Here is a 72,089-nt window from a genome sequence, read left to right as displayed (position 1 = left end):
GGAGGGAGTTACATTTATGTTTGTATTGTGGCCAAGGTGGACATTTTGCCAGGCAATGCCCTGTGAAACCTTCGGGTGTGGGGTATGTTAAGAGAGTAGCATGTGTCCAGGTGGATAGACAATCCGGCCAACAGAAGGAACGGAGGCGACAGTATGAGGTACTGGGAGCGGTGGATCAGGCGCCAAGGCAATTCATTATCAATGCCCATCTCTTGCTTTCTGGGCATAGTCGAGTCCCCGTGTCAGTATTGCTTGATTCCGGTGCTACGGGCAATTTCATTGATATCTCTTTGGCCGAGCAATTACGGATTCCTTGTCACCTTAAGGAACAACCAGAACCGGTGAGAGCCATAGATGGTACCGAATTGACATCCGGTTGTATCACTCGTCAAACGGTTCCTCTACGGTTGTTGTGTGACAATGGGCATTCCGAAGCAGTGGTGTTTGATTTGATTGATGCTCCTTCCTTAGGGTTGGTGTTGGGAGTGCCTTGGCTTCAAGAACACAATCCTAGGATCGATTGGGTGCAGCGTTTGGTGACGTTGGATTCTGTGCTCTGTTTGAAGCATTGTTATGTTGAGGCCAGTGAACGGATTCCCCCTTTGTTCTGTGTGGTGGCTGAGGTGGGCTCTGTCCCTTTTCAGTACTCGGCGTTTAAGGATGTTTTTGATAAGAGACAAGCTCAGGGTCTTCCCCCACACCGGTCATTCGACTGTAAGATTGATTTGGTGCCGGGCGTTCCGTTGCCTTGTAGTCGGATATACGCCTTATCGGAACCTGAGGAGTTACATCTCAAAGAATATATCGATGAGATGTTGAAGTTGGGTTACATCCGTCCCTCTTGTTCGCCCGTATCATCGCCGATCTTCTTCATTCTGAAGAAGGAGGGGTCCTTGAGGGCCTGTGTGGATTATAGGGCCTTGAATAAAGCTACAGTGAAGAACAAGTACCCTCTTCCTCTCATCCCCGTGCTATTGGACCAACTCCGCAAAGCCACGGTGTTTACCAAATTGGATTTGCGGGGTGCTTACCATCTCATACGGGTTCGACCCGGGGATGAGTGGAAGACGGCTTTCAAAACCAAACAGGGACTGTTCGAGTATTGCGTAATGCCGTTTGGCTTATGCAATGCGCCTGCGGCGTTCCAGTTCTTCATTAATGAGGTCCTTCGGGAACAACTGGATAGAACTGTCATCGTCTATCTGGATGACATCCTTATCTATTCGGAGAAGGGTGCTGAACACCAAGAACATGTGACACAAGTGCTACAAAAATTACAGGAACATCATCTGTATGCGAAATTAGAAAAGTGTCAGTTCAGCACCCCAGAGGTGGAGTTCTTGGGGTTTATTATCTCGGCAGACGGTGTACGGATGGACCCTAAAAAGATACAGGCCATCGTATCTTGGCCCATACCGTCTACTGTGAAGCAAATCCAGGTGCTCTTGGGATTCGCCAATTTTTACCGGCGTTTTATATCCCATTTCTCCGATATAGTGGCGTCCTTGACTCGCCTGTTACGTAAGGGGGTTCCCTTTGTCTGGTCTGCTGAGGCTCAGGATGCTTTCCAACTGTTGCTCAAGCAATTTACATCGGCACCTCTGTTGGTGCACCCTGATCCTGCCCTGCCGTTCTTCGTTGAAACAGATGCTTCTATGTGTGCGGTGGGTGGGGTATTGTCCCAACGAGATGAGGGCACCGGCCATGAGCACCCTATCGCTTATTTTTCCAAAACCTTGTTGCCGGTGGCGCGTAATTACACGGTGGCAGAGAGAGAATTGCTGGCCGTGAAGTTGGCCTTTGAGGAATGGCGTCAATATTTATGGGGTGCCCGGCATGTCATTACCATTTATACCGATCATAAGAATCTGGAGTTCTTTAGGTCTGCTAGGGCTCTAACCCCTCGGCAGATGCGGTGGGTTCTATTTTTTAATGAATATGACTTTGTCATTACTTATAGACCCGCTGCACAGCAGATCAAATCTGACGCTCTTTCCCGGATTCATGTTGATCTTGGGGAAGTAAGTCCCTTGGGTGAAGGCAGACCCATGATTGATGGGGAAAAGATCATTGGGACTATAACAGCTGATGACTTCCCGAATCTGGTGAAGGAGCGGTTACGTCAGATGGATTTGGTTCCTTGGTTGTCACTGCCCCAGGTTGTTACACTGGACGGATTGTTGTATCATGGGAGTAGGCTGTTTATCCCCCCCGTCTTGAGGGACATGGTTTTGGAGTGGTGTCATTCCTCTGCATTGGTAGCGCATCCCGGAATTGGGAAAACAAAGGAGTTATGTATGAGATGGTTTTGGTGGGAGTCCATGGGGAAGGATATTCAAACCTCTGTGACTGCTTGCCCTATATGTGCCATTAATAAGCCATCGCATTGTAAACCCTCTGGTCTATTGCAGCCTTTGGAGGTCCCTCCTTCTCCTTGGCATACCATTAGCATGGATTTTGTGACTGATTTACCATCCGTGTCTGGCTTCACCGCCGTATTGGTGGTGGTGGATCTGTTCACAAAAATGGCGCATTTTGTTCCACTCCCCAAGATCCCCACAGCCAAGGAGATGGCTCTGGTGTTTATGTCCTCAATTGTGCGGATACGTGGCTTGCCGTCTGTAATTATTTCTGTCTCATTTTTGGACAGAGCTGTGTTTGGTGCTTAAAACTGAAATACGATTGTCCTCTGCATATCACCCACAGTCGGATGGTCAGACTGAACGCACCAATCAGACCATGGAGCAATACCTAAGGTGTCTTGTTTCGTCTTTGTCATGTGATTGGCTGACTGCTCTTCCTATTGCTGAGTTTGCCTATAATAACAGCGTGCATTCCGCATTGGGTATGACACCTTTTTATTGCTCGTTGGGGTACCATCCTAGAGCCATTGCTATTCAGCCCACTGGGCACGTGCCAGCCAACGATGATGTGTGTAAGAGGTTGAGTGACATATGGGGTTTGGCCCGAGAGAGGTTGCTGGAAACCAAGGTTGAGATGAAGCGTCAGGCAGATAAAAATCGAGCCCCTGCTCCTGCCTATACAGTGGGAGATCGGGTATGGTTGGCTTCCCGTAATTTGAGGATACAGGGTTCCCGTAAGTTGCAACTCCGATATGTGGGTCCTTTTCCAGTGACACAGGTCATTAATCCAGTGGCCATGAAGCTCCAGTTACCGCAGGAATATAAGTTCCATCCTGTGTTTCACACCTCTCTGTTGAAGCCCTATATTCCCTCAGCTCAGGCCCTGCCCCCGCCCCCACCTTTGATTGTTGATGGACAGGTAGAGTTTGAGGTTCAGGCTATCCTTGATTCTAGGCGTAGGAGGGGTCGCCTTTATTATCTGGTTGACTGGAAGGGATACGCCCCGGAGGATAGGACCTGGGAGCTGGCAGGGGGGGTGCATGCACCACGTTTGGTGCGGTTATTCCACAGGCGGCATCCATTGAAACCTCACCCGGTGGGAAGGCTCGTTGGGGGGAGGTACTGTTAGGAATTTGGTTTAGTCCCCTTTCAGTGACCATGTCTTGACATCACATGATCCTCCAGGAATGATATAAAAGTTTGTCCTACCTTTACTTCTCTGCTTGTTATTGCCTTTATGTGGGTTCCTGGTTCCTGGTTGCTGATTGCGGATTTTGTGCTCTCCCTGAGTCTTTCTTGTGGTCCTCACGGGCTCGTAGGATTATTGTGTCCTTTACAAAGACTCCTTGTTATTTTTGTCTGCCCCGGTATCGTTTTATCCTTCCCTTCCGTTTTTTCCCTGTTCCTGGTGTAGCTAGTTAGTTTTCCTGCCCCAATATTCCCTTTTGTCCTGACATTGTTTTTTGTACATGTGAATAGGGGCTCCTGTTTACCTTCTCCTTTTGTAACGTTTTCGTTACGCTGGGTAGCGGAGAGTGGTAGAAGCGGAGCGTTTTGCTTAGAGCTTCTGTGTTGCTCGTAGCGTCCCGCTTTTCTGTCCGCTCCATATCGTTGTACGCGGAAGTGACGATTATTTGGGTCATTCTGCGTCTAGAGCCCCAGTCGAGTGCCGGGATAGCCGGTTCAGCTTTCCGGTCCGTGGATATGATTAAGCTGTTACTATCGAGTGTATGATAGGGTTTTTTTTTATATACATGCCAATGACTGGGCATGATATGTTTTTCCCCTAATCACCGATGGAAAAAAGAGAGACACCTTTTTATTGCTGGAGTTATTTTGAGGAATCCGAGTGAGGAGTCCTTGGATTCGCTCCCTGCTGATGCCCAGTATCTCCGCGAGGCAAATCCTGCAACAGCTATCGGTAAGCACGGGTGATTGTGGTGGCAGGAGATGGTCACGTGTGTTTGGGTATTCTAGGATTGAAACATTTACTGTAAGGTGTGTTCCTTTTGTTTGTATAGGTGCAGAAGCGTGGAGGAGGGAGCAGTGCCCTTTCATTCCAACGAGGGTGGAAGACTTGGTTTCTCCTCATAAACCACCCTCTTTTCAGGTCCATAGGCACACTCATAAGTTATAGTTCTGTGAGTGGCATATGGGCAGGGGGAGGGGATTGGTGCATACGTCGTCCCTGCAGTGAGTGGGTCGAGTGGGTGGAACCCAACAATTTCTATGCATTCTTACAGTTCCCCATAAATGACACTATGGATAAGTGATTTTGGTTTGAAACTTGTTCAATGTAGGATACAATTAGTGGACATTTCCTTATTATAGAGTGTCATATGAATTTGGCCTTCCTCTACGTATAGTTGCACGTCTAGAAAACTAATTCTTCAAGTGAATTGTAATCATAAACTATTCCCATTAAGTTTGAGGAAAAAATCAATGTAGTCCTTGTTGTTTCCATAACAATTTGTTTTTTTCAATCATTGACGTGCCTGAGCCATATAATTATCTTCTCAAATTCTTGATGGTTTCCTGGTCCCCAAGCATGTTCCTCTTTCCATCCAATTACAATGTTTGCATAGTTCAGTGTAAATGATATGTCCATGGCATTTCCACATTGGTGGTGGTAGAGATCATTGTTTAAAAGGAAAATATTAATGGTCAAGCACTTTCAATCATAGTCAACAACATAGTTGAGTGTTGTAGGTCTTCAACATTCCTTTGTCTGACAATGGATGCACAAGCTTGAATGCCTAGTTCATGTTTTATGGAGGTGTATAAGGACACCATATCTATGGTGACCAATAAGTAGCAATCATTGCTATTTGTGTCTGCAATACATTTAAGAAATCGCCTGTGTCTCTCATATAGAACCTCAAAGTGTGAACAATTGGTGCCAGATATTGAGCTACATAAATTGATACATTTTCAAAGAGAGAATCACATGATGAAACGATTGGTATGCCCGGGGATCGCATATGGTCCTGTGTATTTTTGGGTAAAAAACAAAATTGTTGTTATGGTGGGTTGGTCATTAAGCATGAAGAAATATTCATCATTGTTGATTAGAGTCATGTCATGCCATTCTATGAGTTTTTTGTTTAGTTCAAGTGTCACCTGATTTATTGGATTCAAATCAAGTTTTTCATAGATGGTTGGATTACTTTGTTGCCTATAGGCCTCCTTCATGTAGTCTGTTTTATTTAATAGAACAACATATCCCCATTTGTCTGCCAGTTCGATTACTAAGTGATCATTGCTCATTAAATACCGTTGTGTTGTTCGTTCATTTAATGTCTGATTTTCCTGTTTGCTTGGATGTCTTATCTTTATTGTCCAAATCCGCTATCACAGATTCTGATACTAGATTGAATTTATTACCAGGAGACAGGGATGAGCAGTATTTGTATTTGTTTTAAAGTTTGCTATTCAGGTTTTTTTCTGCCTGGATGGATAGTTCATGTAGAATTTCCATTTCTGTCATCTCCTCCTCCTCAAGATTATACATGAGATCAAACATGTTCTTAATGTCTGGACTCTGTACACTTATAAATTCTTGTCTCGGTCCCTGACTTTGCTCTAGGGGAACTGGTTTAGTAGGTTTAGTTGCATATATCTTGGCTAGTTTGGGGTTTTGCACATATTTATAGATGTCAATTCTAGTATCTGTGTTAATGTAATGATGCTCAGGGCAAAAAGGGAGACCTTTGTACAATTGTGTTTGTTCTTTCTCTGCTAGCTTGTAACTGGAAAGATTGGCTATTAGATTCGTTTCTACATTAATTGTTTCTTTTTGTTGAGATTGCAGAGAAGATATTGTTGCCTTTCTTCGAGACCGTCTCTCTTGTAGCTTTTGAATCTTTTCTCCCACATCCTGGCCTCTTCCACTCCCCCTTCTTCTTGTTATTGTTTGATCCAAGTGCATCAATCTCATTTCCTCTAAAAAAAAGTCATCCTTTGTTGGGGGCAGGAAGTGCATGAGGCGTTCCCCTCACTCCATTCCACATCTGATTCACTTGTGACCTCACCCATTGTATTTTTTGGTGTATTCTGAGTATATTTGTGTTTTAAAACTTCAAATCTTTTGCAAAAGTTAAACTCCCGCCTTGTTGTAATCCATTTGATCCGTGAAAATGTTCTCCTCTTACGCTCTTGTATCTCTTCCTCATATTTGTCTAATCGTGTTTACATTTCTTTCCTTAATTTTGTTGTTTCATCTTTGTTTGTGTTGGATGATATTTTGGATAAAAAAATTCAGGAGCATATTACCAAGGGTGGTGATAGGCAATTATCGCCGGGCCGCCAAGCGGCGATAATTCTATCGCTCTATTAGCAAGCTGTCGCTAACTGATGTTAGCGACAGCTTTTAGGCGATAGCGAGCGGTTTGGGGCCCGCTGTGCATGTCAGCAATATTTATCACTAATGACATGCAAAGTGGGCGTACCCAACCTGTTAGCGACTGAAAGCAGACTGCTCAGACCAGTTCTTAGCCATGTTATCCAATGGGAGGTGGATAACATGGCTAAGAGCATTTCATCGCTAATGCGTGAATATTGCTGTATTCTCAGCGATATTCACGTATTTCGCCTGATTTTTATTGCTTTTGAGATGAACCTTGCTAATAGCAAGTTATCTCAGCGATAAAAACCGATGATGCGCGGCGATAAAAATATTGCCGCTAACCCTACTTAGCGATAAATATCGCTATTTGTTGGTAATATGCCCCTCAGTTCTTTTGAGTAATTCATTCAGATCTATTTTGGCATGTTTTATCAGTATTTGCATCATGTTTAGGAAACACTGCATGTTATTTTGTCCCAATACCTCTAGTAGTTATTTTTTAGTTTCTGGGTGGGTCGTAATCGTGAAAATCCTCAGTCCCCTCTGCACTGAATTGACCTCAATATACTTTTCCAATGCAATCACCTCCCAGTTCAGTTTCTTTTTTGTACATTCTCTGTAAATGAAAGTTTCAAAGGCATTTCAATTCTGGCCTGTATGGTGTTGCTACTAGGGGCAATATTTGTTTCTGATTTATCTGCCTGTAACAATGTTACAGCTTTAACTACACTTTTCAAAAATTGAGAACGTTGTTATTATATGTGAATACGATGTAATTACACACCATGATATATGCAGGCCCGACCAAGGCAATACCAGTAAATGCACTGTTGTTGCATGTCGTAAAATGTGCTCGCATGACAATGTCTATTCCAGTAGAAACAATGCCAAGGTATGCCATAGTCTATGCAGCCATAACAATGTCGATACCAGTAGAAACAATGTGAATGTATGTCATAATTTATCCACGCATAACAATGTCAATATCAGTAAAGGCAATATTGATGTACATAATGACAACTATACCACAATACTGATGTCTGTAAAAATTATATTAAGGGCCACCATTTTAATTGTACACATTTTAACAAACTCATAATATTGCTGTTGGATTCACCCAAGGTAATCTCCCCATCAACCCCGAGTCAGAGATATGTGGTCAGAAAGGCCCTGCGACCCAAATCAGAGCCTACCGGTTCACAGGACACAGATGGGGTTACACTTAGCCCAAAGATAAACTCAGAGTCAGGGAAAACCCTGATCGGTCCAACAGATAGGCAATTATACCCACAAACCGGTCTGAGGAAATTAGCCCCAATAAAACACCTTTGAACAAAGGCGTGTGTTCCTAAAATACCACATAAAGTTAGGAACAACTCAACCAGGATACAGCATACACACAACATGTGATGATCACATGCTCCCCACACCGAACATCTGGACACACACACACTGGCCCACACAAGCTTTCCCCGAGGTCGAGAGCCACCAGTGTCCCCTTTATCATATGGTTGTACTTGTTGTTTCTGAGTTGGCCAAGAATGCCATATCAGTTTATTGTTCCTCTTGAACAGTATAAATTGGTCAGACAAAACTTCTGTACAAAGGAGATACTTTCTTGAGACGCTAATCTGGTGACTCTCCTGGCTACTGTGCTTAATTAAACCAACTTGTTCTTGTTTTGCCTAATGCCTCTTGTCTTTTAATTTTTCAAGGTAAATTCATATTCCAGCAACAAGTTCTAGAAGAAAGGTGATAATATCCTCTGTGCAATTGCAACAAAAAATAACAATTAATATAGAAACAAACCTAACAGTTAATCTTACCAGTTACGAACCAACTGAGAAAGAACAAACACTACTGAACAAAGGTCTCTCTTTTTGCAATTAGTTTCATTTCCATTATACAGACTCTAGAATTGCCATCTATAAATATGTGCGCTAAGTACTCAAACTACCCAAGATACATGCAACGAAACTTCCTAAACCAGTCCCACATGAGTAAAGTCAACAACAGAGACATGATTTTGCAATTGCACAGATTCAGACATTAAAAACATATTTTATCTCATGTAAAATCTCATGGAGGAGGACATGACTGAAATGAAAATTCTACAAAAACTATCCATCGAGACAGACAAACACCAGTATAGCAGACTTAAAAACAAATCAAAATACTGCCCATCCCTGTCTCCTCGCATATAAAATCGATCTACTCTCAGAATCTGTGACAACGGACTTTGAAAAGATGACAAATATAAGACATCCAAGAAAACTGGAAAACATGATGTCAAAGGAACGAACAGCACTAAGGAACCTAATGAAAAATGATCACTTAGTAATCAAACCAGCGGACAAATGGGAAAAATTGCTCTATTAAATAAAACAGACTATATGAATGCGGTCTATAGGCAACTAAGTAATCCAACCAACTATGAAAAACTTGATTCAAATCCTATAAATCAGATGACAGCTGATTTTTTTTTTAAATTTAAGATTCTTCAGAACAGAAAAAAAAAGTATTCAATAAATTACATATAGTTGAAAATCAAGGAATATAGCCAAGAAAGTAAGAATGTACTACAACATATGAAGGGCATAAAAGTAATAAAACTATATGCACACACACACCATATATATATATATATATATATATATATATATATATATATACACATATATATATATATATATATATATATATATATATATTACCTACTGGCGGTCGCCAGTAGGTAGTTATAGTTAGGACCTAGCTACCATAGGAAATCCGCAACATTCTATTGGGAATAACCTTGGCGCCGGTTGAGGAATTTGCGTGTAATTTTCCAGAATTTAGGCCAGCTCCGCTACGCTCCTTACCTGAAAGTTTCGGGGGGATTCGTGAAGTGGGGGCCGAGAAAAAAGGGGGGTCCAAAAACGTGTTTTCCCCATGTTAATTTCCATAGGACGAATAGACAAAGCTACAGCCTGAACCGCTGAACGGAACTACACCAAACTTTTCAAAATTGTAGGGACTGGTACGCAGAAGTGCCTTTGCTATATTTGGTGAAAATTGCTCAGTGGTTTTTACGAAAATTAGGTTCAAAAACACATATATATCTATAGGCGCGCTACCAGCGCTTACCGGTACGCGTACTGGGGAGCGCACCCGGCGTGCTACGGGAGTGCGCGAGCGGAAAGCTGATTGGCTCTCAGGTGTCTAACAACATTCTAAACAGTCCGGAGAGTCCGCCATCTTGTCTCTCGGTAAAATCGAGACACAAGAGGTGAAAAAAAAGGGGGAAATGATTAAAAGTGGGCAGGGTAGACACCCCCTGACCCCCTAGGTTTACTGAGGGGGGCCTAGAAGGACCCTGAAGGGCTAAAAAAATGTTTGAAATTTTTGCGGGGTAAGCGCTGGGTGCGCTCCCATGTACGCTTCCCGCTACGTGCACCCTGAGCGCACCACGGGGAAAAACAGTGTAAAAAATTAGAGTAAAAAAATAATTTAGAGTGCTTAGAGGTAGGGTAGCTCTGAAAAGAGCTGTTGTGTTATGTGGGTGTTTTTTATACCTACAAGTAGGTACCAAAGCAGAGTCTCAAATTCAAGAGGAAGACTCTATTCCCCTCATCTGTAAAATGTACACCATCAATCAATCAATCAATCAATCAAGGACATTTATAGAGCGCACTACTTACCCGGAGGGTCTCAAGGTGCTTGGGGGGGGGGGTGCTGCTACTGCTCGAACAGCCAGGTCTTGAGTTTCTTCCTGAAGGAGAGGTGGTCTTGGGTCAGGCGCAGGTCGGGAGGGAGGGAGTTCCAGGTCTTGGCGGCCAGGTGGGAGAAGGACCTTCCTCCTGTTGTCGTTCTTCGGATGCGGGGGACGGCGGCGAGGGCGTGACTGGCTGATCGGAGGTGGCGTTTGGGAGCGTAGAAGTTGATGCGGTTGTTGAGGTAGCTCGGGCCTTGATCGTGTAGGGCTTTGTGTGCGTGGGTGAGGAGACGGAAGGTGATTCTCTTGTTGACGGGGAGCCAGTGCAGGTCTCTCAGATGTCCGGAGATGTGGCTGCGTCAGGGGATGTAGAGGATGAGTCTGGCTGAGGCGTTCTGGATCCGCTGGAGTCTCTTCTGGAGCTTGGCGGTGGTTCCGGCGTAGAGGGCGTTGCCGTAGTCCAGTCGGCTGGTGACGAGGGCCTGGGTGACCGTCTTCCTGGTCTCGGTGGGGATCCACCGGAAGATCTTCCGTAGCATGCGCAGGATGTTGAAGCATGACGAGGAGACGGCGTTGACTTGTCTGGTCATGGAGAGGGAGGAGTCCAGGATGAAGCCCAGGTTGCGTGCGTGGTCTGTCGGTGTGGGTGCGGTGCCCAGGGCGGGGGGCCACCAGGAGTCGTCCCAGGCGGAGGGCGAGGAGCCCAGGATGAGGACTTCCGTCTTGTCTGAGTTCAGTTTCAGGCGGCTGGTCGTCATCCACTCGGCTACATCTTTCATCCCTTCGTGAAGGTTGGCTCTGGAAGCGGCGGGGTCGTTGGTCAGGGAGAGGATCAGCTGGGTGTCATCGGCGTAGGAGATGATGTTCAGGTTGTGTTGGCGTGCGATGGGCGCGAGGGGGCTCATGTAGACGTTGAAGAGGGTGGGGCTCAGCGAGGATCTTTGAGGGACGCCGCAGATGACTTCGGTGGCCTCTGACTTGTACGGTGGTAGACGGACTCTCTGTGTTCTTCCGTCGAGGAAGGAGACGATCCATTCCAGTGCCTTCTCCTGAATTCCGACGTTGCTGAGGCGCTGCACTAGGGTGCGGTGGCAGACAGTGTCGAATGCCGCGGAGAGGTCTAGGAGGATGAGGGCCGCTGTTTTTCCGTTGTCCATCAGGGCTCGGATGTCATCGGTGGCAGCGATGAGGGCGGTCTCGGTGCTGTGGTTGGCTCGGAAGCCAGACTGTGAGGGGTCGAGGGATCCATTCGTCTCGAGGAAGGCGGCCAGCTGTTTGTTGACGGTCTTCTCGATGACTTTGGCTGGAAACGGGAGGAGCGAGATGGGGCGGTAGTTCTTGAGTTCGGTGGGGTCCGCTGTTGGTTTCTTTAGTAGAGCGCTGAGTTCGGCGTGCTTCCAGCTCTCCGGGAAGGTGGCGGTGTCGAAGGAGGTGTTGACGATGTCCCGCAGGTGGGGTGCGATGACAGCGTCGGCCTTGTTGAAGACGTGGTGAGGGCAGGGGTCGGTCGGAGTTTCGGAGTGGATGGAGTTCATCATGCGGACGGTGTCATCGGTGCTGATCGGAGTCCAGGCGTGGAGGGTGGTGGTGGGCGGCGTTGCTGTGGTCGTTGTGTGCGATGGTTGAATGCTGAAGCTGTTGTGTATGTCCGAGATCTTGTTGTGGAAGTAGGAGGCGAGGGAGTTGCAGAGGTCTTGCGATGGGGTGATGTCGTTGTTTCCGGCGTTGGGGTTGGAGAGCTCTTTCACGATGTTGAAGAGTTCCTTGCAGTTGTGTGCATTGTTGTCCAGTCGGTCCTTGAATGCAGTTTTCTTGGTGGCGCGGATCAGTTGGTGGTGCTTCCGGGTGGCAAGCTTGAGGGTGGTCATGTTGTCCGGTGTTGGTTCCCTTCTCCAGACTTTCTCGAGGGCTCGGCAGTTCTTCTTGGAGCTCTTGAGTTCGTCGGTGAACCATGGGGCTTTCTTGCTGCCGGGTCTGCTGGGCGGGGTCCTCAGAGGGGCGAGTTTGTCCGCGCAGTTGCTGATCCACTTCGTGAGGTTGTCGGCGGCCTGGCTGGGGTTCGCTGAGCTGGCGGGAGGGTGCTGACTCAGGGAAGCGGCAAGCTGGTCGGCTGTGATCTTGTTCCAGCTTCTTCGGGCTCTCCTATAGATGCCTTGCATGTTGTAACGCAAGTTGTTGTGGTATATGGAACCCATACCATAGTCTCTGAGGAAAGCAGAAACAGATTTATTTACATGTTTCTTTGCTTTCTCAATCTGTGGACAAAATTGGTTGGACCAGTTCCATTTTTGCCTTTGGCATATATTAGAAAATACCAAGGCAGTTTTTGGAAAAAGTGACATCAATTGCCCAAAGATGTCCTTTAAAAGCATTTCCAGACCTACCCCAGTCAAAGTGTCCAGGTCATTGCCACCACAGTGCACAATTATGAGGTCAGGGTGTGGTAGATGCATAAAGGAGTATCAATTGGTGACTTCTCAATCCTCTCTGTCCAATCCACACAATGTCCACATTTGGTAAATCAAGGTTGGAAATACCTCTGTTACTTGCATATTTTTCACTCCAGTGAACAAAGCTATGACCCACAAACCAGACTTTTGGCATCTTGAAGGTAGATGTGCTTGTATTCAGATGAGTTGTGGAAATGAAATGGCAGTTTGAAAGTAGGAGTTATGAAAAAAAAGTGGATGAGATTCAGTGCACTTGAAAACCAAGAAATGATTGGTGGTTTCTTAAAATTCACCACTGAAAATTAGGGTGCATGCTTTTTTTTTTTAAAGAAGTCATTTTAGTGGTTGAGAAAAAGTCATTGAAAGAAACATTGCACATGATTAGCTACTACATTGAGAGGTCAAACACCCTTGCTGGATTCTTTTGCAACATAGTATGATGAACTTTTCAACTGTGTGCGGAGTTAGGTGGGAGTTACCATGGTAAAAAGGTGAATGAGCACTGGGGGGATGGGTGAATATTATGTGAGTTTCAAAGTGTTGAAATGTAGAACCAATTAAAATGTTAGTTTGGTTTTGAAATAGTGTGGGAAGAATTTTAATTGGTTAAGTCCAGGGATATGTGTGAAGAATTACAGGGAATCAGGGCCATTTGTGGTTGCAGTGTTTCAGGAGCATTTCAGAGATTCTGCTTAAGAAAATCTGGTGTGTGTGACTGACACTGTTCTAAATCTTCCAAAGCACTTTTCAAGGTGAGTAATGATTCTTTTAATAAAGATAGAGTGCTGTATGCACTATGGGGAAGATTAAGAAGCATATTGTGCTTCTTTATTCTTGCATTGTGTGTCACTTATTCTCAATCACCATGTTTACTCCCCTTTTCCTCACTCCCCTCCACACTCACCTTCTTTCAGACCTTCTGCTTTACTTTCCTTCCACTCTCTTCCCTTCCTTCGCTCTTTCACTCTTTCCCCTTCCCTTACTCTCCTTACTCCACCTCACTAACTCCTTCTCTTACTCCCTCTGTCCTCTTACTTCTACACTCCCCTTCCCTCATTCTCTCTCTGTTAACCTCATTCTCTCCGTCCTCTTAGTCTCTCAATCCTCTTCTGTCACGCTCACTCCCTATAACTCAGCCACACTCCCACACTCACTTTCTTTCAGATCTCCTGTTTTACTTCCCTTCCTCTCTCTTCCCTTCCTTCGCTCCTTCACTCTTTTCCCTTCCCTTACTCACCTTACTCCACTTCAGTAACTCCTTCTCTCACTCTCTCTGTCCTCTTACTTCCTCACTCCCCTTCCCTCACTCTCTCTCTCTTACCCCCATTCTCTCCGTCCTCTAAGTCTTTCACTCCTCTTCTGTCACGCTCACTCCCTATAACTCAGCCACACTCCCTCACTTATCTTTCTTTGCTCCCTCACTCACTCCCTTTCTGTCACTCTTTCCTTAAGTACCTCTATCCTCTCACTTCCTCACTCCCTTTGTCTTACCCTTACTCACTTTTATCCACCCTCTTTAATCCCTCTTTACTTATGCTCTCTGCCGTTCTTTCACTCCCGTTCTCTTAGTCTGATTTCCTCACAACCCCTCATTCCCTATCTATCTCTCCTTTTCCCTTTACTTTCATCCCCCTCTCACCTTCTATCAGTACCTATGCTTCAGTCCTCTTCCCCTCTATTCCCTTCCTTCACTCACTCACTCATTCCCCTTACCTTACTCACCTTACTCCACTTCACTCACTCTTTCTCTCACTACCTCTGTCCTGTCATATCCTCATTCTCCTTCCCTCACTCCCGCTCTCTTAGCTTCACTACCTCCGTCCCCTCACTCTCTCACTCCTCTTCCGTCACGCTTACTCCCTATAACTCACCTACACTCCCATCACTTATCTTTCTATGCTCCCTCACTCTTTCCTTCACTCCCTCTGTCTCCTCACTCCCTCACTCCCCTTGTCTCATGCTCACTTGCCTTTATCCACCCTCTATCACCACTCTTTCCTCAACCTCACTGCTCTTCTCTTACCCTTCCTCACCCCGTTCCCTTACTCCGCTTTCCTCACTTATCCTCTTTCCCCATGTTCACTCCCCTTCCCCTCACTCACCTCCCACACTCACCTTCTTTCAGTCCCCCTACTTCACTTTCCTTCCCCTCTCGTCCCTTCCTTTGCTCCCTCACTCATTTTCCTTTCCTCTCTCACTGTACCCCACCTCACTCACTCCTTTAGAATATGTAAAGAATATAGCTCTTTTTGGAGAATTGGAGGTAGTTCTAAAAGGAACTGTTTTATTTCTTCTTTTTTAGTTTTTATTTATTTTTTTACTTTTTCCGAACGTTTTTAATTTTTTGGGGTATTTTTTTCCAGAACAAAAACAAAACTAGGAAATGCCAAACTGCTCAACAGGAGCAAAAAAAAGGGGAAAAATTAGGGCTGAGTGGTGCAGCGGTGTTCTTCCCTTTTTCGAACAATTAGTAGAATGCTATGCTCCCCATAACAAAGCAGTTCGTCACACTGCTTACACCTAATTGTAATGTCAGTAAAAACAGGCTGAATATTTGGTATCAACTCGACTGGTCTTCCTGTCACCGATGATGTTGGTCCTCCGGTGGAATTCGAGGGGCCATCTCTCGGTGCATTCCGTGCCAGGTCTCTGACACTCTCTCGGGCATAGTTCTGGGGGTGCCTTCTTTGCACATGTCTTATCATGGTGGAGTTCCCAAAACTGTATTTTTTTCTGCGGTCACCACGTGACAGAATAGTGTGGCATATCTTGCATTCCACCTTTTGGTGCATTTACTTTCTTCTCACCTTCTGGAATGCTGAAAAACTTCCAGATGAAGTGCTCCTTAATTTTTGGTTGAGGAGGGTCCTCATGGAGAAACTCAGAGTCACTGCTGCTTGGTGCTCTTGCAGCCATTCTTTCCAAAGAGTTGAAGAGGAGACAAAGGGAACAGGTCTTGCTCTCTCCAAAGTGAAAGAGGTAGTGAAGGAAATGGGAGGGGTTTTCATTAGTTGTAAAAAAAACTGCTAACAACCAATGAAAAGTGTTATTTTAAGGTCACATGACTTGACGCGCTTACGCTACGTCGCTCCGGAGCGCTTCCGGGGGCGCTTACGCGGCACGTACGTAGGTGCTTCCGGGGGCGCTTACGCGGCACGTACGTAGGCGCTTCCGGGGGCGCTTACGCGGCGCGCCTGCATCACATTTTGTTAGATTTTAGGAAATGCGTTTAAATTTAATATACAGTTATTTAAAATCAAAAATACTACTTTTATAAGTATGCCACTGAATGTCTTGCATTATTATTTACTTTAAATACATACTTATTTTTTTTTTTGCACGCCGGTATAGCGCTCTCGCTACGTGTACGGGTGCGTTTACGGATGCGCGTACCCTGAGCGCTCCGAGGTAAAATGATAGAAAAATACATTGAAAAATTAATTTTAGAAAAAAATAAAATATTAATAATTTTATAAAAAATATAATAATTAATAGTTATAAAAAATAGCTATTAAAAAAAGTAATAATTCACTTTAAAAATCGTAGGTTACAAACTCGTTATAGTAAGGAATTAGCTTTTAAAAAACCTTTGAAATTCACTGAAAAAACCATAGGTTTCACACTCGTTATAGTTAGGAATTAGCATTTTAAAAAACCTTTGAAATTTACTGAAAAAACCATAGGTTTCACACCAGTTATAGTTAGCTGAACATTTTACTCATAAAAAACCATTGAAATTCCCACGTTATAGTTAGTTGGACTCACAATAACTCGCGCGCCCGCAATCCACTGCTGATGATGTCACCTTTTACATCATTCATGACATGGTCAGTGACATCACTGATGACATCACTGATGACATCTCAAATGACATCACTGATGACATCACTGATGGCATCTCAAATGACATCACTGATGACATCACTGATGACATCATCCATGTGATAATACGATGCACCTCCTCACACTCTAATCTAACCTTTGATACACCAAGTGTTAAATACAGACTACCATTCCTGAAATTATTGACACACCAATACCAGTAACTACATACACACTCACTGATTCCTAGGTCTACACACACATCCACTCATTCACACATACAATCACTCATACATACAGACACTCATCAATACAGCACTATCATATGCACTCATACATCTATACAGACACTCACACACTGCCACTCATCCATGGAGTTACTCATACACCTAATCAGTCATGCAAAGAATCAATCACACTCCCATTTCCTCATCTATACAGTTATACAGACAACATCTCAAATATACAAACATATACTAACACATACTTGCTCTCTTATACAATCACTGATACAAGTACACATTGATCCATACAGCCACTCACACAATCACTGGCTCTCATGTATAGTCATTTATATATACCAACTCTCACATGCACTGTGTTTTACATATGTACTTACTTGAACATGTAGCACTGAGATATCCATTCAGTCACCAAAACACCCATGCACACAGTCAACCGCCCATACAGCGGTTTCCACATGCACTCTTGAACTCATACACCAGGTGAATCAACTGCATACACATCTATGCACAGAGTCACACACCTCCCAGTCACCCACACACACACTCGGTCTCACATACAAATACTTGGGCAACCAATCAATGACCCATATAGCCACTCAAATAGCTACTGATCAACACATTCAACATGTTGCCCAACAACAGACATACTGATGCACACATTCAGACAGTTTAGTCACTAACCCATGCATTCAGTAAGACACATTTAATCACTCACTCATACAGTCAGTCACACCCCTACTAAATCCTTCATCCAGAAACTTATACATCTACTCATTCTTCAATATGTAAAACATATTTAAACTTTACAGAAACACACAGTCACTGGATGATGTCATCAGTGATGTCATCAGTGATGTCAATTGAGATGTCATCAGTGATGCCATCAGTGATGTCATTTGGGATGTCATCAGTGATGTCACTGACCATGTCATGAGTGATGTAATATGTGACATAATCAGCAGTGGATTGCGGGTACCCGAAATATAGTTAGTCCAACTAACTATATAGGAGCAATTTCAATGGTGTTTTAAATGCTAATACCTAACTATATATGACCTGAAACCTATGGTTTTTTCAGTGAATTTCCAAGGTATTTTTAAATGCTAATACCTAACTATATATGACCTGAAACCTATATTTTTTTCAGTGAATTTGCAAGGTTTTTTAATTGCTAATACCTAACTATGTAAGGCTTCAAACCCATAGTTTTTTCAGTGAATATATATATTTTTATTTTCAAGTTTTTTTTATATGATTACAGGGTCCGCGCACCATGAGCGCTCCGAAAGCACACCGTAAACGCTCTGAGCTCTTACCCCGACAAATTTTTTAAAATTTCTAAAACATAATATCTACGTTTTTAACGTTGATTTTAAAGGTAGACAATATTTGCTTTAATGTAGAAAATGTTTTTTTTAAACTTTTAACAACAGTATATTACTTTTTAAAGTAGTAACAAATCTCGCGAGGGTGCGTTGCACGTGCACGCAACGTAAGAGCTCCGTACACGCAAGGTAAAAGCTTCGAGCTCTTACCCCCGAAAGTTTTATAAACTTTAAATCGTTATATCTATGTATTCATTGCACAATGTAAAGGTACACATTCTCTGGGATAATAAAGAACATGTTAATTTAAGCTTTTAAAGACCATATATAACTTTATTAAAGCAATTATAAATCTCGCGAGGGTGCATATTACGTAAGGGCATCGTAAGATGAGGTAACCGCTCCGTAAATAATACGTAAACACACCGTAAGCTTACTTAAGATTAGGTTCAACCATGTGACCTGAAAACAAGACATTTTATTGGTTTATAATACTTCCTACTCCAATTGTAGAAAGACCCCTCCCATGTTCATCATTCTTCTTTGGCTTTCAGAGAAGCAACATCTACTTTCAACAGCTCCTGGCTTGTTTGGAAATGGCTGAACGTGAGGAATCAGAACATTCTTCTTCAGAAGAATTTGTGGAAGAGGACCCCCATCCATCTAAAAAAAAAAAAGAGTCCATAGTCTGGAAGTTTTTTTCATTCCCAGAAGGTTTGAAGAAAGTCAATGCACTGCATGTCACATGCAAAATCTGTGACACAGTATTGTCAAGAGGCAATCCAAATAAAAAATACTCTTTTGGAACCTATAGCATGGAACGCCATGTTAAGAATATGCACCCCAACAATTGGGCTAGAGCTGTGGTGCGTAGATCTGAAGAGCAGGGCTCTGCTCCTAGTACTTCAACAGCACCACCAATGCCAGCTTCCATGATTGCCAATATCCAGCCGGAATTGAAAAATCTAATGATGCAGTGCATACAGTGCAATAAATTAGTTGCCTTTGGACAACAGTCCGTAGAAGTCATTTTGCAGAAAAACAGGAGCCACAAGTGCACCAAATAAATTTTTTCTTTATTTTTCATGGTTTGTTCATGTTGAACAATTGTTTTGGTTATAAAAGTCCATTTTTTTTACACCGTTTTTCTAGCAACCAAAAAAAATACAAAAAAACCCAGTTCTTTTTAGAACTACCTCTACTGGTCAACAAAAGAACTATATTTCTATGTTTGTATGTAAAATGTTGTTATAGTAAATGTAAAAGTGCAAAACTATGAGGATGTGGTACAGCATAAATGTATAGGGTGTTTACCTATAGTATACTGTAGTACTTTCAAACCACTGAAATGTAACATATGTATATAAATATGTTACAACTCAATGGGCCATGTATGTAATCTCCATTTACCTACTCTTAAATACCAAATCATACCTGTTCAACATTTAAGAGTAGGTAAATGGGATGTAGTTAATTTCTCTTTTGAAATTACCAAATCTATATAATTCAGTCATTTTACCGAATCGGTATTTACCGATTCGGTAATTGCCATTGATTCCTATGGGCCTTGAGGCCCATAGGAATCAATGGCAATTACCGAACCAGTAAATACCGATTTGGTAAAATAACTGAATTGTCAAGGGGGACCGGTTATCACTTTGACACCCTGTTGCACCCCTGATTCTAACTTGTGTGCCATGTCACACACATACATGCTCTTACGGTTTGTATGTGTGCCACATGGCACAAATGTACTTGCACAGATGTGCATGTACACAGGAATTCGTTATTAACCACCGAATAGTATTTGGTGGTAACTAACGAATACTTAAGGGCCTGTGGCACTGTTTTCAGTGCCACCTAAATCTAGATTTACCAAGGAAGTGCACTGGGGAAAGTTGAGTGCCAATAAATGAAGGCTTACTAACAGGTAAGAAATGGATAACAGAATGAAGGAAGGAAAATAAGATCAAACACAAAAAAATAAAGAAAGAGGGAAACTGACTGAGGTAAAGAGGAGGAGTGGTAGAAAGAGAAAACATACAAGATTAAGTGTCAGGGATAGATATGTAGAGAGAGAGAGCAAGGGACTGAGAAAGAGTGAGGCAGTTATTCTGTCACAATAACAGAGTGATAACAAACTTATTTTTCTTTCTCATACTTACCTTATAAATAATAAAAACGTAGACACTATTGCGAAAAAAGTTTTTTTATTTGTTATACTTACCTTCTAAGATATAAAAAAGTTAAGGATTTTTTTTTAAAATATAATATCTGTAAAACACACAAAAAAAAATTGTAATGCAGACAATGTATATTTCACAATACAAGAAAGAAGGAAGAAGATTAAAAAGATGGGAAAGTTAGATGGCACACGCAGAGGGACAGATGCCACAGGTAGAGGGTAAAATGGTGCAGGCAGAGAGTGAGATAGAACAAGTAGAAGGTGAGATGGTGCAAGCAGAGGGTAAGATGACACAGGCACAAGTATATATTGTGCAGACAAAGGGTAAGATGGCACACACAGAGAGAAACATGGAACAGCCAAATGAAGACATAGCACAGTCAAAAGAGAGATGGCAAATGAGAGTGAGACAAGGGGACTGAGGAAACAGAGGGAGTGAAGGAAAGAGTGAGAGAAGGGGACTGAGTGAGGGAGCAAAGAAAGACAAGTGATGGAGTGTGGGTGAGTTAAAGAGAGTGAGTGTAAGGGAAGGGCAGTGAGACAGTGAAGGGACAGAGGAAGTAAGGCTAACAGAGAGACAGTGAAGAAAGAGAAGTGAGGATGTCAGAGTTCAAAGGGAGTGACAGAAGGAGTAAGTGAAGTGGAGTAAGGTGAGTGAGGAAAGGTTAATGAGTAAGGGAGCCAAAGAAGGAAAGAGAGGTGAAGGGAGTAAATCAGATGAACTGAGAAAAGGTAAGTGATGGAAACAAGAAAGGAGAAGGGGAATGAAGGATAGGAATAAAGGGTACTGAGGGAAGCAGCCTAACGAATCAAGGGAGAGGTGAGTGAGAGAAGGACAGTGAAGTTGAAGAAAGACAAATGATAGAGGGTGGATAAAGTCAAGTGAGTGTGAGACAATGGGAGTGAGTGATTAACTACACACAGAGAGTGAATGAAAGAGTGATAGAAGGACACTCAGTGAGGGATCAAAAAAAGGAAAATGAGGTAGTGTAGGTGAGGGAAAAGGAGTGACAGAATGAGGTGATGAAGAGAGTCACGCTAAGCGACAGGGAGCGATGGAAGGATAGACAAAAAGAGAAATAAAAAAGTTTTTTGGGTCAGTCGTACTTACCTTATAAATGAAATATCTGTGGAAACGAAAAAACAAATCAGTTATAATACATTATTCACAATACAAGAGACAAAACAGGAGAAAAAGGAAAGAGGAGTTAGGGAAGGAAAATGAGGGAGAGGGAAAGGGGAATTAGTGCAGGTGTGTTAACAACAGTGAGTCTAAGAGAGAGGGAGTGATGGAAGAGTACAGAGAAAGTAAGAGGACACAGGGAGTTTTATGAAGGTGTGTTTGAAGTGCAGTTAGGTGAGTGACAGAAGAGGAATTAGTGTGTGAGCAAAGGAAGGAAAGAGGTGATGGGGAGTGAAACAGAGGAACTGACTTAACATGAGTGGGTGAGAAGACTAAGAAGAAGGGAAGTGAAGTATAGGGAATGAGGATAAGAAAGGGAAGCAAAATAAAGGGACAGGGATTACGTAGGGTAAAAGAATGACAGTAAGTTTGACGAAACAGAGGTGATAGAGGATGAATAAAGGTGAGTGATCATGAGACAAGAAGAGTAAAAGAGTGAGGAAATAGAGGGAGAGAAGGAAAGAGTGAGAGAAGGGGACTGAGTGAAAGAGCAAAAAAAAGTCAGTGACAAAATGTGGATGAATTAAAGGGAGTGAACATAAGAGAAAGGGAGTGAGAAACTGAAGGAATGAAAGCAGTGAGGTTAAGAGAGAGGCAGTAAGGGAAGGATAGAGAGAAACAGAAATAAAGAAGTAATGAAAATGTATTTTTTATTAGTCGTACTTACCTTATAAATGTAATATCTGTAGAAGAGAGTAAAGAAATCAGTTATAATGTATATTTCACAATACAAAATGCAAATTAACTTGTACAACATGTTATATGGTTTATTTTTGCTGTTCTCAGAATGTATTGATTTTCACTAAACACAGTGAGTTCAATACTACTCATCATATCACAGCGGGCAAAAAAAAACACAATCAAAATGATTGTGTTTAAAAAACCCATAAAACTTAGAAAAAACATATCTTAAATGTTTTCTTCCAAACAGCAATTTCTAAGATACAGTATCTCATTATTATACTCTCATAATATTAACCACATTTACCCTAAATACGTAATCTTCATTTACATACCTTTCCACATGGCCAAATGGTATACAGAAAGTCTTTTTTTTGGAAATTACTTATTAGTAGCTTTAAACTTCCATTTACCCGACTTTCGGAATGAAAAGTCCAACATCTATTTCATCATCTAACAAAAATTATATTTACACCTCTGACTTACTCTTGATAAACATTTCCTATAATACTGATATCACTCACTATGTGATACACTTATACTACCTCTGTGACAACTTCCAGTTTACTAATTATCTTGATCACTTTCACTCACAAACTAATTTTGAACAACACACTTACTTTTATTAACTGCTTCAATCTTCATTGTCCAATTACTTTCACTAAAATTTGGGTTCTAAAAACACTAGGTAAGAATTTGTTAAGTCAAAAGGCAAACGTTGTTTGAAAATCAATTGAGAATCATTACAAAATTATGTAAAAACATATATTATCAACATTTACCCGAGAAACTCATTTTTCATTGATGTACTGTCCCACATGGCCAAATAGTACGTAAAAATTCCTTGTTTTGGAAAATACTTAATAATACTCTTGACCTTCCATTTCCTGACATTCTGCATGAAAAGCTCCAACGTCTTTCGTAACACCTAACAATATTTATATCTCCACCCAAGGATGTGTATCATGTCCATAAAACCTTAAACAACCAGTAAACTATCAGAATCTGAACATCATATAGTTTCCTGATGACTAACTTTTATTAATTGCTCCAATCTTTCTAGGCCAATTACTTTTCCTAAAAGTTAGGTTGTAAAAACACTAGGTAAGAATTTTTTAAGTCAAAAGGCAAACGTTTTTTGAAAGTCAAAACAGTATCATTACAATAAGTTCAACCATTTTGACATTTTAAATAAGCTGTATAATGTCCAGATGCTGTTGAATGGCCATCATGGAAAATAATTGCTACTGTTACAAAGGTTCTTCCTGAAATTGATAATTGAGAAGCCACAACATTTTTAATTAAAGTTGTTAATTTAGTTCCATCAGGTCTACATCGTTGGAACATTAAAATTACGTACTGTCCATAACTTTGTATAAATAATGTTGATAGCATTGCACAGTTACATTGGGTACAAACCATGTGTTGATCAGCTGCTCTAACTAGATTATTAAAAGAAACTGATTTGCAGTCTGGTAAAGTCAAATATATAAATCTTTCGGTATCTACTGTTGTACTACTTGAAAAGGAACAATTATCGCAGACATGTTGCCATTTATAAGAAAGGCCAAAAATATTTTCAACATCTATACCTTCCTCTTGCAATACAACAAGCGTGTACATTAGAAATTCCTGACAATCTTGCTGAATATCCTGAGAAAATTGAGTTATACCAGAACATATGTCTAAATCATTTCGAATATCAGAAACACTTTCTATATTTGTTCTATCACTGCTACATTTCTCAGACACAGTATTCAACAAACAACAAAAACTTTGATCCCAATTTTCAACAATCTGTTCTTGCAAACTTTGGAGAAAAAAAACAACATTAACCACTACATTAGCATAGCAGTTGACACCAGAACTGTTCTCAAACTGAAATAAAACAATATCTTCAACAGAATCCTCTTTGTTTCTGCTTACAATTACTGGTTCATCTAGTTTTCTTTTTTTTGCTACAGCCTTGCTACAATTTTTCTCATTTCTTCTTTTTCGGCCTACTACACGCTTTTCAAATAGAGGATATTGAGGTAAATTTGGAGCATACTCTCTTCTTAACCTATTATATTCCTTTACACAATTTAGATCTGCACTAATCTTTGTCTCATCAAAATCAATCAAGTACAATCCAGATAAAGTTCTGACTCGAGATAAAGCAACATATGCCATACCCTCCTTGAAGACAGAACTTCCAATATTCATAAAAGCACTATCTACACTTAAACCTTGAGATTTATGAATAGTTACTGCATATGACAAAGAAACAGGAAACTGTTTTCGGCGGACATATAAATCTTTCACAAGCAAAAATCGAACAGCACAACGACTAAACTGTTGTACTTCTTCAATTCCATCAAATTTAATTTTCAAAAATTCAATTCCATCTCTATTTTGGTAATTCACAAAATCAACAACATAACCCATTGCTCCATTTACTAAACCTCTTTCCACATTTAAATTCCGTCGCTAAATTATACGACAATTTAAACATACATATAGAGTCTTTTCAAAACCAGCAGTTTTAGAAATTGTCTTCTCTAAAGAATCAACTTTGATTTCAACTTTTCTTTCGTGCTCTATTTTATCAATAGCTTCCAGTTTCACAATCTCTTGATGTTCTAACTCTAACATTTTGTTGTTGAAGACTGAACATTCTCGAAGAGTTGGCATCAAGCATATTACAGTTTTATTTTCAGCAACTTTCTGATAAATAATCTCTGGGAGAATATTTTCCTTTTGAAACAAATTTGAAATTAATCGTGACTGTAAAGCTTCTTTGCCATGTTCAGTTACTTTTCCAATTCTTACATCTTGTAGAATATTTTTATAATCTTCATCCTTTGCCTGTCGCATGTTTTGAAGCAGTTCTGCATATTTAAAATATAACCAGATATTCACATTTCCAATGCTTCCTAGGCACTTTCTTGTATCTTCATGCGTAAGCATCTTAAACACTGGTTGTCCTTTCACTGGAGTTAGCTGCAGTAGATCTCCAAAGACAATGATGTGTTTGCCTCCAAATAACACATCATACTCTGTTTTAAGAATTTGTTGCATTCTTAAATGCACAAAAGCAAGCATCACATTTGAAACCATGCTTACCTCATCAATGATAAGAAGTTTCATTTTCTTCAGGACTCTACCAACTTCACAACAAGCTTCTCCATATAGCTTGTGGTATTGTAATGTATTATCAGGCTCTACTGGCAGCATCAATAAACGATGTAAAGTAATCCCTTTAATGTTATGTGCTGCCAACCCAGTTGGAGCAGTAACAACACGAGACAGTGAGGACTCTGTTCTTTTCTGCAGGTAACTTGCAATTGATTTAATCAGTAAACTTTTCCCAATTCCGGCTTCTCCACTCACATACAGTCGGACAGGTTCAAATGACATACATGAGCATTCTTTTTTATCATGATGTAAACCATGCTCAATCTGTTCTGTGACTTCATCATATATTTTTTTCTGCTCCACGTTTAGTTGATTTTCCAAATCTTCTAAATTAACTACATCCTCCTGAGCTTGTTCCATGGCTCTTTCCACCTCTTCCATGGCAGTGGCAGCTTCATTTTGGATAATTGGTCCTCCTAGTGGATCCTGACTCAACGAAGCAGAACTCTGACTGTCTTGAGAACTGTCTCTAGCAATCTCTGCTGCAATGATAGCTTCTTGCTGTATTTTATCGTTCAACATTTGCAGATAATTTGAAAATACAGGACATTCTATGGTATCCTTAGTTGCATTGAAAGAATCTTCAACACAGAGAAAATCTCCAAGTAGTTCCTTTTCTGAACGCCATGGCTTAAAGAGTTGCAAAAGAGCTAAATAGTAAAATTCCATTTTATCAGGAGATTCGCAACTCAATTTACGATGATTAATCAAATGTCCTTTTCTTTGTTTCACCAGACATCCTTCACATCCAATTAAAGCATATACTCCTTTATTGATATCTTCTGTCATATTCCTCTTAAAAGTATAGCTTTGCAGTACCTCATAGAGACAAACGTTCTCAAGATGACTACTTCTATTTGGATAATATGTATCCAACATGTTTGTCTTCAAAATATCTGTACTATTTGGTTGAAACTCTGCCAAATATCCAATTTCTTGTGCAGACTTCAAAACTCGGTTTAGTGTTGCAGCAAGACCTAGACTTACCCAAATGATGGATCTCGATTTGGCATACAGACTTGCTGATGATAACTGATCTGAACATTCATAAGCTCCAATTTCTCGATGCGACAACATCTTCAGACTGTAACTGTATAATTTCTTACTTAGGCTCTTTTCATGCGAAATATCCTCCCACATTTCCTTCAGTTCCGTCTTTTCTGATTTTGTGATGTAAGACGTTACATATCGAGCCACAGCAATAGAGTTGTCAGCAACATATTGAATATCTATGTTAGCATTCCACATGGACAAAATGACTGGGTTGTAGTCATTTATGTATTTGGACTCTTCATTTCTTTTCAAGTTGTACGTATTTTTCGGTGATTTTCTTGTCACAGTATGTCGCAGTGAAGACATAAAATTGTTCACTCTTCCTTTACATATTACTGGTCGTGGAAATCCAAAACGACATTTTGTGTAGAACTTCTCCTTGGATTTGAACTTTCGACTACAGTACTTTCCACAGCGATGGGTTTGAAAGCGTAAGACTTGATGTCGTAAATTGTCTTCTTCTGTACTTTTCGGAACAACACATGTGGAATATTGTTTAATGAAACTTATCACTGTGTCATCCGAATCTGTTCTGAATTTGGGAGCATCTTTGATCCATAGCAGCATATGTAGGTGAGGAGCACCTCTTGCTTGATACTCCTTTCGCCAAAAGAACTCCAACACCTATCAAAGTGGAGGATTTTTTTTGTTTGTGATGAGAGACATCATAGCTTCAAATCGATGATTAAAATACCTACAAACATTAACTGGATCTAAAGAGCACAGTTCTCCAGGTGTCTTGAATTCTATATTTTCTATGTTTCCATTTGCCTCTCGAAGAAATTCAAATAAATCTTCCCAGGCATACTCAGCACAGCTAAGAGTGAGGAACCATGTAGGAGTTCCTAAGTTTCTTAGCATACATTTCAATTCCCCATGACTACGGGACTAATACTCATTCGTACCATGCTGACATGCCATGAGATTGATTAGGTGAGATTCCAAAATACTGTCTTCCACTTGGACTTTATCCATAAAGTCCCTTGCCGAAACATTTTGAAAATGTACTCCAGATTTCAGTATATGGTTCACAGCATAAGATAGTCCAGAGAAGTCACTCTCAAACAGAAGATGAAACAAATATGGAATGCATTAACGAAATCTTGGATCTTCTGCATATAATCTTAAAGCCCAGTATTCCGACGCAGGAATTCGAACAGGTCGTTCATCATATCTTCCACCTTGACCTGTTGGAAACAATTGAGGAAAACAACGAGCTTCCAAGCTTTCTTGGGTGGGTCAATGGGCGGAGTCAGAGGCATGGCTATAAATAGCAAAACATCCTACTTTTTAGTATATTGCATTCTGACCTGTTACAGCCTATAACAGTATTTATTTAAACTAATGGACACACATGTTTATTTAAGGTTTAATATAGGAGTAATAGGCATTGAAATACATTCACAAAATTGGATACTTTTCCAATCACAGAATGTCCCAAATGCGATTATAGTTGGCAAGGCAGGTGCCTCCGGGCCTAGCTCGTACAGGCTAGGGGGGCTCCGGGGGCTACTGGTGTCCAAGGGCCTTGCATAAAAGAGCAGCAGCACCATCTCTTGTCATTGAAGGTGCTGCACTTGTACAGTCCACTCCTCATACATTACACTATCTCTATACCAGCATTAATGTTAAACATTGCGCAAGGGGCTTGTAAATATGCCAATGAAACCATTACACTATCTCTATACCAGCATTAATGTCAAACATTGCGCAAGGACCTTATAAATATGCCAATGAAACCATTACACTATCTCTATACCAGCATTAATGTCAAACATTGCGCAAGAGGCTTGTAAATATGCCAATGAAACCATTACACTATCTCTATACCAGCATTAATGTCAAACATTGCGCAAGGGGCTTGTAAATATGCCAATGAAAACATTACACCATCTCTATACCAGCATTAATGTCAAACATTGCGCAAAGGGGCTTGTAAATATGCCAATGAAACTATTACACTATCTCTATACCAGCATTAATGTCAAACATTGCGCAAGCGGCTTGTAAATATGCCAATGAAACCATTACACCATCTCTATACCAGCATTAATGTCAAACATTGCGCAAAGGGGCTTGTAAATATGCCAATGAAACTATTACACTATCTCTATACCAGCATTAATGTCAAACATTGCGCAAGCGGCTTGTAAATATGCCAATGAAACCATTACACTATCTCTATACCAGCATTAATGTCACACATTGCGCAAGCGGCTTGTAAATATGCCAATGAAACATTGCACTATCTCTATACCAGCATTAATGTCAAACATTGCGCAAGCGGCTTGTAAATATGCCAATGAAACCATTACACTATCTCTATACCAGCATTAATGTCAAACATTGCGCAAGCGGCTTGTAAATATGCCAATGAAACCATTACACTATCTCTATACCAGCATTAATGTCAAACATTACGCAAGGGGCTTGTAAATATGCCAATGAAACCATTACACTATCTCTATACCAGCATTAATGTCAAACATTGCGCAAGGGGCTTGTAAATATGCCAATGAAACCATTACACTATCTCTATACCAGCATTAATGTTAAACATTGCACAAGGGGCTTGTAAATATGCCTCTCTATTTTGTATATTCTATCTCAATTCATGCCATGAGTAAAATCCTTTACGCATCTCTCACAGCATTTCATATTCTTGTCTGTGTGCCAATTTTATTGCTCTGCATGCATTTTCTGCTTGCACCCATGTCAAACATTGCGCAAGGGGCTTGTAAATATGCCTCTCTTTTTTGTAAATTCTATCTCAATTTATGCCATTAGTAAAACCCTTTACGCATCTCTCACGGCATTTCATATTCTTGTCTGTGTGCCAATTTTATTACTCTGCATGCATTTTCTGCTTGCACCCTTGTCAAACATTGCGCAAGGGGCTTGTAAATATGCCTCTCTTTTTTGTATATTCTATCTCAATTTATGCCATTAGTAAAATCCTTTACGGATCTCTCAAAGCATTTCATATTCTTGTCTGTGTCCCAATTTTATTACTCTGCATGCATTTTCTGCTAGCACCCATGTCAAACATTGTTCAAGGGGCTTGTAAATATGCCTCTCTTTTTTGTATATTCCATCTCAATTTATGCCATTAGTAAAATCCTTTACAGATCTCTCAAAGCATTTCATATTCTTGTCTGTGTGCCAATTTTATTACTCGGCATGCATTTTCTGCTAGCACGCATATCAAACATTGCGCAAAGGGCTTTTAAATATGCCAATGAAACCATTACATTATCTCTATACCAGCATTAATGTCAAACATTGCGCAAGGGGCTTGTAAATATATCAATGAAACCATTACACTATCTCTATACCAGCATTAATGTCAAACATTGCGCAAGCGGCTTGTAAATATGCCAATGAAACCATTACACTATCTCTATACCTGCATTAATGTTAAACATTGCGCTAGGGCATTGTAAATATGCCAATGAAACCATTTCGCTATCTCTATACCAGCATTAATGTTAAACATTGCGCAAGGGGCTTGTAAATATGCCAATGAAACCATTACACTATCTCTATACCAGGATTAATGTCAAACATTGCGCAAGGGGCTTGTAAATATGCCAATGATACCATTACACTATTTCTATGCCAGCATTAATGTCAAACATTGCTTCCTGAAGGAGAGGTGGTCTTGGGTCAGGCAGAGGTGGATGGGGAGGGAGTTCCACGTCTTGGCAGCCAGGTAGGAGAAGGATCTTCCTCCCGTTGTGGCTCTTCATATGCGGGGGACGGCGGCGAGGGTGTGGCTGGTCGATCGAAGCTGGCGGGTGGGAGTGTAGAAGGTCAGGCGGTCATTGAGGTATCTTGGGCCTTGGTTGTGGAGAGCCTTGTGTGCGTGGGTGAGGAGTCGGAACGTGATTCTCTTGCTGACGGGGAGCCAGTGCAGGTTTCTTAGGTGTGCGGTGATGTGGCTGTGACGGGAAATGTCCAGGATGAGGTGTGCTGATGCGTTCTGGATGCGCTGGAGTCTTTTCTGGAGTTTGGCTGTGGTCCCGGCGTAGAGGGAGTTGCCGTTGTCCAGTCGGCTGGTGACGAGGGCCTGGGTGACCGTCTTCCTGGTTTCGGTGGGGATCCACCGGAAGATCTTACGAAGCATGCGTAGGATGTTGAAGCATGACGAGGAGACGGCGTTGACTTGTCTGGTCATGGAGAGGGAGGAGTCCAGGATGAAGCCCAGGTTGCGTGCGTGGTCTATTGGTTTGGGTGTGCTGCCAAGGGCAGGGGGCCACCAGGAGTCGTCCCAGGCGGAGGGTGATGATCCCAGGATGAGGAATTCCGTCTTGTCTGAGTTCAGTTTCAGGCAGCTGTTCATCATCCACTCGGCTACGTCTTTCATCCCTTTGTGTAGGTTGGTTCTGGCGGTGGCGGGGTCGTTGGTGAGGGAGAGGATCAGCTGGGTGTCGTCGGCGTAGGAGATGATGTTGAGGTTGTGTTGGCGTGCGATGGCTGCGAGGGGGCTCATGTAGACGTTGAAGAGGGTGGGGCTGAGTGATGATCCTTGTGGTACGCCGCAGATGACTTTGGTGGCCTCGGATCTGAACGGGGGGAGGCGGACTCTCTGTGTTCTTCCGGCGAGGAAGGAGATGATCCATTCCAGTGCCTTCTCCTGGATTCCGATGTTGTTGAGGCCCTGCACTAGGGTGCGGTGGCAGACCGTGTCGAACGCCGCGGAGAGGTCCAGGAGGATGAGGGCCGCTGTTTCCCCGTTGTCGAGCAGGGTTCGGATGTCGTCGGTGGCTGCGATGAGGGCGGTCTCGGTGCTGTGGTTGGCCCGGAAGCCGGCTGAGAGTGGTCGAGGGATCCATTCGTCTCGAGGAAGGCGGCCAGCTGTCCGTTGACGGTCTTCTCGATGACTTTGGCCGGAAAAGGAAGGAGCGAGATGGGGCGGTTGTTTTTGAGGTCGATGGGGTCCGCTGATGGTTTCTTCAGTACGAGTGTTAACGGTCGGTCGGTGAAGGCAGTAATTGCTTCCTGATTCAAGTGTACAGTGAAGACACAGAGCCCCGTTTAAAGTGAAATATACGGCTTAAGCACGTTCTACTATTGTGGACATGAATTTCGAATTCTTTGGACATGGAGGTCTAGTTGATTATATATATACTTCCGGCTGGAAGTATTAGGAATGTGCAACACTTTTTCGTCCTGAGGATGGTCCTGGGAAATGTTTTCACCATAGTGGACCGAAACGTCGACGCTTCTAAACATCGATTTGCTTAAAAGTGAACTTTTGTATCATTTTGAATACATCTTTATAGTGTATTGAAATTGTATGTTGTATGGTATATCATCTGTCCATGCAAAACAAGCAAAATATGTTACATACTGCTCATAATAGAATTTGAAATGTTAGCAGTAGTGTTGTTGCCGTAACTAAATCCTGTTGTGAATAAATAAGAATTGAGATATATCCCATGTATTGTTTAATCTGTGTACACTTCATGTGACTACTTACAAATGGTAAATGAGTGGAGAAATAATTCCTGAGAGGACATTCATGTAGATTGGTCATTATTATACCCAGTCCTCGAGGGATAATTGGGTGGCTCTGTCTTTTGTACTAATTGTAGGCGCAGGCACTAGCCTACAAGGGCCCTTTTCTAACGAAAGTGGTTTTGTTTATGTTTACAGTATCTGTCTATTAAAAAAAAACCAGGACGAGTGTTAACGGTCGGTCGGTGAAGGCAGTAATTGCTTCCTGATTCAAGTGTACAGTGAAGACACAGAGCCCCGTATAAAGTGAAATATACGGCTTAAACACGTTCTACTATTGTGGACACGAATTTCGAATTCTTTGGACATAGAGGTCTAGTTGATTAAATATATACTTCCGGCTGGAAGTATTAGGAATGTGCAACACTTTTTCGTCCTGAGGATGATAGAATTTGAAATGTTAGCAGTAGTGTTGTTGCCGTAACTAAATCCTGTTGTGAATAAATAAGAATTGAGATATAACCCATGTATTGTTTAATCTGTGTACACTTCATGTGACTTACAAATGGTAAATGAGTGGAGAAATATTTCCTGAGGGGACATTCATGTAGATTGGTTTCTTCAGTAGGGCGCTGAGTTCGGCGTGCTTCCAGCACTCTGGGAAGGTGGCGGTGTCGAAGGAGGCATTGATGATTATTATTATTATTATTATGAAATTTATAATGCGCTCAGTTACCCAGGGGCATCCCGGCGCAGTACAGAAACAAGAAAGAAGCACCGAAACAATCAACTACACTGGAAACAGATGGGTCTTCAAAAGTTTCCTAAAGGGTAGGATCTTGGGCTCTGAACGGATCTTAAAGGGAAGGGAGTTCCACAGTGCGGCCACTTGCACTGAGAAGCGCCTACCCCCAGAGCGAGCTCTCTTTACTCTAGTTGACTGCAGGAGATGTCTTTGATCCGAGCGCAGAGGGCGAGTGGGCTTATAGGGGCGTGCCATAGAGCCAAGAATGGGCGGGCCCTTGCCATGCAAGATTTTATGAGCCGTACACAACGCCTTAAATTTCACCCGTTCCCTAATGGGGAGCCAGTGAAGCGTTTTCAGGGCTGGGGCCGCTGAGTGTCTTCTGGTGAACGGCCATCAATACTCTAGCGGCTGCGTTTTGTACCTGTTGGAGGGTTTTCAACGTTGCTTCGGGAGCCCCCAGAAACACCGCGTTCCCATAGTCAAGCCTCGACAAGATAAGGCCACGAATCAAGAGCTTCCTAGCTGGATCAGGGAGCAGTGATGTCCCGTAGATGGGGTGCGATGACGGAGTCGGCCTTGTTGAAGACGTGGTGATGGCAGGGGTCGGTTGGTGATCCGGAGTGGATGGAGTTCATCGTGCGGATGGTGTCTTCGGTGTTGACCGGGGTCCAGGCGCGGAGGGTGGTGGTGGGGGGCATTGGTACGGTCGTAGGGAGTGTCGGCCGTGTGCTGAAACTGTTGTGTGTGTCTGCGATCTTGCTGTCGAAGAACGAGGCGAGCCAGTTGCAGAGGTCTTGCGAGGGAGTGATGTTGTTGTTTCCGGCGTTAGGGTTCAAGAGTTTTTTGACAATGTTGAAGAGTTCCTTGCTGTTGTGGGCGTTGTTGTCCAGTCGTTCCTTGAATGCGGTTTTCTTGGTGGCGTGGATCAGCTGGTGATGTCTTCGAGTGGCGAGCTTGAGGGTGGTCATGTTGTCTGTGGTTGGGTCTCTGCGCCAGGCTTTCTCGAGGGCCCGGCAGTTCTTCTTGGAGCTCTTGAGTTCGTCGGGAAACCAGGATGCTTTCTTGGTGCCGGGTCTGGCGGGGGGGTTTCAGTGGAGCGAGGTCATCTGCGCAGTTGCTGATCCATCTCGTGAGGTTGTTGGTGGCTTGGTTGGGGTTCGCTGAGCTGGCGGGAGGGTTCTGGCTCAGGGATGTGGTGAGCTGGTCGGCTGTGATCTCGTTCCAGCTTCTGTGGGGGACCTGTTGTGGGTGGTGGTGGAGCGTGGTCCTTCTGAAGCTGAAGTGGACGCAGCTGTGGTCTGTCCAGTGGAGTCCGGTGGCGTGGCTGAAGGAGATGTCCTTGCTGGAGGAGAAGACGGGGTCAAGCGTGTGGCCGGCGTAGTGGGTGGGGGTGGTCACCAGTTGCTTGAGTCCGAGGTTGGCGAGGTTGTCCAGCAGGGTGGTGGTGTTGCGGTCGTTGTTGTTCTCCAGGTGGAAGTTGACGTCCCCGAGGATAATGTAGTCAGCGGAGTGGAGGGCGTGCGGGCTGATGAAGTCGGCGATGCCTTCGCTGAATTGTGTGCGTGGTCCTGGGGGTCTGTAGATGAGGGTGCCTCTGATGGTGGTCTTGGGGTCGGTGTGGATCTGGAAGTGCAGGTGTTCGGCGGCTCTGAGGGTGTCTTTGGAGTTGGTCGTGATGCGGATGGTGTTCTTGTGGATGATGGCGATGCCTCCTCCAGTCTGGTTGCCGCGATCCCTCCGGGTGATCTTGTATCCGTCCGGAATGGCGATGGCGATGTCGGGTGCTGAGGAGGCGTTCATCCAGGTTTCCGTGAGGAAGGTGACGTCTGGAGATGTGGTGTCGAGGAGGTTCCAGAGTTCTACGGCGTGCCTGTGGACGGAGCGGGTGTTGAGCAGGATGCACTTCAGGTGGTTGCTGCTGGTGCTTGTCTTGGCGGGTGCGGTGCAGGTCCGGATGCAGGAGAACTTGCAGGAGTGGCAGGTGAAGGGTCCGTGGGTGCGTCCTGGGGTGGCTCGGTGACAGCCGGGGATCCGGCCGGTGGGGAGTGCGTTAAGGGTGGTGTAGTCGTAAGTCCGGCGGGTGGGCTGGCATCCTCGGGGGCCGGGGGTCTGGCGCTGGGCGCGGTACAGGCGCGGACGGGCGCAGACGGGCTTGCCTTTGGCAAGCCTTCGGCGCTCAATCGGTGCGCCCGCTGCACGTGAACGCTGCGCGTACGCAAGGACTCTGCCATAAGTGGAGAGTGGAGGGGGTGGAGCGAGGGAGGAGCAGCTGGGAGGCGGGAGTGGGGTGGCGAGTGGGGAGCGGAGCGGTGATGCTGGAGGGAGCGGGGGTGGGGCCGCGGGGGAGCAGCGGCAGGGAGCGGGGTGGGTCGGCGGTGGAGGCACAGGAGCGAGCAGGGGCACAAATACGGCACAAAAATCAGGGGCTCAGAGGGCAGGCAAAACAATTACGGCCCAATACTAATCACAGAGCACAGGGCACAGGGCACAGGGGACAGGCAAACAATTACGGCACAATACTTATCACGGAGCACAGGGCACAGGGCACAGAGGACAGGCAAACAATTACGGCACAATACTTATCACAGAGCGCAGAGGATGAACTGGCAGCAGCAGTGGCGGCGGATACTGGGACCCTCAGGGTGGGCCACGCGGCGGGAGGAGCGACCGGCTCTGACCAGGTCAGGTCAGGTCACAGCTTCCCGCCTCGCGGACACCACCTTTTGAATCCAGTGGGAGGGAGGAGCAGCTGGGAGGTGGGAGCGGGTTGGCAAGTGGGGAGGGGAGCGATGATGCTAGAGGGAGCGGGGGTGGGGCCACGGGGGAGCAGCGGCAGGGAGTGGGGTGGGTCAGCAGTGGAGGCACAGGAGCGAGCAGGGGCACAGATACGGCACAAAAATCAGGGGCGCAGAGGGCAGGCAAAACAATTACGGCACAATATTAATCACAGAGCACAGGGCACAGGGCACAGAGGACAGGCAAACAATTAAGGCGCAATACTTATCACAGAGCACAGAGGATGAACTGGCAGCGGCAGTGGCGGCGGATGCCGGGACCCTCGGGGTGGGCCACGCGGCGGGAGGAGCAACCGGCTCTGACCAGGTCAGGTCAGGTCACAGCTCCCCGCCTCGCGGACACCACCTTTTAAGGACCTTGTAAATATGCCAATGAAACCATTACACTATCTCTATACCAGCATTAATGTTAAACATTGCGCAAGCGGCTTGTAAATATGCCAATGAAACCATTACACTATCTCTATACCAGCATTAATGTCAAACATTGCGCAAGGGGCTTGTAAATATGCCAATGAAAACATTACACTATCTCTATACCAGCATTAATGTCAAACATTGTGCAAAGGGGCTTGTAAATATGCCAATGAAACTATTACACTATCTCTATACCAGCATTAATGTCAAACATTGCGCAAGTCGCTTGTAGCCAATGAAACCATTACACTATCTCTATACCAGCATTAATGTCAAACATTGCGCAAGGGGCTTGTAAATATGCCAATGAAACCATTACACTATTTCTATACCAGCATTAATGTCAAACATTGCGCAAGGGGCTTGTAAATATGCCAATGAAACCATTACACTATCTCTATACCAGCATTAATGTCAAACATTGCGCAAGGGGCTTGTAAATATGCCAATGAAACCATTACACTATCTCTATACCAGCATTAATGTTAAACATTGCACAAGGGGCTTGTTAATATGCCAATGAAACCATTACACTATCTCTATACCAGCATTAATGTCAAACATTGCGCAAGGGGCTTGTAAATATGCCTCTCTTTTTTTGTATATTCTATCTCAATTTATGCCATTAGAAAAACCCTTTAAGCATCTCTCACGGCATTTCATATTCTTGTCTGTGTGCCAATTTTATTACTCTGCATGTATTTTCTGCTTGCACCCATGTCAAACATTGCGCAAGGGGCTTGTAAATATGCCCCTCTTTATCTTATATTCCATCTGAATTGATGCCATTAGTGACATCCTTTATGCATCTCGCACACCATTCCATATGGTTTTCTATCTGCCATTCCTATCCCTCTACATACATTCACTGCTTCCACTCATGTGAAAGATTGCACAAGGCGCTTCTAAAAAAGGACCATATTTACAAGTCCAATGAAACCATTACACTATCTCTATAACAGCATTGAATCCAAGCATAAAAACAATTTAAAAAGAAGTCTACCTTATAAACTAAAAAATACAAACTGTAAGCACACACAGCTAACATTATGGAAAAAGGTAAAAATATAATTCCTTAATTCACACAGACACTCACTGTGATCCTTTTCAAAAATCTTTAAGCCACACATGTTATCAAAAAACATTTAGCATGGTAAATCATTTTACACACAGAGCACAACCCATTTAAATGAACACTACACTAATAATAAAAAATAATAATAATAATAAAGAAATTTATAAAGCGCCTGGTGACGCCATCACGGCGTGTCCCCGCGCTATGGAGATAAGGTAAATTCAGTGTTATGGCTGGCTCCTCCCCCCATCAGCGTGCTAGAGATTGTATAGATACCATTTCAAGTGTTTTCTAAAATTGGTCTCAGATTCTTCCAGCCTAAGGTCGGCCGGGAGCCGATTCCAGTTGTTAGCTGCTAACACTCTAAAAGAGCGGCCTCCCAGTTTTGCTTTTTTTACACGGGGGATCCTCAGTAGGCCCGTTCCTGCTGAGCGTAGTGCTCTGTTAGGCTCATAGGTGTGAATAAGGTCCTGGAGATAGGATGGAGCTTTATGCCATATAATCCTATGGCATATTAAGAGTGCTTTATACATGACTCTCTTCCTGACCGGCAGCCAATGCAGAGCCGCAAGAGCGGTTTTAGAAGGTGCTCTTCTAGGGAGTTTTAAGATCAAGCGTGCTGCTGTCTTTTGGAGTACTTGTAGGCGCCCCATGTTTTTTTCTGTGGTGCCTAGGAGTAGTACATTACCGTAATCCATACGGGAGGTTACCAATGCTTCGGGCATGGTGCGTCTGGCCTCCTGCGGAAGTAGATCTAAGGTGTGGTTGAGGGTTTTTAACACCCCAAAGCACTTTCCCACTAGTCGGTGAATTTGGCTCTCATAAGATAGTTTGTGATCAACCCACACTCCCAGGTTTTTAGCCTCTTTACAGGGAATGGGCGTAGGGCCCAGACAGGGCGGCCACCAGTCAGCCGTCCAGCTAGAATTGTTCCCTCCAATCACCATTACCTCCGTCTTGGAGCCGTTAAGCTTCAAGCAGTGAGAGTTCATCCATCCAGCTAGGGCCTGCATACAGGACTAAAATGCAGAAACCTGACTCATTTTCAAAATACAACAGGAATGAAGCCCAATATGCTTGTTATGCTTCCCAATACTGCAAACAGCACTCTCTCTATATTACTCACCTTTAAAATCGCTTTTGAAAATATAGAACAGTGTCAAACACACAGCAGATTTTCTTAAGCAGAATCTCTGAAATGCACCTCAGACACTGAAACCAGAAATGGCACACTTTCCCACTCATTCTGCACACATATTTCAGGTCTTAACCAATGAAATCTCTTCCCACACTATTTCAAAACTAAACTAACATTTCAATTGATTCTACATTCCCACAATTTCAAACTCACATAATATTCACCCATCCCCCTAGTGCTCATTCAACCTGTCACCATGGTAACTCCCACCTAAGGAAGAACAGAGTTTAAAAGTTCATTATACTTTGTTGCAAATGAATCCACCAAGGTTGTTAGAGCTTTCAAAATAAAAGCTAATCGTGTGCAATGTTCCTTTCAATGACCTTTTCTGAACCAATAGAATTGCTTCTTTTAAAAAACAAAACTATGCACCCTAATAAGCTCTTTTCCATTTTCAGAAAGCACCAATCATTTTTTAAGCTTCAAGTGCAGCGAATGTCCTCCTCTTTTTTTCTAAACTGCAAGCTTTCCAACTGCCATTTCATTTACAGCCCTCATCTGAGTACAACCAGACCTGCCTTGAAGATGCCTTCAGTATGGTTTGTAGGACACAGTTTTGTATTCTGGTCTAAAAGGTATGCAACAAACAGGGGAATTTTAAACCTTGATTTACCAAATGTGGATATTTTATGGATTGGCCAGAGAGGATTGAGATGTCACCAATTGATACCATTGGTGAAATCCTTCATGCATCTCCCACATCCTGACCTTATAATTGTGCACTGTGGTGGAAATGACTTATGCACTTTGACTGGGGTTGGTCTGGAAATGCTATTGAAGGACATCTTTGGACAATTGATGTCACTTTTTCCTCAAACTGCCTTTGTCTATTCCAATATATGCCGAAGACAAAAATGGAATTGGTCCAATCAATTTTGTCCACAGATTGAGAAAGCAGGGAAACATGTAAATAAATCTGTTTCTGCATACATGAGAGACTATGGAATGGGTTGTATATACCACAACAACTTGCGTTACAACATGCAAGGCATCTATAGGACAGATGGTGTACATTTCACTGATGAAGGGAACAGAGTCTATCTCTGTAACATCAGACTCTGCATTGGTACTTACTAGTAGGTACCAAAAAAAACACAATGAACACAACAGCTCTTTTAAGAGCCAACTAACATGTAAACACTCAGATATAATTTTTTACTTTTTTTGTATTAATTTTTAACGAAGTCCGCGCACCGAGCACTCACCGAGCACTCCCTGTGCGTGGACCTATTGTGTTTTCTGTTATATTTAAAAAAAAACATTATTTTTAACCTTAGGAGTCCTTGAACAACCCCCTGAGAAGGCATAAGGGGTCAGGGACACTCTACCCTACCCCCTTCCCACGTTTTTAAGTTATATTTTTCACTCTCTTCTGAAACCACAAAATAGCGGCGATAGGGTTCGCGCACCGAGCACTCACTGAGCACTCCCCGTGCGCGGACCAATCGTGTTTTCTGTTTGTTTGTTTTTTTTAAAACATTATTTTTAACCTTAGGAGTCCTTGAACGACCCCCTTAGAAGGCATAAGGGGTCAGGGACACTCTGCCCTACCCCCTTCCCACGTTTTTAAGTTATATTTTTCACTCTCTTCTGAAACCACAAAATGGCGGCGATAGGGTTCGCGCACCGTGCATTTACCGAGCACTCACGGTGCGCGGACCTATTGGAATTTAAAAAAAAAAAAAGAAAACTAAATGGAAATGGACATCGTCTCCTCTGTAGATACCTTGTATGTTGTAATGCAAGTTATTGTGGTATATTGAATCCATACTATAGTCTTTCAGGAAAGCAGAAACTGATTTGTTCACATGATTCCTTCCTTTCTCAATGTGTGGTCAGAATTGGCGTAGGGGGTCATGAGTTCCTACTCTGGTGAAACACATTTGCTGTTCTATATACTTACTTATGTTGTAAACTAGTGCGTCAGAGACAGTCAGTGACAGAAAGGATACAGGACATGAAGAACACAAAATTGTATCACTTTGCTACTACCTCATAAATTACATTTAAATAGGTTTCATTTTCAAAACAATTTTTCTTTACAAAATTAAAATTTATTTATTAGAATTTTCAAAATCTAAAATAACTTGTAGCATTTCTTCATCAGAAATGTCATCCATCAAAGTGTCTGAAAATAAATTTTGTCAAACTCAACAACGTCTACACATCCCATTAATTCCATATCTAGTGTTTCATCAAAAAAATCTGCCATGGTATCTCCTTCATGTTCTTCATGATTTGTTTCATCTATAGGATCAATATACACCTCAGAATAAGTTGCCTCAATAAACGTTGCTGTAATTTCAAAGAAGATGTTGGTAGGCTCCTCATTTTCATTCATCATTTTATGTTAGTGTACTATTAAAAGAAAGAGAAACAGCGCTTACTGAATGATTTCCTGCTCTGGTGAGACACACTTGCTGTACTTTAAACTTACTTATGTTGCAATCTTCTGCATCAGAGACAGACAGTGAGAGAAAGGATGCAGGACATGAAGAAGAGATGTCAAATACACATTTAAGAACATTTTGGGGAAGAACGGAAGTATTTATGAGTAAACTTACTATGTAACACAAAAAATTATCAGTTTCCTACTACCTCATAAATTACATTTAGTTAAGTATAAATTCTCATACAATATTTATTTACTAAATTTAAATTTATTGTTGGGAATTTCCAAAATTTAAATGATCGTCTAAGATTGCATCATCAGCAATGTCAATATTGAAAATCTCCCATAAAGAATCCTCAAACTCAATGAACTCCAAAGCTTCCATTAAATCTGAATCCAAGGATTCATCATAGAAATCGTCCATGCCATCTCCTCCATCATAAGGCTCTCCTTCAGGATTACTCTCATCAACAGGAACATCCTCAATAACAGTCACAAAAATGTCTATAACGATGTCAAATGACTCTTCATTTTCAACCATTATTGATGTAAGTGGACTATTAAAAGAAAGAGAAAGACAGTGAGATGTTGCAGGGTAAGAGTGAGATAGGGCAGAGAAAAACTATTAAATTCTATAAGAAGAGTTACTACTGTGTAAATCTCACACCAGAAATTGAACACCAAAATGGCCACACAAAAGAACCTCAGACACTATAGTCACAAAATGGCCGTGTTTCCCTGGACATTGTATAGTATCAAGCAAGAATTAGAAATATAAAGCACTGCATCTGATGTTGCCCTACTCAATCCATAAGTATAACAGAAAAACATTAAATAACTAACAGAAAACATTTTTCCTATTAACTTAAAGTGAACAACAGATTTCTCCTTACAAATTAACAACTCATCATTCTAGAAAACTGTTGTACAGTAAATTCTGTCTCAATCTCACACCTCAGAAGTATACCTCAAACACTAAAATCTCAAAATGGCTGTGTTTCCCCCTCATTTTTCATACATATTCAAATACCCAGCCAATCACATTTCATCACACACAAAGTCAAAACCAAAGTAACATTTTAATTGGTTCAAATTATCAACACATTCAAACTCACATAATCTTCAACCTACCACAATGCTCTCTACCAATTACCATACTAACTCTCCACAAAACACCTACCTAAACCCAAAGGTGAAAGAGTCATCACTCAATGTTGCACTCAACCAACATCTAAACACTGAAACTTGTTATTTTAGTGTATTTCTTTTTTGTCTTTTTGAGCCGTGGTCCGCGCACGGTGCGCGGACCCCGCGATTTAAAAAAAATATATATTATTTTTTTCAACCTTCGGGGTCCTTTACAGACACCATGACAAAACCTAGGGGGCTCAGGAATCTCTACCCTGCCTCCTTGTCAACTATTACACTTCTGTTTACAACCACTATCATCTGCCACAAAAACAAGATGGCGGACAACACTTCCTCCTTTCGACTGAATGGAATGTTGACAGACGTCCAACAGCCAATCAGAATTCCGTGCGCGCACGGTAAGGTCCGCGCACGTGCAAGGACAGTGCAAGGACGGTGCAAGGACGGTGCAAGCCCGTGAGCGCACCGTGTCCCGCCTATAGATATATAATTTGAAAAAAGTCGATTTTCTCAACAATTACTGAAGGGATTTTCACCAAATATACAAAAGGCAATTCTGCATACCAGGCTCTACCATTTTGCCAAGTTTGCAGTAATTCCATTCAGCCGTTCGGACTGTAGCTGTGTCTAAAGGTCCTATGGAAAATTGCATTGGACTCAATTTCACATTCAATTTTCTCGTAAACTACTGGAGGGATTTACACCAAACATACAAAAGGCACTGCTGCATACCAGTCCCTACCATTTTGCCAAATCTGGTGTAATTCCGTTCAGCCGTTCGAGCTGTAGCCTTGTCAGAATGTCCCTATGGAAATTAACATGGGGAAAACATGTTTTGGGACCACCATTTTTCTCGGCCCTCGCTTGACGAATCCCCCCGAAACTTTTAGGGAAGGAGCGGAGCGCAGCGAGGCAAATTTAAGGAAAATTACAGGCAGATCCCTCAATCGGCGCCAAAGTTATTCCCAATAGAATGTTTGCAATTTCCTATGGTAACTAGGTCCTAACTATATATACCTACTGGCGACCGCTGTTGAAAGGAGCTGCAAATATATATATATATATATATATATATATATATATATATATATATAAATCCAAAAAAAAACTCCCAAGTGCAGTCATGCACAAGCAGGGACACACACTCGATATATAGCTGGTGCCATATTCTTTTATTCAGTGTATACGAACTGTGCTGTCTCTGACGCATTTCAGACACAAGACGGTGTCCTTGATCACATGACAAACAGATATCAGAAACGGAATTTAAAGGGAAAGTGGCGGTTACAATAACGCAGTCAGCACTGATAGATATTGAAAAAATACTATGCAGATATATGTATCGCTTTTACAACGCTAAACATCTTCATCTATCAAAAATATCGTCATGACCCAATCGCACCTATTATATGTACATATATGGGCTAAACGTGTCAGGAATCTCTGTGCTCTTCGGGATCTGGATGATGCTCTAAGGGTCCACCTCCCGACCTCCCCAAGCTCCGCTACTAATGCCCAGAGCTTAGAGGTGATCAGGCGAGGGAAAAAGGGTAGGGAAGGTGCTGCGTGGGATTTAGGAAACCTGAAAGACAAAGGACAAACCATTACTACAGGACTACACCTTGTCACTACGCTCCATAGTCTCACTCGTGTTGTTCCACGTACCTTGCTGAGTACACAGTGGGGGAATAAGGAAGCTGACTCTGAACGGCCTCTCCTAACGTGGAACAACCTGGCGTATACCTACAAAACACAAGCACAAATTATACACCCATTCCACCACTCAGTTTCCCACCAGACACCTCGATTCCCTTTCCTCATACATACCCAGGATCTTACACCATGTATCCGTAAAGGAGTGGACAAAAACCCCCACAGGAGTCCTTAGACCCAGTACAAGGTAAAGGTAATCCAATGCGACCTCTTTCTGTTCACTCCACAGAAATAGAGGTCGTAAATCTACAGCAGTTCAGCACATGAACAAAATAATGATGAGGGATCAGAACTCCAAAACAAATAGTACGCTGGATGAGGTTATCCAAATTACTGCACAGAACATATACGGAGTCTACTGTACCTCTGGGCTCCAAGGCTGTGCTTTGATCCGGATGGTGCTTTGTGACTGCGCCCCCCACTACTCCGCAGACATGGAAAATCTGCCCGGGGCCACGATGCACGACCCGACATAAACGGTGATCCGCCAGATGACAAAAGCTCTGTCCCAGAGTGAGATCCAGCAGCCGCTGAATCTCCGATCACCAACAGCAAGCGGGGAACACGGTTCCTCCCCGTAATTGGCAAACTTCTGGTTCTCAGCCGCGAACAACAAATGGGGTCACTCCTCCAGCGCTGATCACGGACGACCGCACCACTACTAGTTCCAAGAGTAAAAACACTGGAGTCCGTGTCTTCAGCAGAGACGTCTGCAAAGCACCACAGAACACCAGGGAAGAAGCGAACAAACGTTCCGCTTGGTACCGATGGCCAAAATCCAATACAACTCGACTTCCGGGTTTGGGAGGACTATATAGGTCCCGCCTACTAGGAGCAGAGTATTCTGGGACTGGTAGTCCTAGATGACTTCGGCAGGCGCGATACCACTTCAGATCCTGACAAAACGCACAACCAGCGTGATATCATTTGACTATCTTAGTCTTCTATTCTCGCCTTCCTTACTTCTTTTAACCATATTCATATGTATTTCTATATTGCATTGTTTCATCACATCGTTACCTTATTTAGTGCATAATGTTATACATGAAAGTGCAAAGAGCAAATTTCAATTCATCAATTATATACACATTATAATATTAACGATAAATAAAAACGATATATATTTTTTATAAAAGTCATATAAATATGTGCAGAGACACTATTGGGTAAAGAAGCATTCTTGAAAATGTGCAAATACGCTGATTGTGCAAAAGAGGCATTGACCATGCGCAAATACGCAGATCAGGCAAACATGAATCATAGTGCAAATACTACAACAGCTCTGTAAACAAAGTGCCAGTGCCGGTCTGAGTTTTGAAGCGCATGAAGTGCATAATCGTGCAATTATATACCTGTACAAAGTGTGTAAAAGTAAAAATCAAGATTGTATGGCAGCAACTGATAGTCTCATATTGTGTTCTCAATCCTCTCATCTTCCTAGTAGACTGATGATCATATGGGTCATTTACAGGTACTAATACCTTATATATAATCTCATCAGCTTGCCGTAGGACAGCTATAAACACTGCACGTCCACAGGGGAGATAGTGACCAAGGAGCCCCCTGACACTATTAACAATTCATGGCAAAGTATTATTAGCTAATTCATTCTTAGATGTAAACATCTTAAAAATGTGTTTGAAATCCTTGTTAGTATAGGGATATTGTGAAATCGCAGCCCTTTTATATCCCCTTCGTTCCCTCCCAGATATTATTCTTACTGCATACTGAGGTGTTGTCATCTCACACAGGAAGTTGTGTAAATCTTCTCTGATATTCAAGCCCGTAGGGGTCTATGTGTCCAGCTCAATGATATACCTGGATTCGAGCTAATGCAAACGTTTCTCCCTATTGCCTCCCCGGTTTGTTTTGTGCCACTGCATCAATAACAAAATATTGTAAACAATTCAAGTTGTTGTTATGAATTGCTTTGAAACGCCTGGCCACCGGGTAGGCCGGGTTGGAGTTCAGTATCGCATGTTGGTGTTTTGAGATTCGAACATACGCTTGTACCGTGATGACTAGGAAATTGGCAATTGTCACATCTATATTGGCAGTGAAGTGAAAATTGAGACAGTTATCATTGATTGTTTGCAAAAAACGCTGGCCTGATCTTTTGTCCCTGCCATACAACAAAAATATCATCAATATACCGCCAATATTTGACAACATGCATAGACCATAATGAGGCATGTTGCGACCTGACGACCTGTTCCACCCACCAGCCCACATAAAGACATGCATAGCTGGGGGAGAAACATATATATTATACATATATATATACATATATATATATATATATACGCTGACGCTCCCTCAGCGCACCGCACAAGCCATCACTCCCAGGGAGAAGAACGGACACAAATCCGGTAATCTGTGCAGTAAAGTTTTTATTTATTTCATTGCAGTGTCAAGGGTGCCGCGATCCGACGCGTTTCGGCGATCCTGTCGCCTTGCTCACCAGATACCAGCGTTTGAAAGTGCATACAATTTTAATTTGTGAACTACCAATCACAGCACTTTTCGTCGTGGCTCACATGACCGTACCTCATAGCCATAAATATAGACAACAGACTTACACATAGTCAGCTATACTATGGTAATCAAAACAAAGTAAATAATATCTGTGTAAATACATTAACATTGCACATCAACTATATTGTGAGTGAAAAAGACATTGCAATATTTTTTGGTATCAATATCCAAAATTAATGTCTAAAACAATAAATAGTATGCTCATTATTAAAAACATAACATTACATTGCAATGACACCTTTTATCTTATGACTGCTTAATGCATTATTATTGGTATCACAACAGATCTGTAACAATTTATAAGGATTTTTTGTTGTCAAGCTGTTTGGTCACATGTATATAAAAAAAGTGCTTTTGTGCTGAAAAAGTGCAATACGTGAATAAAGTGTATTAATATACATTAAACTATTTTTTGGGGGGATCCCAGCCGGGAACCCCTTTTACAAGGGAGAAAATCAGCAATATTGAATACAATATTATTTCATTATGAAGTACATTTACCGGCAGATTTATCAAGAATAAAGTGATCCGTACATAGCAGCTGAGTAATGGTATCTATAACAGTGCAAATTACGTCTGTGCAAATGAGCGTCAATAAATAGTATAAAACCACAAAAGAAAGTTCATGATAATACACACAATCATCGACGATCAAAATGGAGACATAAATAATGCTACTCTATATACAATATAAAATCAACTGTATGTTTTGAACCATTATGCAGAACGATGTCATAGATTTCTATAAATAGACACTCGCTTAATCGATATTCAATCATAAATAATGGTACATGTCCTCACACATATTCAGACCTTGAGGGCTCTTTGTGTCCAGTTCTAATATGTATTTTGTTTCCAGTTGTCGCAGAGCTTTGTCTCTATTTCCTCCTCTTTTGTTGATGGGGACACTGTCAATCACAAAGTAAGATAATACATCTAAATTATTTCCATGTTCAGATTTGACGTGCCTTGCAACGGGATATGTTTGGTCCGAATTAACTGTTGCTCGCAAGTGTTGTAAAATACGTGCCTGCACCGGAAGTTTTGTGCTTCCTACATAGCGGAGACCACATATACAATTCAAGACATATACTGCATAGTCTGTTTTGCAGGTAAAATTACCTTTGATCTCAATCAACTCATCCGAGAATGCAGTTTTATAAGTTTTTGTATTTGAACCAAACTTGCAAGCTCTGCAACTGCTACATTTAAAAAAGCCCTTCTTTGTGGAGAACCATATGTCTTTATTTAATAATTCTGGACTATTTTTGACCAGATCTGATCCCATGGAATATGCTTTACGATAAGTGATACTAGGCTTTACAGGCAAGACTCCCTTAAGAACCCCATCAGTTAGGACAATGGGCCACTGTGCATTAATAATTTTTCTAATGGCTTGAGATTGCTTGCTATACGTAGTAATGAACCTACATTGGGAATTGCCATTGTTGCTGACCAAATCTGTACATACACCTGTGGTTGGTTCTGTTCCACTACTCTGGGCAGGAATCATTGGTTGTAATAAAGTGCATCTTTCTTGTTGATTGACTTTTTGTAAAGCCAATTTTATTTTACCTGCCCCATAACCACGTGCTAACAGTCTAGCTTTGGCAATTTCCTGTGATTCTTTCCATGCCTCATCAGTACTACATGCCCTCCTGATTCTAAGAAATTCTCCATAGGGGAGACTTTCTATGGTGTGACGTGGATGAAAACTGGACGCATGCAATAGTGTATTGCCAGCTGTGGGTTTTTGGTACAGACTAGTTACAATAACATCATTGTGAATTGAAATTTCAATGTCTAAAAAGTTTGTACGTGTGCTACTTATATTGCTGGTAAAGGCTAAATTAAGATCATTGTTGTTTATGCATTGTACGAATTCATTCGCCTGATCAGGATCGCCTTTCCACACGATAAAGACATCGTCTATATACCTCCACATATGTGCAATATGTGTATCAAAAATTGCCTTATGGTGTCTTCTGAGGACATGCTCCTCCCACCAGCCAACATGTAAACATGCATAGCTGGGGGAGAAACATGCCCCCATAGCCACACCTGTCTTTTGTCTGAATATTTTGGCATCAAACAAAAATACATTGTTCATCAAGCATTTGCGGATCATTTCTACAATCATTTTGTTGTGTTGGTACATTCCTATATCTCTTTGATCAAGATAATATTTGACTGCTCTCAATCCGTCTTCATGCCTGATGCATGTGTACAGTGCTGTTATATCCAACGTCAAAAACACCATATCATTGGTCCATTGCACAGTATTCAGTTTGTTCAAAAAATCTCTAGAGTCTTTTAAATATGTGGGTAAAGCTGTAACAAAATCCTGCAGATAATAATCAACATATTTGGAGGTATTTTCAAAACAACTGTTTATAGCAGAGATAATGGGTCTACCTTGAAGTGGGCTCAGTCCTTTATGTATCTTAGGGATAAGGTAAAACAAGGGTAAAATTGGGTATTCTTTGTACACAAATTTGTATTCCTTCTTGGTAATTAAACCTTCCCTTAACCATTTAGATAAATCATTCTTATAATCAATGTTGATTTTACGTACTGAAATTCCATCACTGCGTTCATAACACTCTGCATCTTCTAGTTGTCTGAATGCTTCTGCCCTGTAGAGATCTTTATCCCACAGGACAATATTACCCCCCTTGTCTGCATTATTAATAACAACCTTGTATATATATAACTGAAAAAACCATAGGTTTCAGGCCTTATATAGTTAGGAATTAGCTTTTAAAAAACCTTTGAAATTCACTCAAAAAACTATAGGTTTTAGGGGTGGTATAGTTAGCTGGACATTTCATTCATATAAAACCATTGAAATTGCTCCTATATAGTTAGTTGTACACACTATATTTCGCGCACCCGCAATCCACTGCTGATGATGTCACATATTAGATCATTCATGACATGGTCAGTGACATCACTGATGACATCTCAAATGACATCACTGATGACATCATACAGTGAATGTGGTTTGCTTCGTTATTTAAATATGCATTATATATATAGCAATTTGCATTGAAGAATGAGTGGATATATATAAATAAATATTTGGATGGAGGATTTAGTAGCAGTGTAATTGACTGTTTACTTGACCAATTTATAATGTCTCACTAAATATAGTGGATAGTGACTAAACTGTGTGAATATCTGTGTCACTTTGTCAGTTGTTGTGTAAACTGATTCTACAGTTCGTTACTAGCTATGTGAAAGTCTATATTAGTTATTGATTAGTTACCTGAGTATTTGTATGGGAGTGTGAAAGTGTGTGTGGTTCGGTGGGGGGTGTGTGACTGTCCAAAGATATGTGAATAGTTGATTCAGTAGATATAAGAAGTTAAAACTACTTGTTCTAACAGTTTGGGTGAGTGAATCTCTTTATGGGTGTGGTGATGAGCAAATATATTTCTCAATGGTACATGTCCAACAAACTAGAAAATAAAAGGCAGTGTATGTGTCAGTTGTAGTATATAAATAAGTATACATAAGACTCAATGATTGTGTGAGTGACTGTATGGATAACTGTATACTTGTAATAATGATTTTATAATTCACTAAGTATGACTTACTATCTAAATCAATAGATGAAGTGGTGTTTGTATACGTGTTTTGCTAAGTAAATATGTAGGTATGATCCATTGTTTGCATAAGTGAGTAGGATGACTTCATATGTGAATAGGATGTGTGCTGTTGTTTAATGTCGATATAGGTGTATAAGTATTTTTGAAAGTGTTCTATTCTTCATTGACAGCATGTATGAGTGAATCTACAGGTAAGTGATTAGATGTGTGTATACATCTATGAATCACTGAGTAGGTTTTTAGATACTTGTATTGCTGTGACAATGGATTCAAATATGATACTCTGTGTTTTACAAAGAGTGATGAAAATTTTTAATAGTGTATCAAAAGGTGTATGTGATTGTCACGTGGATGATGTAATCAGTGATGTCATCAGTGATGTCATTTGAGATGTCATCAGTGATGTCACTGACCATGTCATGAATGATCTAATATGTGACATCATCAGCAGTGGATTCGGGTGCGCGAAATATAGTTAGTACAACTAACTATATAGGAGCAATTTCAATGGTTTTGTATGAGTGAAATGTCCAGCTAACTATAACACCCCTAAAACTTATAGGGCCAGATGTAGGTCGCCAAATACCGGTCGGTAACGGCCGATTTCGGCCGTTACCGACCGGTATTTGGGATTTGACATGTAGGTGGCCTTTAATGTACAGAATCGGTATATTTACCGATTCGGTAAATTTACCGATTCTGTAAAATACCGAATCAGTAAATTTACCGAATCGGTAAATACAGATTTAGGTGGCACTTCAAACAGTGCCACGGGCCATTACCGATTCGTTATTTACCATGTAATACTATTGCATGGTAAATAACGAATTCCAGTGTACATGCACATCTGTGCATGTACACCTCTGCCATGTGGCACATATACATGCCCCAAGGGCATGTATGTGTGTCACATGGCACACAAGCCAAAATCAGGGGTGCAACAGGGTGTCAAAGTGACACCCTGTCCCCCTTGCAAATTCGGTATTTTTACCAAATCGGTAATTACCGATTCAGTAATCGACATTGAATCCTATGGGCCTCAAGGCCCATAGGAATCAATGACAATTACCGAATCGGTAATCACCGATTCGGTAATTACCGAATCCTACAGATTCGGTAAAAAATACCGAATTTTTAACTACATCTCATTTACCGAATCTAGAATACGGAATCGGTAAAATTCGGTATTCTAGAGTCGGTAAATGAGAATTACCTACATCTAGCCCAAAGTTTTTTGAGTGAATTTCAAAGGTTTTTTAAAAGCTAATTCCTAACTATATAAGGCCTGAAACCTATGGTTTTTTCAATGAATTTCAAAGGTTTTTTAAATGCTAATTCATAACTATATAAGGCCTGAAACCTATGGTATTTTCAGTGAATTTGCAAGGTTTTTTAAATGCTAATTCCTAACTATATAAGGCCTGAAACCTATGGTTTTTCCAGTGAATTTGCAAGGTTTTTTAAATGCTAATTCCTAACTATATAAGGCCTGAAACCTATGGTTTTTAAGTGAATTTGCAAGGTTTTTTAAATGCTAATTCCTAACTATATAAGGCCTGAAACCTATGGTTTTTTCATTGAATTTCGAAGGTTTTTTAAATGACAATTTTTAAATGTATTAATTGTTATTTTTATTATACTGATTTACTACATTTTTGCAGGCAGGTGTTCAGAGGGCACGCCCCCTTTTTACAACGTTCTGCAGTGCAACCCCTGGCGCGTTTGCAGAGGAGAAACTAATTCCCCTTGCATACTGGGGGCCCCTAGGGGCCAACTAGCCCACCAGGAGACTCCAGTATAAGACAGGGAGCCCCTGGGCGTGTTTGCAGAGGGGGAACTAATTCTCCTTGCATACTGCTGGTCCCTGGGGGCCAACTAGCCCACCTGGAACCTGCAGTATGCGCCACGGGGCTGCATTGCAGAGAGGTGTAATGAGGCCACACCCTTTTTTACACCTCTCTGCAGCGCAACCCCTGGTGTGTTTGGAGAATAAGAACTAATTTCCCTTGCATACTGGGGGTCCCTGGGGGCCAAGTAGCCCACCAGGGGCCTCCAGTATGCGCCAAGGGGGTGCATTGCTTAGCCCGGGGACGTGGGTCCCCAGGGCAGTGTGGGGGGGATTGTGGACCCCCCACACTTCTTTATCACTATGCCGCCGCGATTTGGTCCCCCGGGGGGTAATTTTTTTAAAAAAAGACCAGGTTTTTAAAAAAAATAAATGTGGGCCTTTTTTGTCCTTGTGGGACCACCTGGGCAGGCATAGGGGGTCAGGGTGTATCTACCCTGCCCCCTTTTTGTGTTCTTCACGTTTGTTTTTCTGCTTTCTTGTGCCTCGGTCTATCTACACGCACACATATTCACATATATATATATATGAATATATATGCATTTATGCAGCTCCAATTCCTCAACTCCTCCGCAAGGAAACAGCACTCGGAAACCAGACTAGTGCTCGTACTTAGTTTATTATCTTAAACAGAGTGAGACAGACGCGTTTCCGCTACAAGCCTTCCTCGGTATATGCATTTATATATATGTATGTGTATATATATATACATACATATATAAACATATATAATCTGCATATCTATGTGAATACAACTATAAATGCATGCATACATATACCTATATGCATTCATATGCATGTTATTTACATGAAAGTTTGAAAAACACTATTAAAAGCAAAGCTAAAAAGCCACCTCATTACAAACAGAATGGCTTTAACTTAAACGAGGGCGAGATCTATTGCATTTTCAATGCTTGTTTACTTTGGTTCCATCAAGAAGGCATTCAGATGTGTCACACATTTGCCATAAATTCTGAATGTTAGCACTCTAGTTGCTCATTATATCACTGTAGTAAAGCTACTGCTCACCAGGGAAGTCTGCTGCTGGTATTCAAAGTGCATGTTTCAGTCTGCATGTCAGAATTATTTTAATGAAATAGAAGTCACTCAAAATGTGCCCTAATTTTTCTTTCTGAAGCACTAACCATACTTTCTATGGCAAAATGAACCCCCTCATTTTGTTCCTTTTTAAATTAAATGTTTTCAGACTTACCACTTCATTCCAATCAAGATGGCTTCTGGTGTGCCATACTTTTGTCATAAGTAAGACTGTTAGCGCTCTAGTTGTTCTTTAGAACACTCTGGGACATTCTGTCGTTGGGCTATACTTGGGCTACATCTGGGTGATATTTGGGCTACATTTGGGCTCTTTTGTCTCTGGTGGTCATCTTGGGAGACTGCATGTCAGAATTCTTTAATGCAATAGAAGAGGATTTGAGAAGTTACTCAAAATGTGCCCTAATTTTTCTTTCTGAAGCACTAATCATACTTTCTATGGCAAAATGAACCCCCTCATTTTGTTCCTTTTTAAATTAAATGTTTTCAGACTTACCACTTCATTCCAATCAAGATGGCTTCTGGTGTGCCATACTTTTGCCATAAGTAAGACTGTTAGCGCTCTAGTTGTTCTTTAGAACACTCTGGCACATTCTGTCATTGGGCTATACTTGGGCTACATCTGGGTGCTATTTGGGCTACATTTGGGCTCTTTTGTCTCTGGTGGCCATCTTGGGAGACTGCATGTCAGAATTCTTTAATGCAATAAAAGAGGATTTGAGAAGTTACTCAAAATGTGCCCTAATTTTTCTTTCTGAAGCACTAATCATACTTTCTATGGCAAAATGAACCCCCTCATTTTGTTCCTTTTTAAATTAAATGTTTTCAGACTTACCACTTCATTCCAATCAAGATGGCTTCTGGTGTGCCATACTTTTGTCATAAGTAAGACTGTTAGCGCTCTAGTTGTTCTTTAGAACACTCTGGGACATTCTGTCATTGGGCTATACTTGGGCTACATCTGGGTGATATTTGGGCTACATTTGGGCTCTTTTGTCTCTGGTGGCCATCTTGGGAGACTGCATGTCAGAATTTTTTTATGAAATAGAAGAGGATTTGAGAAGTCACTCAAAATGTGCCTTAATTTTTCTTTCTGCAGCACTAATCATACTTTCCCTGGCAACATATACCCCCTCATTTTGTTCCTTTTTAAATTAAATGTTTTAAGAGTTACCACTATATTCCAATCAAGATGGCTTCAGGTGTGCCATACCTTTGTAATAAGTAGGACTGTTAGCGCTCTAGTTGTTCTTTAGAACACTCTGGGAAACTGCAGTAGAACACAAAGGAATCAACTGACAGTCTCTGTCCTTGTTGGATGTACATGTTTTACTGAGAATGTCAGACTTCATTCTCACATGACTGAGAAAGATAATGTGAATTTACAGAAAATATGCTTTCAGTTTAGCTTATAGATCCCCTTCCAAACCACTGTGGGAAAAGCATGAGATATTAGTTTTCTTTCAAACATGATTCATGATATCCCAGCAGAAGGCTTTTTCACATGGTAAAATCACCTTAGAACACACCACAATTCCTAAAATGAGTATGGTACCATCATCAAATGATTTATAATGTAACTAAAGTCCTAAAACCTTCTATTAACTGCAATGCTTTTTAATGAGGTGCTATCATGTATATTGGTCCTAAGATGGGTGCCAACACTTCTTGGGTGAAGAATTTGAATTTTGAAAACAATTTTTTTTTTTTGCCTTGGGGGTCCTTGTGGGACCTCCTGAGCAGGCCTAGGGGGTCAGGGTGCTTCTACCCTGTCCCCTTTTTGAGTTCTACACATTTGTTTTTCAGCTTTCCTGTGCCTCAGTCTACTGAGGTACAAGATGGCTGCCAACAATTTCTGTTTTGGAGTGTTGACAGACATTGGCAGCCAATCAGAATGCAGCTCGTACTCGGGAAGGTACAGAGTACAGTAAGCTTCTATAGATATATATGTGTTTTTGAAGTTAATTTTCATAAAAACCACTGGAGCAATTTTCACCAAATATAGAAAAGGCACTTCTGCGTACCAGTCCCTACAATTTTGCAAAGTTTGGTGTAATTCAATTCAGCGGTTCGGGCTGTAGCCTTGTCTATTCGTCCTATGGAAATTAACATGGGGAAAACACGTTTTGGGACCCCCTTTTTTCTCGGCCCCCACATGACAAATCCCCCCGAAACTTCCATGGAAGAAGCGGAGCGGAGCTGGCCTAAATTTTGGAAAATTACACGCAAATTCCTCAACCGGCGCCAAAGTTTTCCCAATAGAATGTTGCGGATTTCCTATGGTAGCTAGGTCCTAACTATATATACCTACTGGCTATCGCCAGTAAGTAATATCAAGCTCCGTTTACGGAGCAAAACGCGTCAAGGAGAGCATTTGCTCTGCATTTTTGCAATAAATCTTCCACTGCGTATATTTGATGGTGTGATGGCGTTTTACTTCTGAGCCTAATCTACGCTATTGAGAAGAGGTCTGCGCCTGCTGTGTCACCGCTTCGAAAAGCGGTCAGGAGTGTTGCTTGATATATATATATATATATATATATATATATATATAGAGAGAGAGAGAGAGAGAGAAAGAGAGAGAGAGAGAGAGAGAGAGAGAGCAAGAAAGAGAGAGAGTTCGCTATTCTCTGAAACAACCAGAATTTAAAGTGACATTATAGTCAGGTTAAGTAAAAAAACTGAAAAAAAACAAAGGTTAAAGTGACATTATATTTAGGCGAAATATCAGTTTTTTAAACAAAAAAAAACACTGAATATCACCAGTTATAGTCAACTGAAGTAACTGTAATTTGTGATGACATTAATGATGTTATTTTAGATGTCATCAGTAATGTTATAAATGATAATCTATGACATATCATGATGGATGTAATATAAGCAGTGCAGGTGTGTGTTTCATCCTGCACAAGTAGGCAAGACCATGAAAAATACCCATATGTATACTCAAAAAATGTCCAAGTGGGCAAACAAATCCTACGTTAACAGTAGTCATGGTGAAGACTGTGTGTTGCAGGGTCTTGGCCACCTAATGGGGCTTGGGTCTCTACAAGGAGTGGACTTTCCATAAAGAGCTGTGCACAGGCTGATGGCAGTGCATAGGAAGGGCGTAGTCACATAATTATGCTTAGGTGTTTGAGTGGATTCGCTATGAAGAGTTGTCTGCATGGTTAGTCTAGTTCACATTAACATTCAACCACAGATAAATGGGAAACCCTTGTTGCACTCAGTGTAAAATATGTATACAACTGCTCAGACAAAGCCAAGTTCCTCAAAATACTCAACGACTGTTCCAAAATGAATGCCCTACTATGGGCAGCTTTTATCTGTATCAAGCCCTTGACCGTCACCGAACCTAAATTGATAAATGAAATGAATATGATTTGAAAAGTGTATGCTGTGAACAGTGTTCACTTTATGGAGACAAGTTACTCTGTATCACAATGTTTGCATACAGCGAAACTCTCATGAGAAATAGACTACAGGGTTAAAAAAAATATCTACTAAGAACAGTCTACACTCAATGCAACAGTTAGCAAAAAGGTGCTATTCACATAAAATACCCAGTGTCTGCAGGTGCTAAATATCATACTACCGGCAGCCTTCATACTGTGGTGAAAACTTTACAGATAGCCTACCTTCTGAACCAAAAGAAGAACATGCACATAGGTTAATACCTAGTGCAATCAGTCTTCTATGTTACATAGAAATTGTAATGCTGGGAAAATTCTGTATAATAACAAAAGGCTGCATAAAATACTTAGTATGTAGTATGGGTAAACTTTGTCCTATTGCTAACTTTTTCTTCAGAGCCAAAAAACGTGTGTGGAACTTGCTGATCACAAGTCATCAACTGTCACCTGCACACGCTTTTACTCTTCAATGCAAAGATTTAGAACATGTTCAAATCCTCTGCACAGCTATGATGTCTTAGGTGCACTTGCTTTTTGTAAAGAGTCACACCCATAAGCTGGGCATAGGCTGTTCAGAATTTGGTAGAGAAGTAATACAGTAGTTACCCACCGCTATGTAAACTATAAAACAAACTAACACACTCATTGGATGATGTTAGCAGTGATGTCATTTGGTAGGTCATGAACCATGTCATAGAAAATGTCATGAGTGATGTGATATGTGAGCCCCTAAGCAGTGCATAGTGGGGGTGCAATCTATGGCTAACTCAGCTAACTATAACTAGTGAATTTGTGTGTTTATTGTGTTTCAAAATGTTAATATTGTCTCTGACATATTCAACTAACTATGAAAGTTATAAATAATATAAGTTCTTTTTAAAAATAAAAATAGATCTATTTTGAGACCTAACTATAACGGTACTTTAACCATTGATTTTTTCAGTGAATTGCTAGGGTTTTTTATGTCAATCAATGTTTGCTTACCATACGTAAAGCCAACTACCCACAGCACACATCCTTTTGCCATGTGCAGTGGGGGGTTGTCCACAGGGCCAGGCCTGTAGCCGGGCGCTGTGGCCAACTCCCAAAAAGCAGGCAAAACTGTGCAGTGCATGGCCTCTGGGGTTAGCTATAGGGCCTTGCTTTCAGCCAGGACCTGCGTCTAACTCCGCACAAGCATTCAACTCCACACTGCACAGAGCCTTTTGCCGTGTGCAATGGGGTGTTGGCTGCAGGGTTTGGCCTGTGATCAGGATCTGCGGCTAAACACCCAGCAGGTTGCTAACAGCGCACACAGCTTTGGGTGCACAGTGTAGGGCTGGCTTACGGGCCCGGGGGACCACTTCACCTGTGGCAAAAATATATATTAAGGGGACTGGGTTGTGCAGCCCCCTCGCTAACACCTAATTGGCCCTTGGGACAACATCTCCAGGGCCTCTCCCAATAAAAGGTGAGCTGGCCATATGGCCTCCATCCCAAAGTCTTATTATGTCTCACAGACCGCATTTCCTAGAGCCGTGAATTTTTTCAAAGGGGAGGGGTGCTGCTTGGTCCCCCTCCCAAAGCCTTACTATGCCCCAGGAACCCTATCCCCAGGGTCCATGTTACATTACAGAGCCTTATTACAGCCCGGGGACCCCATCCCAGAGGCCGTATTTTATTTAAAAGGGAGTGGGTCCAGGCAGACCCCACCCCAAGTCTTATAAGGCCCCAGGAACCCAATCTTCCAGGGCCAAGTAATTGAAAATGGGAGCAGGCAGCTCCCTTCCTTGAGCCTATTTAAGTCCCAAGAACCCCAATCATCGAGCCAAAATTTGAATATAAGGGGAGGGGGCCACTCAGCCCTCCTCCCTGAGACATTTTCAGCTGCAGGTAACCCATCACCCATGGCCAAATTCACTTATTTAGGGGAGGGAGCATGCAGCCCCTCATCCCTGGGCTGTAGTTGGCCCCAGTGACACCATCCCCCAGGCCTAATGTATTTATGAGGGTCTGGCGACAAATGCCCCCCTCCCGAGCTATTTTCTGCCAAGGGACACCATTTTCTGGGGGTCAATTTTGTAATTTACGTGAGAGGCATGTGGCCCCTCTCCATGAATCATATTCGGCCCATCAACCCCATCTCCCGGCGCCCAATAAAATTACAAGGCTGGGGCTACAAGTCACTATAGGTACTGGGGAGCCCACCCCAGGACCAAAAGCTCTGAAAAAAGGAAGGGGACCATACTCCCCTTCCCAAGCCGCTTGTGGCACTGGGAACCTCATCCTGTGGCCCAGTTAAATTAATATGGGGAGATGACACATGGCCTTCCTCTCCGAGTCATATTAAGCCCTGGGGACCTTATCTCAAGGAGTCCAATATACCTATAGCAGGAGGTTGGCCAAGTAGCACAAATCCCTGAACCATTAGGGGCCCCAGGGAGACAATCCCTGTGGTCAAAATCTTCTGAAAAGGAGGGACAAATGATCACCCTCCATGTGTAATTTTCTGCCCTGAGAAACTCATCACCCAGGGCCCAATTAAAGCAATATGGGAGGGGGCGCATAACCCTTCTCCCTGAGCCAAATTTGGAACCAGGGACCCCATTCCTCGAGTCCAATCCAGAAATTTAGGAGAGGGGCTGCCCCCTCCCTGAACCATATTTGGCCCTGGAAGCCATGCAACCACCACCTAAGACTTTAAAAGGCCCTAGGGGCTACCTCCTCCAGGGCGCTCCCTTTAAAAAAAAGTGAGGATGCTGCGTGACCCACCTCTCTGAGACATTATAGGCCCTGGGAGCCCACCACAGGGGTCCAACTCCTTTCCAAAAGGATAGGAGACGGTCTGGTCCGCATACCAAGTCATTATAGACCACAGAGAGCCCACCTCCATGGCAGAAATTCTCAAAAAAGGAAGAGCATCAAAAAGGACATCAGGACCACATCCCCCATGGCAGTTACCTTTTTAAAAAGAGAGGAAGGACATGCATCTCCTCTCCCTGAAACTTTATTGGCCCTGTGGACCCCATCCCCCAGAGTGGGCTCATATGCTGTGTCCTGGGGATGAGAAAAACAATGAATAACTGTGGGTCTGAAAAAATAGGTCTATGTGTGTGTAGCTGGCTGTGGGTCTGTTTCAGAGTGTAGAATGAAAACAGACTAAGGACAATCACCCATTATGAAAATATGTCCATCAGTTACGTATTCTGTACCACCCAGTACATCATTTGGTCTACTCCACAGTAGGTAGTCCTTTTAGCCTCTCCACAGGTGATAACAGGAGATGGTTGTTGGGGATGGATGTCTGGTAGATGTTATTTGGATCGTAACTGAAAGCAGTGCGTTAGTGATAAGTGAGAAAATAAGTGTGTATAAAGTAAAATTGGATAATGCATGCAATGCAACTTTATTCTGTAGTCATGCACCTCCAACGCTAAAAACAATAGAGTGCAAAAAAGTCAGATGGTTCAAACAAATAACTACTGACTGGGTAATCTGGTCGACATGTTTCTGCGGACATTTAAAGGCCAAAGCTTGTATCTGCCGCTTCCTCAGGACCCATTAACTTAATTGCTACTGCTTAAACGTGGAAAAAATATATTTACAAAAGGACATTCGTAAACACAAATGCTAAATGTCACCTGTTCACTTCTGATTCTCCTCCTGAATGAAACAGAGGATCCCAATGTAGAACCGCCAACAAACAAACACATGGACAAAAGATACAAAATGGGATATCACACCTTCATTAGTAAGGGCTATCCATACACATTACTCAATTGTTAAACCTAACATATATGGTCTAATGACCTATTATATGTATCCCATTATTCAATTTCACATGGGCTCACCTTCATTTGTAAGGGAGAACTGCCTCGCCTCACCTGGCAAACAGCTCAGGAATAAGAAGCACCGCTCTGTAGTACAGAGAATAATAAAATAAATAGTTGTGAAGAAATCTTTGATTACTCAACAATGTGAGACTCAATGCTTAAAAACACTCTTTTAGTAAACCTCAATATTTATATCAACTGACTTGCAAATCTTCATTTTGTTAATTTGCCTTTGCGTTCTTATATTAAATTATGCGTCTCATGTTATGCGTTGATGAAAGATCACTTGATAACTGAGTAGTTTAACATCAAATGCTTGCAATGTGTTCCTTTTTAAATTATATGCCTCGTAATGTGAACTTGCGGTGTACTAGGCCACAGTTCAGATGGGCGCATGTAAAGTCATCGTAAGTGCCCCACTCGGTTTTCTCACCCTTATCAGAGTATAAAGACACCTTACTCTCATTATGGCATGCCTAGTCCTTTAAATTGGGCGCGCGATCTTTAGCAGAGAGCATAGCGCACTACATGTCAGGGCACGGAGGCCAGCTGTACATTATGCAATTTATAGCATGGCCACACTTTGATCTCTGTGTATGACCCTCGGCAATGCGCATAGCGCTTTCCACGCTCGTTTCCGGAAAATAGTGTTTCAATATGACTGTCTCATTAAAAGAACTCACTGTCTCTCGTGCTGAGACTCGATTGAAAATCCAGCGGGAGACGAGTATTATCCCCAAGTTCAGGGAATATGAGAATATCTTCAGTCAAAGTCAGGCCACTTTCTTGGCATTGCGCACGTTCCTAGGCAGCGCGTATTTACAAATCTTCTCGATCTTTACGTTCTGCCTCCTAACCCTTACCTTTCCGTCGGTACTCCAGTCAGCCTGCCAGGCTGTTTGGGGAGGTACCGCGACCTGCGTTGTCTACTTCCTTATTGATTCAATGCAGTAATGTGATTGGATATTCGAATTCGAGTAGAACTACAATGAATCATGGGAAATGTAGTTCACATTTCAACGTTCTATTTTGTTTAACAGAGTACACTTTAATGTATCCATTTTTAATGTTGTAAACCATATGTACATCTTTTATTATTGCGGGCGAATGCTCCTCAATAAAATTATTGTAGAAAATCTCTAAAAAAGCAAAGTCAGCTCCCAGGTCTTCACGTGGTACTAATTAACTTGAACCCTGGTAGATGTAGTTCACGATGTGAACCTAACTGTTGTTATTCAGCTTGATGCTGTTAATCATATATAAACAGACCACAAGGTTAACTCATGCATGCACGAGTGCACCCGTTTATAGGAGTGAAAAATAATTTTACATTTAATTATCATGTGATTGACCTGACAGGATCTTAGTGAGTGGCCAAAAACTTGATAATCACATTCGTGCATCCACAATAGCATGGCAGAAATAATTCGAATATCCAATCACATTACTGCATTGAATCAATAAGGAAGTAGACAACGCAGGTCGTGGTACCTCCCCAAACAGCCCGGCAGGCTGACTGGAGTACCGACGGAAAGGTAAGGGTTAGGAGGCAGAACATAAAGATCGAGAAGATTTGTAAATACGCGCTGCCTAGGAACGTGCGCAATGCCAAGAAAGTGGCCTGACTTTGACTGAAGATATTCTCATATTCCCTGAACTTGGGGATAATACTCGTCTCCCGCTGGATTTTCAATCGAGTCTCAGCACGAGAGACAGTGAGTTCTTTTAATGAGACAGTCATATTGAAACACTATTTTCCGGAAACGAGCGTGGAAAGCGCTATGCGCATTGCCGAGGGTCATACACAGAGATCAAAGTGTGGCCATGCTATAAATTGCATAATGTACAGCTGGCCTCCGTGCCCTGACATGTAGTGCGCTATGCTCTCTGCTAAAGATCGCGCGCCCAATTTAAAGGACTAGGCATGCCATAATGAGAGTAAGGTGTCTTTATACTCTGATAAGGGTGAGAAAACCGAGTGGGGCACTTACGATGACTTTACATGCGCCCATCTGAACTGTGGCCTAGTACACCGCAAGTTCACATTACGAGGCATATAATTTAAAAAGGAACACATTGCAAGCATTTGATGTTAAACTACTCAGTTATCAAGTGATCTTTCATCAACGCATAACATGAGACGCATAATTTAATATAAGAACGCAAAGGCAAATTAACAAAATGAAGATTTGCAAGTCAGTTGATATAAATATTGAGGTTTACTAAAAGAGTGTTTCTAAGCATTGAGTCTCACATTGTTGAGTAATCAAAGATTTCTTCACAACTATTTATTTTATTATTCTCTGTACTACAGAGCGGTGCTTCGTATTCCTGAGCTGTTTCCCAGGTGAGGCGAGGCAGTTCTCCCTTACAAATTAAGGTGAGCCCATGTGAAATTGAATAATGGGATACATATAATAGGTCATTAGACCATATATGTTAGGTTTAACAATTGAGTAATGTGTATGGATAGCCCTTACTAATGAAGGTGTGATATCCCATTTTGTATCTTTTGTCTATGTGTTTGTTTGTTGGCGGTTCTACATTGGGATCCTCTGTTTCATTCAGGAGGAGAATCAGAAGTGAACAGGTGACATTTAGCATTTGTCTTCACGAATGTCCTTTTGTAAATAATTTTTTTCCACGTTTATGCAGTAGCAGTTAAGTTAATGGGTCCTGAGGAAGCGGCAGGTACAAGCTTTGGCCTTTAAATGTCCCCAGAAACATGTCGACCAGATTACCCAGTCAGTAGTTATTTGTTTGAACCATCTGACTTTTTTGCACTCTATTGTTTTTAGCGTTGGAGGTGCATGACTACAGAATAAAGTTGCATGGCATGCATTATCCAATTTTACTTTATACACACTTATTTTCTCACTTATCACTAACGCACTGCTTTCAGTTACGATCCAAATAACATCTACCAGACATCCATCCCCAACAACCATCTCCTGTCATCAACTGTGGAGAGGCTAAAAGGACTACCTACTGTGGAGTAGACCAAATGATGTACTGGGTGGTACAGAATACGTAACTGATGGACATATTTTCATAATGGGTGATTGTCCTTAGTCTGTTTTCATTCTACACTCTGAAACAGACCCACAGCCAGCTACACACACATAGACCTATTTTTTCAGACCCACAGTTATTCGTTGTTTTTCTCATAGTCTGTTAGGGGGATAATAACTGTGCTCAAGTCATTAAACTGTCCCTCGAACCCTCCTTTAATTACTTTGTATGTTATAGTGTCCTGGGGATCCCACTCCGGGATACAACTATTTCCCTGCCTACACCAGCATGGCCAGGGAACCCCGTTTCTCCTCCCACCTGATGGTAGAATTTATAAGACAAATCTCCTCCTAAAGGGGGGCAAACACTGACTCTGTTACCAGTGGCTTGGAGCTTTAAAAATATTATAGCCGCTGGGAGCAGAGTTTTGATCCGTTTCCCTGACTGCACTGGTGTGGGTAGGGAAATAGATCAACAGATTGCTGCCCCCCAGAGGGGGCAGCACTAAAGGTTACTTTAATATTTGGTCTTTTCAGTGAATTTCTAGTGTTTATTATATTGTAAAGCAATACTTTCTTATCACACGTAAAGCCAACTGTGCACAGTGCCTAGCCTTTGGTTGTGGGCAGTTGGGGTTGGTCACAGGCAGGGGGTTGGGTACAAGGCCTTGCCTGTGGCCAACCCACCTGGAAGCAGCCAGCCCTCGTAGGAATCCAACATATCCTGCACATGGCATGTCTTTGTGTGCAGCATGGGGTGCCTGCAGGCCCTGACCTAGCAGCCAGGCACTGTATCTTACTCTCCAAAGGCAGCCAATCCCACACTGCACAGAGCCAATGGACATGTGCAGTGGGGTATTAGCTATAGGACTTGGCCTGATGCCAGGCCCTGTGACTATACCCACCAGCAGGCTTATAACACCACACCATGCAAAGTCTTTGGCATGCATAGTGTAGGGTTGGCCTTCTGGCCTAGGGGAATTCTTATCCTGGGGTAAAACGTATATATTAAGGAGAGAGGGGCATTCAGCTCTCTCGCCTACTCCTAATTGGCCCCATGGGCCCCATTTCCAGGGCTAGTTCCAAAAAAAAGGGGAGTGGACAGTGTGGCCTTCCTCTCCAAGCCTTGAAATGCAGAGGGGAACCTATCCCCTGGGGCCAAATACAATTAAACAGGGCTAAAGGGGTGGATCCCCCCTTCCAGGGGTGGCTTCTCCATAGAGGTCAAAAGGGCAGCGATACCCTACAATCATGTCTCACTAGCATCTCATATCTTAAAATATTACAGCTTCTACATGTATCGAATCAATCTCATCGATCTTTCGTTTACAAGTAAAAGCTACAATATAATCTTGCCCCAGAAAAGGGCTCCTGGGGCTTTAATGCACATGTGTCAGGCGTGGGTTGTTAATTGAGAAAAAAAGAGGGACCCCCTGCAGAGAACGTTGTGTCCTAGGGCAGGGAAAATACAACTGAAGACAGTAAATACCTAGGCCATTAACTAGTCAAGCAAGGACTTAATACATTGAATTAATATAAAGAGTGACTCAACATTTAGATTAAATATACATTTTATTCTTGTAAAATTATAAAAAGACAATCTAATCCAAAATATGGCGACAAATAATAAAAACGTGTCCAAACATCTAGCCATGTTTAACTGATAAGCAACAATGTATTCTTTTCGATATTTTTATATGTCGTAGGTCTGAAATCTATATATTGTATTTAATTTTTGTGTATGTATTATACATGTGTTAATTTGTTGTCAAATGGAACGTGTCGTCATATTTTGGATTAGATTGTGTTTTTATGAACTTAAATGTTGAGAACACTGAGTCACTCTTTATATTAATTCAATGTATTAGGTCCTTGCTTGACTAGTTAATTGCCTAGGTATTTACTGTCTTCAGGCGTGGGCTGTTACAGCTAATCCTTTCACAGATGCAATACATATGTGACATGCTGCACTAGCATCAGGCTGTGCAGCATGTCAGATAATGGTGAATTGGGGCATGTCAGTCATGCATCCTTATGCCCCATCAGAAGCCATGATAAATGGAAAAAGGACAACCTTCTTCCCTATCTGAGCCTCTGATTGGGCATAAGAGTGCAAGCCTCACTCTTCTGACTGGTTTGTCAATTCTGAAAGTCGGGAATCGATGTGCAGTGGAAACTGCGCTGAGGACTACCCCAGGTAAGTTTCCATGTTTTGTGTATTAGTGAGAGTGTGCTTGGGTCCCTTATTTGCCCCTCTCCAAACGTGCACCAATTTGTGGGTATGTGAAAGTGTGTGTGAGTGTTTGTATGTGTCCTGACTACCATTTTATAACAACTATTGAGAAGATGCTGCAAGTGTATGCCAGCAAAATGACCTTTCGTATGATAGACCCTCCACTTTATAAATCAACCAGCCACCACTGTCCCCTTACAAAACTTATTAGGCCCTGGGATATATTTCCCAGAGCTGTTCATTTTTAAGTGACCTGAGCCTTCCCAGGCCCATGGCCCCCAATCCACTAGGGATTTCAGTTTTTTAAAGCAGGAGGAGGGCCAAGTCGCTTCCCTCCCTGAGCCTTATTATGCACCGGGACCCTACTCCCCTGGGCCGCATTACCCTCTCCCCAAACCACATAAGGCTTCAGAGACCTTATCCCCAGGGGCATGGTTACATTATAAAGGGGTGGGGCCCCCCTCACCAAGTTTTTTAGGCCCTGAGGACCCATCCCCTGGCCACAATTGGCATATAATGGGAGTGGGCTGCACAACCCCCTCCTGGAGCTGTTTTTGGTCCCAGATCACCATGCCCCAGGGCCGAATTTACTTATTTGTGGAAGGGGAATGGTAGCCACCCCTCCTCCAACTGTATTTGGCCTGGAGGCCCCTTCCCACAGTCCCATTTTACTTATTATGGGGAGGAGATAAGTTCTCCCTCCCTACACTTTATTTAGCCCTGTGGACCACATACCCCGGTCCCAATGTATTTATAAGGGGAGGTGGCCAAGTGGCCAACCTCCATGAGCTGTTTTCAGCCCTGAAGGCCCAATACCCTGGGGCCCAATTTAATAATTTAAAGGAGGGAGTTTGTGGCCCCCCTTTCCGAGCCACATTCGGCCCCAGAGACCTCATCCCCAGGGCATGATATATTTATAGGGGGGGCAAATTCTCCTAAAAGGGGAGGGGGCTACCCTGCCTACCTCCATGAGCCATTTTGGCTCTGAGGACCTCATCCCCTGGGGCCCATTTACATTTATATGGGCAGGGGGTTGTGGCCTCCCTTGCTGAGCCGCATTCGGCCCCAGAGACCCTATCCCCTGGAAGCTAATGTATTTATGAGACAAGGGGGCCAAAATCTCCTAAAAAAGGGAGGGGGCACTTGGTCCCCCTCCACAAGCCATTTTCAGCCCTGGGGACATCAACCATTGATGCCCAATTAAATTATTATGGGAAGGAGGCACGTAGCATCCCTAAACAAACTGGATTTGGCACAAGGACCCCATTGACCTGTGCCCAATTTAATAATTTAGAGGAAAGGGGATTGAGCTGCCCCCCTCCCTGAGCCAACATAGGTCCTGGGGAGACCACGCTCGGGTCAAAATCCTTTGCAATCAATGAGGGGGGCTGCACCACCTCCTCACTGAGCCTTTAAAGGTGCCTGGGGACTCCATCCCCGAGGGCCTCAACCTTTTTACCCTCCTGACTCTTTAATGGCCCCCATTCCCTTGGGCCAGCTCACTTGCTGTGTCCTACGCAGCCCACTCCAGGACACAGTGGTTTCCCTGCCTGCACCGACGCAGGCAGGGAAGCCTGTGTTTGCTTCTGCCTGAGGAAGCATTTTTACAACTCCTGTTTAACGGGAACAAACACTGAGTCTACTTCCAGTTGGCCGGATCTTTAAAAATGCCCCCTGCCTGTTAGGAGCAGGTTTTTGATCTGTGTCCCAGCCCACACTGATGAGGGCAAGGAAACTGATCAACAGATTGCTTCTGCCCATATGGAGAAGTAGCTGCTCCCTGTAGACAGGAGCAATATGAGTTCTGTTTCCCTGCCTGCATCAGTTTGGGTGAGGAACATAATACAAGTCTGTTCCCAGCGGGCGGGAGAATATTCAAAGCTCTCACCCTCTGGAAGCAGAGCCTGTGTTTGCTCCCGTTTGGTGGAAGTTTGAAAATGCTCATGTTGGTCCATACTCGGGTAGAGGTCACTTAATGTAATTCCATGATATTGGAATCCAGTGAAGAAATTGAGAAGTTCAGTTTTGGAGTCTAAAACTCGAACACTATTTTAAATCGGAAAGAAGAGTGACTCCATTTAATTGTCAACATACTTAAGAAGTTAACGGTAGCCTAGCTATAGCCCTGAAGAAGTCTGTGGCGAGAACCACGACAGACGAAACACGTGTTGGCGGCTAGACTGTGTCTTGGAAGACTACACATTTGTGAATAAAATAAGAAACAAAGAACTTTAAAATGGCTGTACATGACTGTATTTATTTTTTGTGTTCTAGCTCAGGATATGTTGTGAATTTGTTGTGCTATTTGCAAAGCCCATGAAAGGGTTATATGTAATTGAGGAGGCATGCTCTTCCTAGTAGGGCTTTTTTTTAAAAGCAGTAACCTTTGTGGGGCTATCTGGCAGGAATTGCACCAGATTGGTAAAGTTAGGGCAGACTTTCAATAGGAGAGGCATTTTATGTTTTCTTAATAATTTGGAGTCATTCAATCTCCAAGAATATTCAAAATTAAACGTAATTTGCTATGGCTCCTTCATGGAAAGTTTGCACTGATCCATCAAGCAGGGGTTAAGAAAAAGTTTCCATTTCAATTCCCTCTCCGATACAAAAATAAAAGGCTGAACCTAATTACTCCACAGTTGTGACAAAGTTAGAACTTTACTCATTAAGTCGGCTTTTCTTTATTTGGTGTAAATCCATTCAGTTTTTTTTAGAGAAATTCAAATTCAAAAAGTTGCTTCTCTTGGGAATGAGGGGGTTAACCACCAGAAAAAGCTACTAATATCTGAAATATTGGTATCCAGCTATGTTTTGTTTGGCCAAGTTAAAAATCTGATTGGTTAATCCTGATTGGCTAGCTACAACATGGACAATATGCTGTGGAAGTCATGACAGGATCGGAGACATGAACCCTGCTCCCTGAAAAATAATTTCAAAGGAACGTATGACAGGGATGGGTGAGCACCCCCTGACTCCTAAGAGCATGTGGGGATTGGATTCCCAAAGGGCCCCATTTTGATTAGCTCACCACAACATCAATAACATGTTATGTATTCCTTCAAAAGACTCTGGTACATAGTCTCAATTTTTATTTTTATTGAATTTTGATGTGTTCCTAAGTGAATTTAGCCATAGAAAATTGCTGATCCCATGCTGGGATTTGATGAACCATGTATTAGAAAATCTATCTTATGTCATGATACTTAACATGCTATCTATATCAGCCATGTGAGAACAAAGTTCAATATTCTGAGGAAAACATGTACTTCCAACAATAGAAAAAGCCTGTCAACTGATCCCACAGTGCTCTACTATAGATTCAACAGAGTTGAAGGAATCAAAGCATTAAAACAGAACGCATTTCCTATGGAGGATGCTGCAGTATATGAACAAAATTAGGGTGTAGGGATGGAAAAGTCCCCTACATGGTGATGGATGTGCACCCTAGCCCTGAGTGCCTTAGCTGCATTATTATCGGAATCCCTGATGCTGAATTTTGGCCATGGGAAAACACGGATCATGTATGTGTGCCATGACCAAGGCCTATCCCATGTTACTGCAGTCTTTTTAAACCAGGAGGGACCCACCAAGCTAAGCACTACCCCATTATGGTAGAGGGCTGCTGGCCTTAAGTGGAGTTAAGTGAACCAAGCATGTTGGTGGCCCCTTCCCTTGTTTATGTTTAGGAGTGGTCAGTAGTGTGAACAAGCCTTTTTACCTGTATCACAGGATTGGAGCCGACTAACCATCTCATGTAGAGTTCCACAGATGTATACTTAACTCAACCTTGGCCTCAATGAATTCTATGTAGCACCATGCAGTAGATGGTACTTGTGGATACGTGCTGGGACTTATGTGTGCCTGTGTATGGCACACAACATGGAGGGCTGTCAGTTCCATCTTGGAAGCCCAGGGCTTGGAAAGTCTAGTTGAGGTGATGACTGTGAATCAAGAAAGAAACTGAGCCCACAGAGGCGACGCCTAACGGCGATAACCTGATACAGAGATCCACGAGTACTATTGTGTCGGTTAATGTTGAGTCCTATGTTTAGTTTACTGTTTTGTTGTTTCTATAAAATATAAAATGCAAGCGACTATACTGTCCGTAGAATAAAGGTTTCTGAGAGTCCGAAATTCCTAATGTTTTGTAAAAAACTCACAGCCAGAGTGAACCGGCGCAACTGATTATTTATCGCACGTACAATGCTCTCTCAGCCGGCCTTTGGGTTATAGGCGCATGAATGTAATGTAATTGAATATTATCAATAAAGTCTTGCTTTTCAAAAAAAAAAGAAAAGAAAAGAAAGAAACTGTGCATTGCTGACATTCCTGAAAGGTGGGAAGAGATAACACATATTGAAGGAAGGGGAGCAGGGCATCTTCTGTGGTGTCAAAGGTCATTTTGTTTCCAAGTAGAGTTACTGGTCAGTGTGGCCTGGGCTCAGTGACAGGCAGAAGATGGGAATGATAAGATAGCATCATGGACCAGGGAATCTTGATAGAGAGGAAGACTTGCGCCTTTGAACCTTTGTGAGGCATATTTCAGTGGAAGCTGACAACAGTGTGTGTTGTGGCCTGTGTTGTAGAACAATCAGAATTAGAGCCAAGCCTATCCCTTCGGCAAAAGACAGGATAGTGGAAAGAGGACTTCTGATAAACAACTAGAGCACTAACATTTTGCATTCAAGATAAAAGGAAGGGAACCCTGAAAACCATGTTGGTGCAGTCAAAGCTCTTGAATGTAAAGTCTTTCTTCGGGAGCAGGCTGAAGTTAATGAACATTGACATGTTAATGCAGGTATTAAATCAGCAGGTAAACACTGTGAGGGAAGTGGGTATTTTGTAATTCAAGAGATAATGCATTTTAAAAGGGGTGAAATATAGAGTGGAAGACAACTGCTAAATATAGCCTCCCCTTTCCACATCTGTTTACTTACCCTGCTCATCTTCCCCAGTCACTTAATAGATCCCTAATTTTAAAATAGGAAAAATTTGGTAGACAAGCTTTGTGTGGAACAGTGGTTAGCCACCAGCACAGGGTTGATCATGGGGTCAGGCCATACGGCCAAGCCCTACGGGCAGCTCTTGCTATACTCTTCCTGTGCAGTGGGTAAAATCCCACTGCACAAGGCCAACAGCTGTGCACAGCTGGGGTCGGGTTGTAGCAGATAGTTGGTCACAGGACATGGAAATGAGACACGGTGCTGTGGCCAATACCAGCCTGCACAACACAACTTAGGCACTCACAGAGGGTTGGGTGCTGGGCCAATTTAAAATGTCAACAAAACTTCCAAAAAGTCTGTGAAAAAAACAAAGTTTAAACTGAAATTATATTTAAGTGTTGAATTGAGATGAAAACAAATGTTAAAAAACCCCAAACCACAGAATATGCCAGTTATAGATTAGTGTCCCTCTTAATTAGACTACACGAGGACAATTTTGTCTGAGTCCGTTGGAACCAGCAGGGGAGTGTTACTGACAAATTTCCAATCGCCAGGGGAGTCCGCCAAGGGTGCGTACTAGCCCCTACACTCTTCCCACTATACATCAACAGGGTGATCAGCTACTATGAACATCAACCAACCGATGCGCCCAAGCTGGATGGTAAGCTGATCCCCCTGCTGATGTTTGCAGACGGCACGTTATTAATTTCAAAAATGCAGCAGGGCCTCCAGAAGGCCATTGATGTTTTTGAAGTCTTCTGCAATGACCATGGACTTGTCATTAACACAACTCTAAGTTCATGGTCTTTCATAAAAATAAATATGTTAGAGGGAAGGTGGTTATGAATGGGGTTCAACTGGAAAAGACCCAAGTATTCACCTATTTGGGCATTACCCTATCATCTAAATTAGTTTGGAAACGTCACACAAACCAGCTGGTCACGAAGCACGCACAACTGACGGGTGCACTCACCAAGGAATTTTACTTGTCACACACTAGGCCAATTACCCCGGTCTTAAAGATCTATGATGACAAAGTTTGAGCGGCAGTCCTTTATGGGGCGGAATTGTGGGGACTTAGTAATCTAAAGAAGTTGACGGGTGCGCAAAGTAAATTTCTGCGCAGTATTACAGGCCTCCCGGTTTCTACCCCTCTGATTCCTCTCCGCTACGATCTGGAATCTCATTGCCTCGAAGATATGGCTCGATATAGATCAGCTGCCTATTGGAGGGGATTATGGGTTACCCCAGAACTCTCTCAGTATGCTCGGGCCTTCCTCGAGGTTAGAGATGCTGATAGGACCCACAAAATATCATGGTTGAGGGAGGTAAAGGCCATATATATGGCTATGGGCCTATCCCCATTGTGGGTTGACCCATCAGTGATTCCTTTCCTCCTAGAAAAACATTTAGAGACCTGTACTGGAACATGCTTGAGGTAAAAAGATTTGGCCGTTGTATTGAGCCATCATTTACGGCGGAATTCCTTGGACTGAAACACTCTCCAGCCCTAGAGGGTTATTGGGACTGGATTACTATCCCGGGGACAGGAAGAAATATCATCAGTTCAGGGTAGGGACATTACCACTCAATGCCCTCACTGCGAGGTGGTGCGGTGGACAAGGTTCCGTCTGCCCCTTCTGTCCCACTCAGTAGGAAGGCATTGGGCACATATTATTTGCTTGCCCCGAATATAAGGTTCCTAGGACATCCTGGCTAAAACCTATTTGTTTGCAGTTAGGTCTGAAAACAGGCCGTGAGTCCGTTAGGATCCTCCGAACTGAAAATTCCCAGGCCGTGGTTATAGCTGTGGCCAAGTTCCTCCACTGGATGTGGATTATCCGAGCACGTAAAATGAGCCTACAGTGTAATTTTAATGGTCTCCTTTAATGCTTTATCATGGGCTTATGTCACCTGAAATTATAGATCTTGTTTAATGATGAATTTATAGTTTTTCAAGTTTCAACATTAGGAATGTTTTTAAAAGTATTTGTATAATGGAATGGATTGTATATTTATTATTTTAACTGGATTTATTAATACTCGATTGTAAGTATGTAATTCATGTGTTTTAACTTTTTGATGGATGGCCAACAATTGATGCGGCACCTAGTGGTCTACAAGTTGTCTTGTTAAAAACTTGATTTTTGATATAACAG

At 42.3% G+C, this 72,089-nt stretch overlaps 1 long non-coding RNA gene across 1 annotated transcript; it reads right to left on the bottom strand.

Moving 5' to 3' along the window:
* Nucleotides 1–46,246: 46,246 nt before the first annotated feature.
* On the bottom strand, nt 46,247–60,656 carry LOC144791030 (uncharacterized). The gene is made up of 4 exons (XR_013602277.1): nt 60,607–60,656; nt 59,762–59,827; nt 59,552–59,573; nt 46,247–46,913 (listed from the first exon to the last, which is right to left on the bottom strand). It is a non-coding gene; the product is annotated as an uncharacterized LOC144791030 (long non-coding RNA).
* Nucleotides 60,657–72,089: the final 11,433 nt, after the last annotated feature.

The sequence above is a fragment of the Lissotriton helveticus genome, chromosome 11 (assembly GCF_964261635.1).
Source record: "Lissotriton helveticus chromosome 11, aLisHel1.1, whole genome shotgun sequence".
NCBI lineage: Eukaryota > Metazoa > Chordata > Amphibia > Caudata > Salamandridae > Lissotriton > Lissotriton helveticus.
The sequence above is the reverse complement of the archived record's forward strand: the minus strand, read 5'-3'. Positions and strand labels throughout refer to the sequence as shown.